This window comes from Ranitomeya imitator, chromosome 3, assembly GCF_032444005.1.
Source record: "Ranitomeya imitator isolate aRanImi1 chromosome 3, aRanImi1.pri, whole genome shotgun sequence".
Lineage (NCBI taxonomy): Eukaryota > Metazoa > Chordata > Amphibia > Anura > Dendrobatidae > Ranitomeya > Ranitomeya imitator.
In genome coordinates this window covers 705,819,966-705,892,054 of record NC_091284.1, presented here as the reverse complement: position 1 = coordinate 705,892,054, position 72,089 = coordinate 705,819,966, and the positions used below count along the sequence as shown (strand labels likewise).

Genomic DNA, 72,089 nt, shown 5'->3' with positions numbered 1-72,089 from the left:
ACGCTAGTGTGAAAGTAGCCTTAGGGGCAACCAGCAGATCAGTGTTCCTGTCCTTTGCTCCAGTCCGCGCCGTATCTGTTTTCAGTATTCTCCTCTCTACAGGGAGGCTGCATCAGTAACCGACAAGGTAGAAGCCGTGTGTATTGTGGAACTGTGGCTGGTAGTGGTTGCATTAGATTTATGTCCATGGATGCGTCGCATCACTGGTATCCATTTAGGAGTTGCATGCACCTGTAGGGGGGATGTACGCAGTAGTGGCAGATATGGGTGCTGATCCAGCGCTGCATGTCCAGAGGCAGTTGGTTGTATGGGTGAATGGTTTCCGCCTTCCCACAATGGTCTGTCATACAGGAACAGTGCGATCCACAAAGTATAAACCATCAATCAATCCACGGTTACAAATTAGGAGTCCATAAAGGTACCAAAGCCAGTAGAAAGTCCAAAATAAAGTCCAAAAGAACAGACAACATACAGAGACAAAAGAAACAAAAGAGTAGCTGCTGCTGCAATGGGCTGCCAGTAGCACGGCGCTGTGTTATGTCCTCTGACTTGCAGAGAGCAGATAGGCATGTCTGCTCCCTCCGAAGTATAGAGATATAGCTCTCTAGTATATGTATCTCTCTAGTAAAGTGCAGTGTAGCATGTATGAGCAGGTTGCGAGATGCTGCTCGAGAATGGAATACTACGCTGCTACAAATGACTCAGAGCACAGTATGATATTAAAACTTTTCTTTATCACTTGTGCAAAGAATGACAGAGTTTTCTCCCCAACACAATATGGGCCACAATAGCCACAGCTCACACAATACACGTTATGCAGCCTGAGAGACCCCAAGTGCCAAGTTCACAGACAGGAATCAGACTACCCCAAGACTATACCACTCCCACCCTTATCTGTAACAGGCTTACACGGGGTTAAATCATAATGACAACCCAAGACTTCCAAATGACCCTGATCAAAAGTTTACATACCCTGGTGATTTTGGCCTGATAACATGCACAGATGTTGACACAAATGGGTTTGAATGGCTTAAAGGTAACATTCTCACCTGTTAGGCTATGTGCACACGTCAGGATTTCTGGCAGAAATTTTCCTGACAAAAACCTGACATTTCTGCCAGAAATCTGCATACGTTTTTTTAGCTTTTTTTCTGCATTTTTGATGCGTTTTTTGCGCGTTTTTGATGCATTTTTGATGCGTTTTTTACAAATGCATAGAATAGTGGGAAAAACATGAAAAAAACCCGCAAAATTAATGAACGTACTGCTTTTTTTACCGCGATGCGTTTTTTTTCATGGAAAAAAACGCATCATGTGAACAAAAATTGCAGAATGCATTCTAAATGATAGGATGCATATGTCTGCAGTTTCTAATGTGGTTTTATCATGAAAAAAATGCAAAAAAACCTGAACGTGTGCACATACCCTTACCCGTTTGCTTGTAATCAGTGTGTGTGCATAAAAGCTGAGTGAGTTTCTGAGATCCAGACAGACTCTTGCATCTTTCATTCACTGATGTTTCTGAATAGTGAGTCATGGGGAAAGTAAAAGAATTGTCAAAGGATCTGCGGGAAAAGGTAGCTGAACTGTATAAAACAGGAAAGGGATACAAAAATATATCCATGGAATTGATAATGCCAGTCAGCAAAGTTTGAACTGTGAATAACAAATAGAAAATCAGGGGATCTGTAAAATCAAAACCACAGTCAGGTAGACCAATAAAAATATTGTCCACAACTGCCAGGAAAATTGTTTGGGATGCAAATAAAAACCCACAAATGACATCATCTAAAATACAGGACTCTCTGAAAACTAGCCATGTGGCTGTTTCAAGATGCACAATAAGGAGTCACTTAAAGAAAAATGGGCTGCATGGTTGAGTCGCCAGAAGAAAGTCATAACTGCGCAAATGCCACAAATTATCTTACCTACAAAACGCAAAATAGCACAGAGACAAGCCTCAAAACTTCTGGAACAAGGTAATTTGGAGTGATGAGACCAAAATTGAACTTTTTGGACCCAACTATAAACATTACATTTTGAGAGAGGTCAACAAGGCCTATGATGAAAGGAACACCATTCCTACTGTAAAGCACAGAGGTGGATCATTGACGTTTTGAGGATGTGTGAGCTACAAAGGCACAGTAAAAAACTTGGTCAAAGTTGCAGAAAAGATGAATGCAGCACGTTATCAGCAAATAATAGTGGCAAATTTGCACTCATCAGCCCAGAAGATACGCATGAGATGTACTTTGACGTTCCAACATGACAACGATCCAAAGCACATGGCCAAGTCAACCTGTCATTGGCTACAGCAGAACAAAGTGAAGGTTCTGGAGTGGCCAACTCAGTATCCTGACCTCAATATGATTGAGCCACTCTGGGGAGATCTCTAGAGCGCAGTTTATGCTGGACAACCCAGGAATTTACAGGAACGATGTCTCATTTTGGTTTTTATGGTGTTCATTGTAAGGTAAAAAAATTCTGAAGGTCTTAAAAAACAATTTGTGTTGCCTTTTTCCCAGGACCCGTAACATTCTAATTTTTGTACTGATTGAGCTGTGTCAGAGATTGTTCTTGCATTGAGTGCTGATGTTTTTTATAACACCAACTTGAGGTAAATATGATGTTTTTATCATTTTTCATTTTTTTTAGGCAGATGTAGTGACCAATATATACACAATTCAAGCGTTTTCATTTTTTTTCCCCTAGCACAATTTATCTTATGGGTTAATTCATGTTATATTTTGATACATTGGACTTTTACAGATGTGCCAATATCAAATATGTTTGTTTTATTCAATCACTTATGCTATATGCAGTACCTTAGTATGGTAGAATTCAGTCAAAATTGAGGTTTTCTATGTAGCTTAGCTTGTGGCAGGAGTACCAATATAGCAGCAACTGGGGTTTCATCTATTTTCGGCTGCTATGGTAGCTCATTGGTGTACTGCGATCACATCACATGAAAGTGGGCAATGAAAACATGTTTACATGAGCACCTGCAACCGTTCCATTTAAACTTTGCTGTCCGAGATTGACAGAGGTTAGCATCAGTAATCCGAGCTCAGTGCTAAGCCAATGCATTTAGACATAAGTATGTAATTTGTATCTGGCATCTACCCTGTGTGGAGGAAGCTCAGCTCCTGAGCCCCCTGCACACACGATCAGACTCACAATGACATACAGTACAGACCAATAGTTTGGACACACCTTCTCATTTAAAGATTTTTCTGTATTTTCATGACTATGAAAATTGTAAATTCACACTGAAGGCATCAAAACTATGAATTAACACATGTGGAATTATATACTTAACAAAAAAAGTGTGAAGAACCTAGAATATAAGACATATTTTCAGTTGTTTCAAAGTAGCCAACTTTTTTTCTTTGAGGACTGCTTTGCACACTCTTGGCATTCTCTTGATGAGCTTCAAGAGGTAGTCACCGGAAATGGTTTTCACTTCACAGGTGTGCCCTGTCAGGTTTAATAAGTGGGATTTCTTGCCTTATAAATGGAATTGGGACCATCAGCTGTGTTGAGCAGAAGTCTGGTGGATACACAGCTGATAGTCCTACTGAATAGACTGTTAGAATTTGTATTCTGGCAAGAAAAAAGCAGCTACGTAAAGAAAAATTAGTGGCCTTCATTACTTTTGGGAAAACTTTGAAAGTGTCCCCAAGTGCAGTTGCAAAAACCATCAAGCGCTACAAAGAAACTGGCTCACATAATAACCGTCCCAGGAAAGGAACACCAAGAGTCACCTCTGCTTCTGAGGATAAGTTTATCCGAGTCACCAGCCTCAGAAATCGCAGGATAACAGCAGATCAGATTAGAGACCAGGTCAATGCCACACAGAGTTCTAGCAGCAGAAACATCTCTACAGCAACTGTTAAGAGGAGACTGTGCAGCAGGCCTTCATGGTAAAATAGCTGCTAGGTAACCACTGCTAAGGACAGGCAACAAGCAGGAGAGACTTGTTTGGGCTAAAGAACACAAGAAATGGACATTAGACCAGTAGAAATTTGTGCTTTGGTCTGATGAGTCCAAATTTGAGATCTTTGGTTCAAACCACCGTGTCTTTGTGTGACGCAGAAAAGGTGAACGGATGGACTCTACATGCCTGGTTCCCACCATGAAGCATGGAGGAGGAGGTGTGATGGTGTGGGGGTGCTTTGCTCGTGACACTGTTGGGGATTTATTCAAAATTGAAGGCATACTGAACCAGCATGGCTACCACAGCATCTTGCAGCGTCATGCTATTCCATCCGGTTTGCGTTTAGTTGGACAATGACCCCAAACACACTTCCATTCTGTGTAAGGGCTATTTGACCAAGAAGGAGAGTGATGGGGTGCTACGCCAGATGACCTGGCCTCCACAGTCACCAGACCTGAACCCAATCGAGATGGTTTGGGGTGAGCTGGACCGAAGAGTGAAGGCAAAAGGGCCAATAAGTGCAAAACATCTCTGGGAACTCCTTCAAGATTGTTAGAAGACCATTTCCGGTGACTAACTCTTGAAGCTCATCAAGAGAATGCCAAGAGTGTGCAAAGCAGTCATCAAAGCAAAAGGTGGCTACTTTGAAGAACCTAGAATATAAGACATATTTTCAGCTGTTTCATACTTTTTTGTTCAGTATATAATTCCACATGTGTTAATTCATAGTTTTGATGCCTTCAGTGTGAATTTACAATTTTCTTAGTCATGAAAATACAGAAGGTGATCAGTGCCAAAGCATAGCTAAATAGAAATGGAGAACGGAATAAGAGAACGGATATTATGTATTATTATTGAACTCGTGTATTTGCATCTATGATATTATGCTTTTTTTATGTTTTGTGTTATTAGCATAATTGTCTCATTTACATGACTAATTGTTCACCTCATTTCCCTTTCCTCCATTTCTATTTAGCTATGCTTTTGCACTGATCACAGATATTGTTATGATTAAGAACACTTTTGTTCGAAACGCGTAATAAATCACTCACTATTTTAAAATTATGTTTTTAGAGGCATTGTAATAAAATGAAGTTTTTAACGTCCACTCAATAACCTGATTTTGGATGTCTGTCACTGGAATTTTTTGTTTGATAACAATGCTGAATGCCTGCGTCTTCCTGGCACTTTCGTCTGGCCGCAAGCATTCAGCACAATGAAGGTGCAGTCACACAAGTGCGCGATCCATCAATTGAAATGAAACGGCTTCCATTATAATTAAGGTATATTAGTTTCCATGATTATCCTTGTGTTTGACATTTAAAATAATGGATTTCAGGAATGAATATCGTTATTTGTCCCTGGTGTTGTGTAAATGGTCCCCAAACGATGAATATTTATATATTGAAATTTCAAATTGCACTCTCTGATGAGCGTTACCTCTAAAGTATACCATATTTTTTATTTTGTTGGTATTTTTGGTAAAAAAAAGTTGATGGTGGGATGAAATTGATTAAACTGTGGAACGTCTTTAGCTGTGGCTCAGACTCCGTCCAGATTAGGCTTGAGCAAAATGGATCGGACAAATTCAAAAGTCACCGACTTTTGGCAAAGTCGGGTTTCATGAAACCCGACCCGATCCTAGTGTGGGATCGGCCATGCGGTCGGCGATCTTCGTGCCAAAGTCGCGTTTCGTATGATGCATTTGGCGCCATTTTTTCAGCCAATGAAGGAGCGTGGGCAGAGTGATGACATAGGTCGTAGGGGCGTGGACGCCTATCGCCATCTTGTCGCTTGTGCGCTGTAGCGATTTGCAATGTGTAGCACCAGCTTTTCTGTTCAGGGACGGAGGAGAGAGAGAGAGAGAGAGAGAGAAGAAGAAGGAAAAAAAAAAAGATAGATTTCACATTGACTTTGCATTGGGTTTCGTGTTTCGGTCAATCCCCGACTTTTCGCCATAATCGGCCGATTTCACTCGACTCGACTTTTGAGATAGTCGGGTTTCGTGAAACCCGACTCGATCCTAAAAAAGTAAAAGTCGCTCAACCCTAGTCCAGATGAATAAAATATCATCAATGTAGCGGTAGTAGGCCAGAGGTCTGATGGGACATGAGGACAAAAATGGGTATTATTACCTACCGATAATTCGGTTTCCAGGAGTCCATCCTGACAGCACATTGGAGGACGTCCTCCTCCTCCTTGCAGGGACAGGAAACACAACACGAGAGGTTAAAAGGTCCCACTCCACCCCCTTTCCCTCAGTGTTTTGACAAGTACCACACCATGGATAGATATACTTTGAAAACTTTATTTAACCAAACATATTACAGCATATGAACTGGCATGCATAGGGGGGGAAATAACGGTGCTGTCAGGATGGAGAATTATCAGTAGGTAATAATACCCATTTTCCAGGACATCCCCCTGACAGCACATTGGAGAATACCAAAGGAAACTTCGTTTAGGGTGGGACAACTGCTTGGAGAACTTTTCTCCCATAAGATGTCTGCTGAGCTGCTACTACATCTAGCTTATAGTGCTTACAGAACGTGTTTACTCTGGCCCAAGTTGCTGCCTTGCAAATCTGATCTAGGGACGCTCCTGCTCGCTCAGCCCATGATGCTGAAACAGCCCTAGTAGAGTGTGCTTTAATCCCTGTTGGGCAAGCTATCCCTTCTGATGCGTAGGCTTTTGAAATTATAGTGGTAATCCATCTAGCTATTGACGCCCTGGAAGCTTTTTTACCTTTATTCTTACCCCCAAATAGAATAAAAAGATTAGAATCCTTCCTCCAGGAGCTAGTGGCCTCTAGATAGTTTAATACTGCCTGCCTAACATCAAGGGAGTGTAAAGCCTGTTCTTTTTCATTAGAAGGGTTCTCACAAAAGGAAGGTAAAATTATTTCCTGATCTCGATTTTTGGCTGAAGCTATTTTAGGGATAAAAGCTGGATCTAATTTTAGGATTATATGGTCCTCTCGGACTTGAAGATATGGATCCTTAATTGACAGTGCCTGAATTTCCCCTACGCGTTTAGCTGTTGTAATCGCTACTAGGAAGGCCGTCTTCCAGGTACGAACTGAAATAGGCATGTCCTCTTCCAGAGTATAGGGATCTTTACATAGAGCCCTGAGGACCAAATTTAAGTCCCATGTAGGAGCTAGCTGTCTTAAGGTAGGCCGTAATCTTTGGATGGCCTTCACAAATCTGATTACCCAGGGGTGGGAGGCTAATGGATAATCCAGGAAAGTACTAAGGGCCGAGATCTGAACTTTAATCGTACTTGGCCTAAGCCCCAAATCAAAGCCTGCCTGTAAAAATTTTAATACTCTAGGAACATCTAAGGCCCCCGGAATCACAACTGACCCGCCACTTTCCAAACAAAATTTTTTCCAGATTTTGTGGTAGATGGCTGAGGTGACAGGCTTCCTACTAGCCTGGATAGTTGTAATTACTTCATCTGAAAGACCTCTGGATTTCAAGATGTCCCTCTCAGGATCCATGCTGATAGATGTAGTCTCTCCGGGTCTTGGTGTAAAACGGGCCCTTGATGAATTATATCCTTCCATAACGGGAGTTTGATAGGGTCTTCCGTTGTCATGGCCCCCAACAATGGGAACCAACTTCTCTTTGGCCAGAATGGTACAATCGTCAGCACTGTTGCCTGGTCTTCTTGAATCTTCCTGAGCACTACTGGAATAAGTGCTATTGGTGGAAATGCGTAAGACAGAGGCTCGTTCCATGCTTGACTTAAGGCGTCGACTGCTTCCTGCATGTCTAAAGGGTTGAGGGAATAAAATCTGGGCACCTTTGAATTTTTCCTTGTGGCAAATAAGTCTATCCTGGGCGTTCCCCAACGGTGGCAAAGTATCTGGAACATTTCTTGATTTAGTTCCCATTCGGTTGGACAAACTTTTCTTCTGCTTAGATAGTCGGCTAGTATGTTCTGTGACCCTTCTAGATGCACTGCTGTTATAGATAAGACCACGTCTTCTGCCCAGGCAAATATTCTCTGCGCTAGACCTTGAAGCGCTTTGTGTTTGGAACCTCCCTGATGTCTCAAAAAGGATACCGCTGTTACATTGTCGGATAGGACTTTTACATGTTTGTCCTTTAGGCGTGAACGGTTTCTTCTGAGAGCCTCCCAAACTACGTATAATTCTCTGTAATTTGACGACATTTGACTGATCTCTTCGGGCCACTTGTCCTGAAAGAATTTCCCTTCCAGGTGCGCTCCCCATCCCCACTGACTTGCGTCTGTGGTGATTATCACACAAGGGGTTGATATCCAAGGGATGCCCCTTTTTAGATTGTAGTCCTGGGTCCACCATCGTAGTGATCTTCTTGTCTTCATTGATAGCTCTAGCCTCTTGTCTAATGAGGAACGACGTTGATCCCATACCATGAGTACTTGTTCTTGTAAAGGCCTTGAGTGAGCCTGAGCCCATCTGACACACGGAATGCAAGCTGTCATCTTCCCCAAGACTTTCATGGCTGCTCTTATCGTCACTGGACTTCTTTGGAACTCTAAAATCATCTTCTTTAATGAGGTTCGTTTGTCCCTTGGTAAGAAGGACTGCCTGGTTGTAGAATCCAAGAGTACTCCTAGAAATATCTTCCGGGATTCTGGCTTTAGATGTGATTTTTTCCGGTTGACCACCCATCCTAGTTCCTCTAATACTGCTATGACCCGATCTCTGTGTTGCAGCAGAATGATCCTTGATCGTGCCACAACCAGAAAATCATCCAAGTATGGAATTATTGTTATTCTTTGGTTTCTTAGGAAAGCCACCACCTCTGCTACCAATTTTGTGAAAATTCTTGGGGCAGATGCTAGACCGAATGGGAGGCATTGAAATTGGAAGTGGCAGGTGATGTCCAGGAATCTTACCGAGAATCTCAGTAGCTCCTGAGAAGAGGGATGTATCGGGACCTGATAATACGCACTCTTCAGATCGAGAGTGCACATTACCGAATCTTTGTTTATAAGATGAATGATGGACCTGATCGACTCCATTCTGAAACGTTTGTATTTGACGAATACGTTCAGAGGTTTTAAATTTATTATTGTACGGGATTCCCCTGACGGTTTTGGAATTGAAAATAGAGAGGAATAGTGACCTGTACCTATTTCTGGAGTAGGAACCCGAACTATAACCCCGGAGTCGAACAGTTTTTGTAGGTCTAGAAACATAGGGGAATTTTTGGCTACCATTGTTGGTAAGATACACCTCTGTGGTACGCGAGATATTAACTCTATTCTGTAACCCTCTGAGATTATCTTGAGGACATAACCGTTGTCTGAGATCTGACTCCATTGTTTTAGGAAGAAACTTAATCTCCCGCCTATACCTCTGGCGTCATTGTTTCCTTGGTCTATAGCCAGAACCGAACAATGAATTCCTACTCCTTCTATTCTGAGCGTAGGAACCCCTAAAGGATCCTCTACCTGATCTCCATTGCTCTCTATACTCCGGTAGTCTGCGGGGGGGGGGGGGGAGGGGGAGGGGGGAGAGGCCTCCTCCGAAAGGGCTGAAATTTCCTGGGTTTATCCTCGGGAAACCCTCTTTTACTGTCAGCTGCTGACTCTAGGATGTCATCTAAGGCCTGACCAAATATCCTGGAACCTGTGAATGGAATGGCGCATAATTTATTTTTGGATGCATTATCCCCCGACCAAGATCTAAGCCAAATAGCCCTTCGGGTTGCGTTGGACAAGGAGCTATTCCTAGCCGCAAATCTCACAGATTCAGCCGATGTGTCTGCCATAAAGGCCGTGGCTGACTTAATGATAGGCAGAGAAGCAATTATATCCGCCCGTGGAGTTTTATTAATTAAATGTTCTTCCAACTGTTTCATCCACAGGAACATGGATCTTGCTACCGACGTGGCAGCGATGTTAGTCTTTATTAAAGCTGCTGAAGTCTCCCAGGCTCAACGCAAAAGGATATCCGCCTTGCGATCCATTGCATCCTTGAGACTAGATGAATCTTCGAAAGGTATAGATGTTTTCTTTGCCACCTTGGCTATAGGGACATCTACCTTAGGAATTTCTTCCCATGTCTTGATCTCTTCTGAATCAAACGAGAGACGGTTTTTAAACTCTCTGGACATCACCAATCTTCGTTCCGCATCTTTCCATTCTTGTGAGATCATCTTACGTATATGTTCACTCACCGGGAACACCGTCCGTTCCTGATATGTGAGCCCTCCGAACATCTGATCTTGTCTAGATTTCGGACGTGGATCTTCTTTCACTTGCATAGTACGTCTGACCGCCTGGACTAGTTCTTCTGTTTCTTCGACTGGAAAGTAATACCTTTTCCCTTCCTGTTCTTCCATTGGCACTTCTCCTTCTTCTTGATCAGAACCTCTGTATTCTGATTCCGCCTCCGATGAACCATCCTGATCCTCCTGTTCTGGATCCTTTCTTGGTCTTTTACGGGCCGGGCCCGGACTGTACACTTCCCGTTGCGACATTGAGGCCAAGGAATTCTGGACCTCCTCCTGGATTATACTCCTCATTTCAGACAACATTGATGGTTGTTCCTCTCTGACAATTTTCTTAATACAAGAGCTGCACAGATCCTTCTTGTATGCTTCTGAAAGTTTTGCGTTACATAGAGAGCACCTCTTAGATTTAGTCAATGTCTTGCCAGACCTTTTAGTCTGAGGGAGGGGAGCTTGACTGGCCTCTTTATCCTAAGTGTAAGAATAAGGACAAGAACGGCTCAGTGTGTGCAGGCGTATATTTGAGTACTCTGCGCATTGCGCACTTACCCCTATCTCCTCATTCCTGTTCTCCATATCTTCTGTGGAGAAATGCTACTATAAGTAAATGATCTCATATGATCCCATATGTATAAAAGGGATATAGCAGCGTCTGCTGCACTCACCCTTAGTCTCCGGCATGTCTGCAGCAGTCTGCTCGCATGGACCCTTCTGTCCTGCAGCAAATATTCTCCAGGGATTCACTCCGGCGCTCTCTTACCACCAGAGGAAGCGCTGGATAACCATCTGCGAGTGCCCTGAGCTTTGCGCCCTTAAAGCTGCTTACTTCCGAGTTCCACCAGGTGGAACGCACGCCGAGATGGCCCCGTCCCCGGATCTGACGTCACCTTACCTGCGCCTGACACCGGAAGTACTGCACTCGGTCTAACAATCTTACTTCCGCGTTCCACTCAGTGGAACGCACGCCTGCCGCTGGCGCCGGACCTCTTGCGGCGCCTCTTCTCCTGGCGCCCGAACCGAGAGCCCCCCACCGGGAGGAAGCGGTTCGACCCAGGAGCTCGTCCGCTCGACTGGTCTTTTGGCAGAGGGACTCCCCACTGGGAAGTTTCTGCCTGGGGCTTAGTGATGCGGGGAAAGGATATTGGCGTTAGCCGCACGATCCCCTGAGCCCTCCGGACTGGTGAGTCTTCCCGCTTGTATAGCGCTGTATCCTCTCGTGTGTCCCTCCATGCAGGGACAGGAAAAACACTGAGGGAAAGGGGGTGGAGTGGGACCTTTTAACCTCTCGTGTTGTGTTTCCTGTCCCTGCAAGGAGGAGGAGGACGTCCTCCAATGTGCTGTCAGGGGGACGTCCTGGAAAAGTCGCTTTCAAGCTTGGCCATGAAAAGATTTGCATACTGTGGAGCCATTTTTCTTCCCATTGCTGTGTCAGTCTCCTGTAGATATATCTTGTTGACAAATTAAGAGTAATTGCGGGTGAGGATGAATTTTATAAGTTTCACCACAGAATCAGCATCAGTCCCTGTGTTTTCAAGGAAGAATTTGCAGGCATTTGATCCATTCTGGTGTGGGATATTAGAGTACAAAGATTCCACATCCATGGTGGCCAGGATGATTCTTTCTGGTAGAGGACCTATTGCTGCTAGTTTATTCAATAGGTCAGCAGTGTCCCGAATGAAGCTGGGTGTATCCTTTACCAGTGGTTTAAGAATACCCTCTACCCATCCAGATACCTGCTCAGTAAGGGTGCCCACACATGAAATAATTGGTCTTCCTGGATTTCCAGATTTGTGGATTTTGGGAAGCATGTAGAATGTCCCTATTCTTGGACTCTCTGGCATCAGATCATTGGTTCTTATGGATTCATCAGGCAGACAAGATACCAACTTGTTTAGTTCCTTGTAATAGTCCTGTGTAGGATCTGACTCCAATTTTTTGTAGTAGCGTGTGTCCATAAGTTGTCTGTTTGCTTCCTTCATATAGTCTGATGTGTTCATCATGACTATTGCACCACCCTTGTCAGCAGGTTTAATGATGATTTCTTTGTTGGTTTTCAAAGACTGTATGGCCTTCTCTTCTGGGCACTGAAGTTGGATGCTTGTCTCCTGTTAGTATCTATGATGGTGGATTTTATCAAATGAATGAAGGAGTCTATATATTTTTCCAGATGAGGGTTGCGTCCTGGTGGAGGTGTCCAGTCTGACCTCTTATTGGTTGTTAGGATCCCTTTTCCTTCAATCCGAGTGTTTTCTAAATCTTCTGTATCATTGAAATATTCCCTCAGGTGCAGTCTCCTGAAAAAATGTTCCATATCACTGTAGAGTTCAGTTTTATCTAGGGCCTTAGTAGGACAAAAAGAGTCCTCTGGAAAGCACAGCCAGCTCCACTTGGTTGGGTTTAGAGAGATTAATGACACAGATGCTTTTGTGTCTGGAATGGAGTGGTTGTCCATGTTGTCAGATTTTGGCTTTGTTTGTATCTGTTTGTATAGAGTGAGTCCTGAATTGAGGCACAATCTGTGTAGTTTCTTTTCCTTGTTATGAATCAGAAAGGTCCATAGTTTGTTGTAGTATTGTTGTAATTTTTTCTCTGTGTTTTCTGTAAGTGTTTTCCTCAGAGTTTCAAATTGCCCTTGGGCTTTACTCTTTATGCTGTAGCAGACATGCTAAAAGTGGTTCCTTAGTCTCTCAGAAGGCCCGCTAGGGCTGTGGGGTACTTTGGCCGGGGCCGGTGGTCATTAAAGAGGTAGTCATGGTGGCAGTGACCCGGTCTGTGGCCCTGGACATCCAAGTTAAAGGAAAAGTCTTTAAAGGGGTTGTTGTGAATAAAGAATGTTCGTGACTCCACCTGTGGTATTCGGTCAGGGATGAATGACGCTGCTTAAAGGGGTCCACTGGGGATGATTTTATTGCAGCAGGGATGGTTTGGCTTCCCACAGGTGAAGCTTTATCCCGGCATAGTGGGTATAGATGACAGACGGTGTAGTGCCGGAAAGAATTGGAGGACACAAAGTTGCAGTATCTTTACCTTTATTGGTAGTATGCAGCCACAGTCCAGGATACCGGTAACAGGTGATGGTGAGGTCCAGCCAGCCTGGAAGTGATTTGGAATCCCCCTAGCCAGGTGGGGTTAGAAGGCTTCCTCACTGCGCTGTGGTTGTAGTCCCTTGCTGCCTAAGGATTCACACAAGGTCCTCACTTTCTCTCTGTCCTCTTAATAGGACAATATCCATATGGCAGGAAAGCCTTTTTACAGGTGTCCCTGCTTGCGGCGACTCCGGGCTCTATATGCTGCTGTGCCTTCAGATGTAATGGTGGACAGGCGACTTGAAATCTCCTGCCCGCCAGTTTCTGCTGTGGGCCATACAGTTGCCCCCACAACCTCGGAATTCTGGCCGGGGGGTATTCTGCGCTGATTCTGGAGTGAGCCCTCTTGCAACTCCACTTCCAGTATCTTTCCTCTCCTTCGCCTCTTCTCCCCTCACAGTCTCTTACAATCTGCTCTGTCTCTCTCTTCTCTTTCCAGTAGCTGCAGAGCCTTGTGTCTGCACGGCCTCAGCTACAAGGACAACTTTACATGTCTTCTTCCTGAGGAGTAGAGGTCTGTTAAAATGATGCTGTATAATAAATATATTGTGGAACATATGTCCCAACCAAGGAGAAGGAGGAGAGGTGAAGGAGACACACACCAGGTACAGCAAAGTCAGAATACTCTATCAAAATCCTGGGCCAGTTTCATGACACTCTTCCAGCATCCATGCCCTCATGACCGGGTATTTTTGACAAGGAGGGAAAAGTTTTAAAAGATTGTCAAGCAATACCTGGAGGACCAAACCAGTGTGCTCCCTAATTTCTCTGCGACCTTCAGCTAGTGAGTCTCAAAGCTGTACACCTGGCATGAGCTGTCCCTCTATGACTCAGATTTGTTGTGCTGCCCTGCTGCTAAAGTCTTGTCTAAGCAGATTTTTTTTGTGCTACAGGGGGTCATAACAGACAGATGCTTTCGCCTGCCAATAGAAAGTGCTTACAAACTCACTCTGATAGCAATGAACAAAGCCTGGCTTAGACCCGACTTTTACACACCAACAGATGATAGCAACACATATAGTGTTTTTAATGTTCTATATTTTAATGAGGCCCACAAGTTGTTGCCTTGCAGGGTCTATGGATGACCCTACTTATATTTTTTTCCTTGCAAAGCTTTTAGAAGTGCAACAGTACCACAACTACACTTTGTTCACAGTATTTGAATGAGGCAATACAGTTGGGGCCTTCAAGGGTGTATGGATGACCCTGCTTATATCGTTTGGCAGGTGTTGAACTTAGTGCATAGCCCTCATAAGTCTAGGAGTACCAATACATAACAATTTGAACAGAATTTGTAGAAAGCCCTCCTTTATGTCTAGTACCATCTGTGTATCTGAGTCCCTAATTTTTGGCAGTTTTAGTTAATCATAAATTACACTTCAATTTCCAATTTTTTAATGAACAAATCAATTTTGGTTCACTGAAATTATATATTTTTTTAATATTTTTTAAATTTTGCCTTGTATACAAGTCATTATTTAGGAAAAATGCTTCTTAACTTTTTTTTCTGCAGAATGCAATTTCTCATCGATTTGCAATGTTTTATTTTCTGTCAATAAAGTGGAGTAAAAGTGGGAATCAAAGATGCTTCCAGGGTTCTTCCCCATTCTTTTCTCCTTCCATTCAGAACTTTTTCCATTCATTTCAACATTTTCACTGCCCCCCACACCTGTTTGTAGAGTCTGCTGGAAAAATTTCTGGCATTTCCCATTGACTCCCATTATACTTGTTACTCAAAACAAGCATTTGTGCATTAGGAATTGCTTGATTTGAGCAACGAGCACCAAAGCATTTTAGTGCTCGCTCAACTCTAGATAACATCATTGCATTGCAACTGCCTCCACTGGCGAGGTCACAGATTGAAACATGGAGACATTTCTCCAATCCGTCATTGCTTTCAATGCTACAGAATGCTGATATAAAAACCAAAAGAAATTAACTGGAATATAAGTTGGTATGCATACATTGTGTAGCAATATGTTGAAACTGGGCACTAAACAGACAAAACCTAAGATTAAAAACAAAGCGAGCATATACCCTACAGTAAATAAATAGTTATAGTGCAAGAAAATAATATAGTGTAATTCAGGTACGGACTGGGACCGAAGTTCAGCCCTGGCATTTGAAATCACACAGGCCCATGGTGCCCCCGTGTCCAAGCAGCAGATGGGATATATTACTAAAATTACTCTGGATGGAGAAAAGCAAGATTTGCTACATGACCAATATTTCAAATGATTTCTGTGGCCTACTGGGGTAAGTGATGGAGTGACTTTGTGCTCCTTCACAACTCTGAACAGTATGGGTGTCTTGAGAACACCAATTCTGTTAATAACATAGCAGACAAGGTGGCCCACAACCAGACAGGCCCTTCTGGCATTTGCCAGAATTGCCTGTCCGGCCCTGGTGTAATTGGTTAACATAATTTTGATCAAAACACAAAAACCATCCCACCACATCACGGTGAACCTAGTTGGGACGGTCCTAACCTCTAGTATTAAAACCTTACCATATGTCAAATGAAGGCCGGACTAATAAACACTCAGCAATGGGGAGCTATATAAACATAACGAGCAGCTCAAAGAAAAGGGAGACCATGCCCTTATTTGTACAGAGCGCAAAAACCTGAAACAAATTCCAAAACAAATGAGCTGGAATATAAGTTGGTGTACATGCAGTGTGTAGCCAGATGTTCACACTTGCCACTAAACAGACAAACAGAAAGAATGCAGATATAGTTGAAAGTGGTACAAGACTACCTGGGGCCCCTGACACATTAAGTTCAATATCACTTGTGTGGTATTGCTATAAGGTATGATACTTTCCAAATACTTTACTAATCCCTGCTCTGTCACTGTGTGATGTACAGAAGTAATAAGCAACACAGGGCACTGTCCGTGTGCATTGTCAGAATACCTGGCTTGCAGAGACCAACGCCGCCTTCGGAAGTGACATCACCTCTTTGAACCCTTCACCCCAAAGCCTGTTTTCACCTTCCTGACCAGGCCATTTTTTTCAATTCTGATCACTGTCATTTCATGAGGTCATAACTGTTATAAACTTAGTGCTAAGTGCAGTGGAGATCAGTATCATGGGTCAGAAAAGAGGCCGAGAGACAACAGGTTAAGAGTTCAATAATATTTATGATGGTATGCAGGTAAACAGCTATGACACAGCAAGTTAGTAGCAGACAGAGCTGGATAAGCAGTAAGCACGTGTACAGACCGTGGAAGTCCAAGTATGTCAGATTCAGAGACCTGGAGACCAGGCCAGGCCTCCTAGCAGGGAACAGTCCAGCAGCAGAGACGAGTGCAGAGCAGATCCAGGGAAACAAGTCTTACGATGAAAAGATGTAGATCCGGAGACAGATGGGGTATCCCAAGGTAACGAAGAAACCAGCAAGATAGCAGTTCTTCCAGCTTGATCACAAGTCCAGGAACAAGATACTCAAGCAATGAGTAATATACAGAGCTCCCTTATATACACCACAGACAGGAACAAGGAAAGTCTGACAGGAAGCAAGATGGCCCCCGTGAGGCCAGTGACTCCATCTTAGGTAAGGGCAAAAGTAACCGAACTGAGGGCAACAGCAGACAGGAACAGATGTACAGTCCAAATCCTTACATTACTCCCTTCTTAAAAGACGTCCTCTGGACGATCTTAAGTCTGGCTTATTGGGGTATCTGTTATGATAAGGTAATTCAGTACCACAATGGACATAGAGGTCAGAGCACATACAGTGACCTGACAATAACCCAAAAACATAGAACGAGCTCTGAGACGTGGGAACTCTGCTGACCGCAATCCCTAATCCTCTCCAACCACACTAGAGGCAGCCGTGGATTGCGCCTAACGCTCCCTATGCAACTCGGCACAGCCTGAGAAACTAGCTAGCCTGAAGATAGAAAATAAGCCTACCTTGCCTCAGAGAAATACCCCAAAGGAAAAGGCAGCCCCCACATATAATGACTGTGAGTTAAGATGAAAAGACAAACGTAGAGATGAAATAGATTTAGCAAAGTGAGGCCCGACTTTCTGAACAGAGCGAGGATAGGAAAGGTAACTTTGCGGTCAACACAAAACCCTACAAAAACCACGCAAAGGGGGCAAAAAGACCCTCCGTACTGAACTAACGGCACAGAGGTACACCCTCTGCGTCTCAGAGCTTCCAGCAAGCAGAAAAAAACAAATAGACAAGCTGGACAGAAAAAAACAGCAAACAAAATAGCAAAGCGGAACTTAGCTATGCAGAGCAGCAGGCCACAGGAACGATCCAGGAGGAAACAGGTCCAATACTAGAACATTGACTGGAGGCCAGTTTAAAAGCACTAGGTGGAGTTAAATAGAGCAGCACCCAACGACTTCACCACATCACCTGAGGAAGGAAACTCAGAAGCCGCAGTACCACTTTCCTCCACCAACGGAAGCTCACAGAGAGAATCAGCCGAAGTACCACTTGTGACCACAGGAGGGAGCTCTGCCACAGAATTCACAACAGTACCCCCCCTTGAGGAGGGGTCACCGAACCCTCACCAGAGCCCCCAGGACGACCAGGATGAGCCATATGAAAGGTACGAACAAGATCGGGAGCATGGACATCAGAGGCAAAGACCCAGGAATTATCTTCCTGAGCATAACCCTTCCACTTAACCAGATACTGGAGTTTCCGTCTTGAAACACGAGAATCCAAAATCTTCTCCACAATATACTCCAACTCCCCCTCCACCAAAACCGGGGCAGGAGGGTCAACAGATGGAACCACTGGTGCCACGTATCTCCGCAACAATGACCTATGGAATACGTTATGTATGGAAAAAGTATCTGGAAGGGTCAGACGAAAAGACACAGGATTAAGAACCTCAGACATCCTATACGGACCAATGAAACGAGGCTTAAACTTAGGAGAGGAAACCTTCATAGGAATATGACGAGAAGATAACCAAACCAAATCCCTAACACGAAGTCGGGGACCCACACAGCGTCTGCGATTAGCGAAACGTTGAGCCTTCTCCTGGGACAAGGTCAAATTGTCCACTACATGAGTCCAAATCTGCTGCAACCTGTCCACCACAGTATCCACACCAGGACAGTCCGAAGACTCAACCTGCCCTGAAGAGAAACGAGGATGGAACCCAGAGTTGCAGAAAAACGGCGAAACCAAGGTAGCCGAGCTGGCCCGATTATTAAGGGCGAACTCAGCCAAAGGCAAAAAGGACACCCAGTCATCCTGATCAGCAGAAACAAAGCATCTCAGATATGTTTCCAAGGTCTGATTGGTTCGTTCGGTCTGGCCATTAGTCTGAGGATGGAAAGCCGAGGATAAAGACAAGTCAATGCCCATCCTACCACAAAAGGCTCGCCAAAACCTCGAAACAAACTGGGAACCTCTGTCAGAAACGATATTCTCTGGAATGCCATGTAAACGAACCACATGCTGGAAGAACAATGGCACCAAATCAGAGGAGGAAGGTAATTTAGACAAGGGTACCAAATGGACCATCTTAGAGAAGCGATCACAGACCACCCAAATGACTGACATCTTTTGAGAGACGGGAAGATCTGAAATAAAATCCATAGAGATATGTGTCCAAGGCCTCTTCGGGACCGGCAAGGGCAAAAGCAACCCACTGGCACGAGAACAGCAGGGCTTAGCCCGAACACAAATCCCACAGGACTGCACAAAAGTACGCACATCCCACGACAGAGATGGCCACCAAAAGGATCTAGCCACTAACTCTCTGGTACCAAAGATTCCAGGATGACCAGCCAACACCGAACAATGAACCTCAGAGATAACTTTATTCGTCCACCTATCAGGGACAAACAGTTTCTCCGCTGGGCAACGATCAGGTTTATTAGCCTGAAATTTTTGCAGCACCCGCCGCAAATCAGGGGAGATGGCAGACACAATTACTCCCTCTTTGAGGATACCCGCCGGCTCAGATAAGCCCGGAGAGTCGGGCACAAAACTCCTAGACAGAGCATCCGCCTTCACATTTTTAGAGCCCGGAAGGTACGAAATCACAAAGTCAAAACGGGCAAAAAACAACGACCAACGAGCCTGTCTAGGATTCAACCGCTTGGCGGACTCGAGATAAGTCAAGTTCTTATGATCAGTCAAGACCACCACGCGATGCTTAGCTCCTTCAAGCCAATGACGCCACTCCTCGAATGCCCAATTCATGGCCAGCAACTCTCGATTGCCCACATCATAATTTCGCTCAGCAGGCAAAAACTTCCTGGAAAAGAAGGCGCATGGTTTCATCACCGAGCAATCAGAACTCCTCTGCGACAAAACAGCCCCTGCTCCAATCTCAGAAGCATCAACCTCGACCTGGAACGGAAGAGAAACATCTGGTTGACACAACACAGGGGCAGAAGAAAAACGACGCTTCAACTCTTGAAAAGCTTCCACAGCAGCAGAAGACCAATTGACCACATCAGCACCCTTCTTGGTCAAATCGGTCAATGGTTTAGCAATACTAGAAAAATTGCAGATGAAGCGACGATAAAAATTAGCAAAGCCCAGGAACTTTTGCAGACTTTTCAGAGATGTCGGCTGAGTCCAATCATGGATGGCTTGGACCTTAACAGGGTCCATCTCGATAGTAGAAGGGGAAAAGATGAACCCCAAAAATGAAACCTTCTGAACACCAAAGAGACACTTTGATCCCTTCACAAACAAAGAATTAGCACGCAGGACCTGAAACACCGTTCTGACCTGCTTCACATGAGACTCCCAATCATCCGAGAAGATCAAAATGTCATCTAAGTACACAATCAGGAATTTATCCAGGTACTCTCGGAAGATGTCATGCATAAAGGACTGAAACACTGATGGAGCATTGGCAAGTCCGAATGGCATTACTAGATACTCAAAATGGCCCTCGGGCGTATTAAATGCAGTTTTCCATTCATCGCCTCGCTTAATACGCACAAGATTATACGCACCACGAAGATCTATCTTGGTGAACCAACTAGCCCCCTTAATCCGAGCAAACAAATCAGATAACAACGGCAAGGGGTACTGAAATTTAACCGTGATCTTATTTAGAAGGCGGTAATCTATACAAGGTCTCAGTGAACCATCCTTCTTGGCTACAATAAAGAACCCTGCTCCTAATGGCGACGATGACGGGCGAATATGCCCCTTCTCCAAGGACTCCTTCACATAACTCCGCATAGCGGCGTGCTCAGGCACAGATAAGTTAAAGAGTCGACCTTTTGGGAATTTACTACCAGGAATCAAATCGATAGCACAATCACAATCCCTATGCGTAGGTAGGGTATCGGACTTGGGCTCATCAAATACATCCCGGTAATCAGACAAGAACTCTGGAACCTCAGAAGGGGTGGATGATGAAATAGTCAGAAATGGGACATCACCATGTACCCCCTGACAACCCCAGCTGGACACAGACATGGATTTCCAATCTAATACTGGATTATGGACTTGTAGCCATGGCAACCCCAACACAACCACATCATGCAGATTATGCAACACCAGAAAGCGAATAACCTCCTGATGTGCAGGAGCCATGCACATGGTCAGCTGGGTCCAGTACTGAGGCTTATTCTTGGCCAAAGGCGTAGCATCAATTCCTCTCAATGGAATAGGACACTGCAAGGGCTCCAAGAAAAACCCACAACGCCTAGCATACCCCAAGTCCATCAAATTCAGGGCAGCGCCTGAATCCACAAATGCCATGACAGAATACGATGACAAAGAGCAGATCAAGGTAACGGACAGAAGAAATTTTGACTGTACCGTACCAATGGTGGCAGACCTAGCGAACCGCTTAGTGCGCTTAGGACAATCAGAGAGAGCATGAGTGGAATCACCACAGTAGAAACACAGCCCATTCAGACGTCTGTGTTCTTGCCGTTCAACTCTGGTCAAAGTCCTATCGCACTGCATAGGCTCAGGTTTAAGCTCAGGTAATACCGCCAAATGGTGCACAGATTTACGCTCACGCAAGCGTCGACCGATCTGAATGGCCAAAGACATAGACTCATTCAGACCAGCAGGCATAGGAAATCCCACCATGACATCCTTAAGGGCTTCAGAGAGACCTTTTCTGAAAATAGCTGCGAGCGCACCTTCATTCCACTGAGTGAGTACGGACCACTTTCTAAATTTCTGACAATATACCTCTATCTCATCCTGACCCTGACACAGAGCCAGCAAATTCTTCTCTCCCTGATCCACTGAATTAGGCTCATCGTACAGCAATCCGAGCGCCAGGAAAAACTCATCGATATTACTTAATGCAGGATCTCCTGACGCAAGAGAAAATGCCCAGTCCTGAGGGTCGCCACGTAAAAAAGAAATAATGATCCTAACTTGTTGAACTGGGTCACCAGAGGAGCGAGGTTTGAAAGCCAGAAATAGTTTACAATTATTTTTGAAACTCAGAAATTTAGTTCTATCTCCAAAAAACAAATCAGGAATAGGAATTCTCGGTTCTAACATAGAATTCTGAACCACAAAGTCTTGAATATTTTGTACTCTTGCCGTGAGCTGATCCACACATGAAGACAGACCTTTAATATCCATCGCTACACCTGTGTCCTGAACCACCCAAATGTCTAGGGGAAAAAAAAGGCAAAACACAGTGCAGAGAAAAAAAAATGGTCTCAGAACTTCTTTTTTCCCTCTATTGAGAATCATTAGTACTTTGGGCCTCCAGTACTGTTATGATAAGGTAATTCAGTACCACAATGGACATAGAGGTCAGAGCACATACAGTGACCTGACAATAACCCAAAAACATAGAACGAGCTCTGAGACGTGGGAACTCTGCTGACCGCAATCCCTAATCCTCTCCAACCACACTAGAGGCAGCCGTGGATTGCGCCTAACGCTCCCTATGCAACTCGGCACAGCCTGAGAAACTAGCTAGCCTGAAGATAGAAAATAAGCCTACCTTGCCTCAGAGAAATACCCCAAAGCAAAAGGCAGCCCCCACATATAATGACTGTGAGTTAAGAGGAAAAGACAAACGTAGAGATGAAATAGATTTAGCAAAGTGAGGCCCGACTTTCTGAACAGAGCGAGGATAGGAAAGGTAACTTTGCGGTCAACACAAAACCCTACAAAAACCACGCAAAGGGGGCAAAAAGACCCTCCGTACCGAACTAACGGCACGGAGATACACCCTCTGCGTCCCAGAGCTTCCAGCAAGCAGAAAAAAACAAATAGACAAGCTGGACAGAAAAAAACAGCAAACAAAATAGCAAAGCGGAACTTAGCTATGCAGAGCAGCAGGCCACAGGAACGATCCAGGAGGAAACAGGTCCAATACTAGAACATTGACTGGAGGCCAGGATAAAAGCACTAGGTGGAGTTAAATAGAGCAGCACCCAACGACTTCACCACATCACCTGAGGAAGGAAACTCAGAAGCCGCAGTACCACTTTCCTCCACCAACGGAAGCTCACAGAGAGAATCAGCCGAAGTTCCACTTGTGACCACAGGAGGGAGCTCTGCCATAGAATTCACAACAGTTATCTGCTGTGAAACAGTCTGATCAGATGGGGAGCATGGATGTTCTCCAGAGGTTCCCAGGAATTTTCTTCAACCGAGTATCCCTGCCATTTCACCAGATAGTGAAGACGTCCCCTATGAATTCGTGAATCCAAGATTTTCTCCACGACGAATTCCTCTTGCCCATCAATGAAGACTGGATCAGGAGGAGCAGAGGTGCATCCAGGAAAAGAATTAGGCACTGCTGGTTTAAGCAGGGAAACATGGAAAACAGGATGAATTTTTAAAGAGTTAGGCAACTTGAGTCGACAGGCTACAGGACTCACAATACCGCTGATCTTATATGGGCCAACATATTTTTGCCCCAGCTTGGAAGTTGGAATTCTGAGTTTTAAGTTTTTGTTGAGAGCCAGACCATGTCTCCTACCTTGTACGTTGGTGCTGGCTTACGGAATCTGTCTGATGCCTTCTTGAATCTTTCCTGTGCTGAAACTAAGGTGTTTTTTAGAACGTCCAAATTTTGCTGTAAAGATGCAATGCAGTCAGCAACCGCAGGCACAGACATGTCTATGGGGAGTCGAGGGAGAATACTGGGATGATATCCCTTGTTAGCAAAGAACGGAGATAATTTGGTGGAAGCATTCTGAGAGTTGTTATACGTGAACTCGGCCAACGGCAGTAGACTCACCCAATCGTCTTGTAGATGACACACGTAGCAACGCAGATACTGCTCCAAGGTTTGATTGGTTCGCTCTGTTTGGCCGTTAGACTGTGGATGAAAGGCAGAAGATAATTTTACTTTGATATCCAGAGCAGCATAGAAGCTTTGCCAGAACCGTGAGGTGAATTGAACTCCACGATCAGATATGACTTCATCCGGAGCTCCGTGTAAACGAAAAACATTTTGCACAACAAGATCCGCTGTTTGCTTAGCTGTTGGGACACCAGCACAGGGAATAAAATGAGCAGCTTTAGTCAACCGGTCAACTACTACAAGAATCGTGGTTTTTCCCTGTGACAAAGGCAACTCCACAATAAAATCCATTGAAATAGACCCCCAGGGACGAGATGGGACAGGCAGAGGTTGCAACAGTCCTGTAGGTGAAGAACGAGGGACTTTTGACCTGGCACATACCTCACACGATGACACGTACCGAAGAACATCTTTCCGAAAAGTCGGCCACCAGAAAAAACAAGACAGAAATTCCTGAGTCTTCTGCACTCCCCTATGACCGGCAAACTTGGAGTCATGCATTAATTTCAACACTCTCAGTTTTACTGTTTCTGGGATAAACAGACGCTGTCCTTGAAACCAAAGTCCATTCTTGAAAGTCAGGTTTACCCGAGTGGGTGGTTGACTCAAAAGTGAATCCGCAGCATAAGCCTCCTTAATCTCAGTTAGAAGATCCTGATTATGCAAGATGCTTACAAAGGTTTTCTCAGATAGAATGGTCTTTGAAGACGAAGCCGAAGTTGCTTCATCTGAATGAATCCTGGATAGTGCATCAGCCTTCTTATTACGAGAGCCCGGCCTATAGGAAATAACAAAATCAAATTGATTAAGAAAAAGATTCCATCAAGCCTGTCTAGGTTTCAGACATCTTGCCGACCTCATAAATTCGAGATTCCGATGATCTGTGAGTATAACAATCTGTTGGGATGCTCCTTGTAACAGATGTCTCCATTCCTTAAATGCGGTTATGATGGCTAACAGTTCCTTGTTGCCAATGTCGTAATTCCTTTCTGCGGGTGACAATTTTTGCGAGAGAAAGGCACATGGATGCAAGAGATCTTTCTCACCTGTTCTTTGCGAGAGTCTGGCCCCTACAGCACAGTCCGAGGCATCCACTTCCACTATGAAGGCTTTGTCTGGATCAGGGTGGATAAGAATGGGAGCTGTCGTAAATTTAGATTTCAATGTAGAAAATGCTGTTTGAGCTTGGGGAGACCAGACAAATGGCGTCTTCTTCTGGGTTAACTGAGTAATGGGTGCAATAATCGCTGAAAATTTTTTAATAAAGCGTCTGTAAAAACTGGCGAATCCGATGAATCGCTGTACTTCCTTCACTGACTTGGGAGTTGGACACTACTGAATGGCTTGTGTCTTGCTTGCGTCCATGCTGAGACCCTGGGGAGAAACAACATATCCCAAGAATTGAATTTCTGTTTTGTGAAACTCACATTTCTCCAGTTTGATGTATAAATGATTCTGCCGTAGACGATCCAAAACTATTTTCACGTGTCGCTGATGGTCCTCGATATTGCTGGAAAAAATCAAGATGTCATCCAAATAAATCACAACAAAAATATTGAGTATAACCCGGAAAACATCATTCGCCAAGTGCTGGAATGTAGCCGGTGCGTTGCAGAGACCGAAAGACATAACGAGGTACTCGAAATGTCCATAACGTGACCGAAAAGCCGTTTTCCACTCATCGCCAGGACGAATCCCTACTAAATTGTACGCTCCACGAAGATCCAATTTTGTGAATATTTTGGCATGTCGCACTCTCTCAAGTAATTCGGGAATTAGTGGGAGTAGATAAGAGTTCCTGATTGTGACTTTGTTGAGCTCCCGGTAGTCAATGCATGGTCGGAGTGAGTCATCTTTTTTTTTGACAAAGAAGATTGGAGCACCTGCTGGGGAGGAAGATAGTTATATAAACCCCTTAGCTAGGTTTTCATCTATGTACTCCTTGAGAGCTTTTAATTCTGGCCCAGACAATGGATAAATACTCCCGAAAGGAATCACGGCACCAGGCAATAATTCCACGGGGCAGTCATATTGCCGATGTGGCGGTAATTTATCCGCATTTTTTTTGTCACACACATCACTGAAGTCCCGATACTCTACCGGCAATGTCGAGTCGACCGTGACTGCTGTCTTCACTGGAGCCAGCTCTCCGGACAACGCTGATTCATTTGGAAACTGTAATTCCTTCGTTGTCCAATTGATAGTCGGATTTCGCAGCCGCAACCAGGGCAAACCTAAAATAATAGAAAAATTAGGAGAAGAAATCAACAAAAAGGACATATTTTCAGAATGATCCGCGCCCATACGGATCTTTAATGGGACTGTTTCGAGTTTCACAGGCCCAGATATTAGTGGAGACCCATCCACGGTCTCCATAAACACCGGAGAGTCTATTTTTCGTGAGCGTATGCCATGTTTTTCAGCAAAGGAGATGTCCATGAGATTGCTGCAAGCTCCAGAGTCTATCATGGCAGAGCAGGTGATCCAGCAGGAACACACCCATATTTTGACGGAAACGCAGCAGAGCGAATCCCTCCTCGCCGTGGTAGAACTTACGGAAAGTAAGGCTATGTCCACAGGTGATGATGTTAACGATGAATCATCAGGAAAATCAAAGTTTTCAGCGGATATTTCCTGTCTGTGTGGAAGAGAACACTCTGAAGATACATCCGAAAAGTCAAGTCCAGTTACTGCAGCTGCCGACTTGCGATTTTTCCCAGGGCACTCTGAAATATAGTGACCCGATTTACCGCAGTAAAAACATAGATTCTCCTTGAAACGATATTCCTTACGTGCATCGATGGGTTTCCTCCGTACTGCGTCAACCTGCATAGGTTCCAGCTCTGTCTGAGATAAAGTCTTAGTCAGCGCCTCCTTGGTGGGGGATGGAAAAGGCATAAAGTTATTACGATCAGCTCATTTTTCTTGACGACGTTCGGTGAGACGAATATCAATACAATGATGTATAAAGTCAGCCAAGTTAGTAGGTGATTCACCTCGAGCTAGTTCATCTTTGATGGAAGCAGATAAACCTCTCCTGAACACTGCATATTTCGCTGAATCGCACCATGTAGTATCCAGCACCCATTTCCGAAACTCCATTGCGTATTCCACAACAGGACGCTTCCCTTGACGTAGTGTCAGTAGTGCGGTTTCAGCTGTGATACTCCGATTAGGGTCATCAAACATTTGACACATTGCTGCAGTAAAGTCTTTCAGGGAATTCAAGCACACATCATTAGTCTCAATCAGAGGATTAGCCCAGGCTAACGCTTTGTTTGTTAGCAACATAATTATAGTCAACACTTTATCCCGATCAGTTGCAAACTGGGCCGCACGTGCAGAGAAATACAGCTGACATTGATTCAAAAAACCCCGAAATTTCTCTCTTTCACCACCAAACCTGAATGGTGGGAGTTTAGGAAAAGCCGGACCAGGAGCTGGGATTGGAGCAGATACCATGGTTGCAGCTGTAGTCTCCACATTTGAAAGTCGAGATGCTAAGGCCTGAATAGACGTATCGGCCACATTCGCATTATGATTAGTTTGCGATTCTAATGTCCCCAGTTTTGTTTTTATAGCCTGCAGCTCCCCATGAAGTCCAGAGACAAAAGAGCAAAGTTTTTTCATTCGCACCTCCATAGAATCTGACCCAGAGATCTCCATTTTTTTTTTCGAGGTATTGGTGGAGTCTGATTCACTTACGATTGGTCTACATCTCTATGGCAACAATTGATGCATCTGTCTAATTGGCTGATATAAAGGTAAACAACTTGTGGATTTTATATAATGTAGATCTTTTCCATGTCTCCCCTATGGTGTTTGTATCTGCGGTGGTGGACTTTTATGAGATATGTATCTGATGTGTGTTTTGTTATTTTTATGTGATATTATGAGGCAGGGGGCTGACCTGATGGCGATTGGTGCGGTGTGTGGCATCCACGCTATATAAGGCTGCTCCCTTGCATGATCAGACATGCTTGAAAAAGACCTTCGGGTTGAAATGTTGCTTAATAAATAAACATGGCTTAATAAAGATCGTTGTTTGGAATACTACACCCGGATGGAGCGCTGGTCCTTTGTTTCTTTATGGACTTTGGGGATTTCATCTGTCACGTCACTCAGAGATTTAGATGGAAATCACAAACTAAGTGCTCAGCGTAGAGCGCCGGATAAATGTGATCTTAAATATTATGTAAAATGTTTGTGTAATAGGATCAAAGAGAACTAGTAAAGCAAAACAGTTTTAATATGGTCATTTCTCCATGATTGGTTTTTCTGTACTCACGGTCCGCAAAAAAATTGGAAAATGTGAACAACTCCATAAATTCCAATGGGAAAGTGTTCTTTTTAAGAAAAACACTTACCGTATGTGAAATTCTGATGACTGAATAAGGCCCATGAGAGATTTTAGGGCTTGTCTATTTTCTCACCACTTTATGTCTTAGACAGGTTACCTAAAATTACATGGAGACAATAAAGTATTCATAAAATGCTAGATCCTAGAAAAACTAAAAATAAATAGTTATTAATTAGACAATTTCATTACTGGGCAAATATGGTGGTTTAGTAAATCCATATGCTCTGGAAAAAGTGTTGCAATCTTTTCTATATTATTTCCATTTCTGATACTAAACTTGAAAAAAATATTTACATAAGTTTCTTGACCTTGAGAAAAATTGCATTTATATTTACCACTGCTTTTTTTGGCGACACCTGGAAACATTCCCACTGTAAGCCGGCACTCCGATAATGGTATATAACGAGACACCAAGCCAAGGTGTGCACAGGAGATTTCTCAGGGAATCGTCTAACAATGCTCAGGCTTCTTGTACTCGCTGCTCTTGTCATCTGCGGTAAGGTCTCCCATTATTTGTAATATACAGTAATACATGTTTTTAGACCAGAAATTATATTGCTAATTTTTTTTCATAATTTTCCCAAATATTTTAACAAAGTAAACTAATAACAGGAAATGTAAAACTGATAATATCATACTATTGTATTAATGGATGTTGATGAATAAGCAGCTGAAAGATATTAAATGTGACCGTGTACTTTAGATAAATATCAACTAAAACAGGCAATTACTATTGTGGGCCATAAATGCATGGAAATATAATGGTTTCTTCAGAAGCTTGCTGTTTCCTCAAAGGGTGATCTGTTTTATTAGACTTTTTTGACAAATTCTGCTGATAATGACTAGAGCATATGTGTATTATGGTTTATCAATGAATTGATTGATCAAAATGGTATCTTAGTCTGACATAATGATTTGGTTTGGAATATGTATGGGAAACTGTAGCGATTCGCTGTCCAAAGAGAATTGAAAATAATGCATTTACACTAGTGATCATATTTAAAGGGAACCTGACAGCTGATTCATGCTCCCTGTACAATGGGCGGCATGAATCAGACACTGCAGAGTTTCTGGAATAATATACTGTACTTTCAAAAGTTGGCCGAGGACTATGCCACTTAGAAGACTAGTCCAAGAAGCCCATTCTCTTTGGACTCTCCCTGCCGCCTTCCCCATACATAGGATGTTCTGAATTTTCCTTGCAGAGTCATATGCAGTACGGCCCAATATTAACACCTTCCAATAATTTTTAAAAAAAGAAATGCACCAATCAGACAAAACGCCTTTGTCTTAATAAACATACTTTTTTTCCAATTCCTGCATTTTTTAATATCTGTATTATTCTATCTATAGGACAATGTCTTGATGAAGACATCCGCTATTTTGAAGATAATGAAAATGTACGTGTGGTAGGAGGCAGTAATGCAGCAAAGAATGCTTGGCCCTGGCAGGTTAGTGTCACTTTTATGTATTAAAAGATGCATACATTCTACAGATAAAATATACTGACTAGAGTTGAGCAACTTTTACTTTTTTAGGATCGAGTCGGGTTTCGCGAAACTCGACTTTGCCGAAAGTCGGCGATTTTTTTAATTTGTCCGATCCATTTTGCTCAACCCTAATACTGACTACTAATCAGGTTTCGGCACTGTGACTACATACAGTACAATTGCTGTTTGTGATATAAGTGTTATTAAGGTCTCTTGAGAAAAAGGCAGTAGAACAAGATGAGGAAAAAGAATATCTTTTTATGATCTCACTAGTGATGAGCAAGTATACTCGCTACTCGGGTTCCCCCGAGCTTGCTCAGGTGGTCTCCGAGAATTTTGGCGTGCTCGGAGATTTAGTTTTCATTGCCGCAGCTGCATGATTTGAGACTGCTAGACAGCCTGAATACATGTGGAGGTTGCCTGTTTATTAGGGAATTCCCACATGTATTCAGCCTGTCTAGCAATCGCAAATCATGCAGTTGAGGTGACGAAAACTACATCTCCAAGCAGGCCAAAATAGTCAGAGACCACCCGAGCATGCTCGGGGAAACCCATGTCAGGAGAATACTCGCTCTTCAATAGATCCCACCAAAGCAACTAAAAATCATTTGCCAAAAGGCTAATTGATAACACTTAGCTGCCAGAGCCCAGGGCAAGCTTGATATAGACACAAAGGCTGAAAAGCTCTACTATAAGTAAATCTGTGACTTCAGCCTCTCAATAAAAAAAAAATGTATATTTACTTTTAAAAAATGCATCAAATATACATTTTCTATTCTGGGATAACGTTAAGAAGAATAATTAACTTATATAAAGGGGTTGTAAATAAAAAATAAGTGAATTTTATACCATATGTCAAATTAAATTTAATAATCTAACTAATTTAAGTACTTCAATTACAAATGCCCTACCCTTCCCTCTCTGCTTAAACTTTTTGCCTGTATTTTTTTGCTTCCTACTTATGATCACAATTTGTTTGAGTGTTCATCATCAGGGCCCTGGGGTTGCTGTCACTGCTACTACTTCCTTTTCTGCCCTGAAATAAATCATCATCAGGGGGCTGTTGTCACTCACCCTGCTTCTATCTCCATTCCCTGGGAATTTTGGGATACGTTGACAATTTTAGAGTCAGCACAGCTATAACTCAAATTTTCACTGCATACAACACAAAGTTGGCACAGACAAGGGAAGACTTGCACTGCTGATTTATGATGAGAAACAATACATGGGAAACAAGCTTGAATGGAGGAGAGGTGGTTAAAATTGCACTTCTAATCTTTAATGGAAACCCTGCTGGCAATCTGCTATATAATTGTCTAAGGGTCACTTCCGTCTTTCTGTCTGTCTGTCTGTCTGTCTGTAACGGAAATCCCAAGTCGCTGATTGGTCGTGGCAAAACAGCCACGACCAATCAGCGACGGGCACAGTCCGGCGGGAAAATGGCCACTCCTTACTCCCCGCAGTCAGCGCCCGCTCCATACTCCCCGCAGTCAGCGCTCACACAGGGTTAATGGCAGCGTTATCGGACCGCATTCTGCCACGGTGTAACGCACTACGTTAATGCTGCTATTAACCCTGTGTGACCAGCTCTTTACTATTGACGCTGCCTATGCAGCATTAATAGTAAAAAGATCTAATGTTAAAAACAATAATAAAATAAAAAATAGTTATATACTCACCGTCCGTCGGCCCCTCTGATCCAGAACAGGCCTTTCCCGCTCCTCGCGATGCTCCGGAGACCACTCCATGCATTGCGATCTCGCAAGATGATGATGTAGTGGTCTCGCGAGACCGCTACGTCATCATCTCGCGAGACCGCAATGCACTCTTGGGACCGGAGCGTGCGAGGAGCAACGGTAAACGCTTCGCCTGGATCCGGGGGCCAACGGAAGGTGAGTATATAACTATTTTTTATTTTAATTCTTTTTTTACCAGGAATATGATGCCCACATTGCTATATACTACGTGGGCTGTGCTACATTCTACGTGGGCTGTGCAATATACTATGTGGCCTGTCCTGCTGGTTTGTAACTGCAGATTAATCTTGACAACATGCAGTAAACAACAAATTGCTCAGAAGTGATACACTGATTGGCCATAACTTTAACAAAAATTTTCACTAAAAACAGCATTATTGGTAATAAAAGTATACTATTCTTATTATTATTATTATTATTATTTATTTATATAGCACCATTGATTCCATGGTGCTGTACATGAGAAGGGGTTACATACAAGTTACAAATATCACATACAGTAAACAAACTAACAATGACGGACTGATACAGAGGGGCGAGGACCCTGCCCTTGCGGGCTTACATTCTACAGGATTATGGGGAAGGAGACAGTAGGTTGAGGGTTGCAGGAGCTCCGGTGTTGGTGAGGCGGGAGCTCCGGTGTTGGTGAAGCGGTAGCTCCGGTGTTGGTGAGGCGGTAGCTTCGTTGGTGATGAGGCAGCAGCGGTGTCAGTGCAGGCTGTAGGCTTTCCTGAAGAGACGAGTTTTCAGGTTCCGTCTGAAGGATCCGACTGTGGTTGATAGTCGGACGTGTTGGGGCAGAGAGTTCCAGAGGATGGGGGATATTCGGGAGAAGTCTTGGAGGCGATTGGATGAGGAGCGAATAAGTGTGGAGGAGAGAAGGAGGTCTTGGGAGGACCGGAGGTCACGTGAAGGAAGATATCGAGAGATTAGTTCAGAGATATATGGAGGAGACAGGTTGTGGATGGCTTTGTAGGTCAGTATTAGCAATTTGAACTGGATACGCTGAGGGAATGGGAGCCAGTGAAGAGATTTGCAGAGGGGGGAAGCGGAGGAGTAGCGAGGAGAGAGATGGATTAGTCGGGCAGCAGAGTTAAGGATGGACTGGAGAGGTGCAAGGGTGTTAGCAGGGAGGCCACAGAAAAGGATGTTGCAGTAGTCAAGGCGGGAAATGATGAGGGCGTGCACAAGCATTTTAGTAGATTGTGGGTTGAGGAAAGGACGGATCCTGGAGATATTTTTGAGCTGGAGGCGACAGGAGGTGGAAAGAGCTTGGATGTGTGGTTTGAAGGACAGGGCAGAGTCGAAGGTTACTCCGAGGCAGCGGACTTCGGGTACAGGGGAAAGCATGATGTCATTGACTGCGATAGATAGGTTAAGTAAGGAAGATTTGTGGGATGGAGGAAAGATGATGAGTTCAGATTTGTCCACATTGAGTTTGAGGAAGCGAGAGGAGAAGAAGGAGGATATGGCTGATAGGCACTCTGGGATTCTGGACAGCAGAGCGGTGACGTCTGGGCCAGAGAGGTAGATCTGAGTGTCGTCAGCATAGAGGTGGTACTGGAATCCATGGGACTTTATGAGTTGTCCCAAGCCAAGTGTATAGATTGAGAAGAGTAGGGGTCCTAGAACAGAGCCTTGGGGGACTCCAACAGAGAGAGGGTGGGATGAGGAGGTAGTATGGGAGTGGGAGACGCTGAATGTGCGGTTGGAAAGGTACGAGGCGATCCAGGATAATCCAGGATATTAGCCATTAGATAGTGATTACATTGACAATCTAAGAACTACGGAAAATGCCTGCTGAAATGAAATAAACCATTGAATTACCAATGCAGCACAAGCAATTTACAGCATGATTTATAGTGATCTCTAGCTTATGATGACCAGGATTCACATTACAAATCTGTCTAATGGACCAGTATCTAATAACACACTGAAAGACTTGCCCAAAGTAAACGGTTACAGATTTGATCACAAAATAAAAAAAGTTTTTAGAAAGAGAGGTTTGTCATGATTGCTGCTGTAATGTATAATGTTCTGTATTATGGGCTTCCTCCAGGTATCTCTCCAGTATCAGTCTGGCAGCAGCTGGTACCACACCTGTGGAGCCTCCCTCATCCGTGCCAACCGTGTGTTGACTGCTGCTCATTGTGTGGACAGGTAATCATGACTTTTGTAATACTGTCTTATTATGTGATCAGATAAATCGATGGATGTATGGATAAGTGATTAACTTTAACTTCAGTGCTATCAGTAAGACTAAATGGTGGTCCAGGTAATGGGGCCATGATAGAAATGGCGAAATTAAAATAGTATTAAAAGGGATTTCTGTTTCTGTTTTTGGAAAAAAAAACTCCTACCCTCCCCAGGTCCAGCGCTAATCTCCTCCATTGCTTCAGAAGTACGTATGGTGTTGTCTGCGGGTCTGACTTCACGTTGACGGCACTACAGCCAATCAGTTAGTCAGCGGCTCTGCCTAATTTACCAAAATGAGCTGCACAGAGACGTTCAAATCACTGATTGGCTGCACCGCTGTGATATGACATCAGCGCTGCAGACAATAATGGACATTGGTCATTGCGGTAAACTCAGTGCGAGACCCGAGAGGGAGAGTAAATGACAGTTCATTTTTTTTAATCAAATTGTAGCCAGGAGGACAGGGTTTTGATTTTTTTTTTTTTCGAAACCAGAAAACTCCTTTTAGTATAATTCCTTAAAGCAAGGCCACACATCACATCTGCAACATTTTGTCCCAATTTTCAGAAAATCACATAAAAATCAGAGAGTACTTTCTGCACCTCTATGTTGATTTTTGCCATATTGTAATTTGGCATTTAATAGGAGAGACTAGAAGCAGTGTAAGCTGCTCAAAAGAGGCGATTTTCAAAGGTTTCTTTTTGCTTGTACAAAATGACTGAAGTACATGCATGAAGTAGAGAGTAACTTTCCATCTTGTCTTTCCTAACAGTTCTTATGCCTTCCGTGTGGTTCTTGGAGACCACAGTCTTAGTGCCAACGATGGCACTGAACAGACCATTTCCGTCTCTTCCATCAGGAAACACGCTAGCTGGAACACCAACAACGTTGCTGCTGGGTAAAAAATTCTTAAGAGTGAAAAGATTTCATGCTAACAGTACATAATCCCCACCCAAAAAAAAAAAAATGATGAAGGCCGTACTGAGGTCTTAAACAAAAAGTATAATTACATAAAATCATGACATTAAATGACAGGTATTAGCTGCACTTTTTGTTAAGCTTTTTGTAATCTGCCGATAGTAGTGTGACCGTCATTATCATTTTTATTTCATAAATCAATGGTTCACACGACAATAAGCAACTGTGTAATAAAATCTGCTGCTTTCTCTGGCAAAATTGGTCAGCCATTATCATAATTCTGAATTCTGAGGTAAAATCTGTATGTGGTGAAGACAGACTTTTCCATTACTGAGAGAGGAGATGGCGGGTCTTAGATTCTGTGTAGACAGAGGAGGGAGGTCATAGACGTAGAGCTCCCCCCTCTTCTTACTATTTATATAGGATCTAATCAGTAGCAGACGCCATCTCCTTTCCCAGTAATGGGACAGTGTCTTCACCAAATGCAGATTTTACCTCAGAATTGAGAATTTTGGTAATCGCTGATCGATTTTGGCAGAAAAAGAAGCAGATTTCTCTGATAAGATATATTGCAAAGTTGCTTATTTTCATGTGTGCTATTGGTGCATTAAATATGAATTAAAACAACAGTTACCCTAGAATAATGTATTATTATTATTATTACCACTACTAATATGGTAAGTAATGTATCTGAAATTGAATTGAAACAGCAATAGCAGCACGAGCAATCACAGGTTGGGTGCAAGGCCTCCTAGGTAACCACCAAACCTGAAGTAGATATTCAGAGATTGGAGGCAGCACATCATTCAGAGGGAAAAAAACACTTCTGTATAATGGCCCAACATGGCAACGTTTCGGTACATTAGTGAGAACCTTTCTCAAGCTTTTCTCAGTCTGAATGGTGTGCTGCCTCCAATCTCTGAATATCCACTACTATGAATAGATTATACAGCCACTGCTACAGACGACACATGTGCCAATAATTTCTTATGATAATTTATTATTTTTATTATTATTACTGCTACTAATATGGTCAGTAATATAGTTACTATTATTAGTAGATTATACAGCCACCTCTACAGACCACACATTTGCCACTAATTCCTTCATTTCACATCTGTATCTGTACCAGTGAAATTAATCCTTTTGCGGTCACATCAGAGTCTTCTTTACCTCCAGTGATGTGACTCCGATCGGGACTTTTATTTCATTTTTAATAATAATAATCTTTATTTTTATATAGTGCTAACATATTCCGCAGCGCTTTACAGTTTTGCACACATTATCATCACTGTCCCCGATTGGGCTCACAATCTAGAATTCCTAACAGTATGTCTTTGGAATGTGGGAGGAAACCGGAGTGCCCGGAGGAAACCCACGCAAACACGGAGAGAACATACAAACTCTTTGCAGATGTTGTCCTGGGTGGGATTAGAACCCAGGACCCCAGCGCTGCAAGGCTGTAGTGCTAACCACTGCGCCACCGTGCTGCCCCTATGATAAAATCGCTCCATGATATGCAGAAATACATGTGTATCACCTCCTCCTACAGATATGACATTGCTATCCTGTGGCTGGCCTCCAGTGCTACCCTGAACAGTTACGTGAAAGTGGCTACACTGCCAGCAAGTGGCGATACCCTGGCCCACAACTACAACTGCGTTGTTACGGGATGGGGAAGAATCAGCAGTAAGTCCTTTGTACACAATATTTTCTATACAAGGAGCTTTTTCTAGATTAGCAAAACTCATGTTTGCCACCACAACTTGTCAATGTGTTGAATACAGAGTCAGATGTGATTTTTAGTTTTTTTTAGAACGTGCTTCATCACATGATTTTGTAAATAAGTTAAAATAGACATCTAGGGAATTAAGCATTCTCCTGAGGATAATTGGGCTAAGTGAAGGGGGGGCACTTGCACATCTCTACCTGGTCACCTCTCATCAGTGCTACTAGGTTCTCTAGTGTGTATATGGGACAAAAATGTGGACATTCCGCATTGCTGGTAGATAATAGGCAGATCCAGGATACACCTAGGTAGCTTTGGAGTTTTATTAGTTAGCACATTTCGAAGTTTTCATACTTTTTCCTCAGCACATAGCCACATATGTGGTTTTGTCCTGAGGAATAGGTGTGAAAACTTTGAAACACGTCGAGTAATAAAACCGCAAACCTACTTATGTGTATCCTGGATCCGCATATTATATATCAGCAGCGCAGAACGGTGCCTTTTACTATATGGAGGACTATTGGATTGCATTATACTATATAGAGGACTATGGGGAGTGCATTATACTATATGAAAGACTATAGGTATGGCATAATACATGGAGGATTATGGGTCCCATTATAATATATGGATTGCTATTATAATATTGGATGGCTATGTGGGGATCATTATAAAATGTGGATGGCTATGTTGGAGCCTTTATACTTTATGGAGGGCTAAATGGGGGTTATTATACTGTATGCAAGCATTTACACAGTGTGAAGGTTTGTGTTGGGTCAATCATACTGTGTGGTGTCCATTACACTATTTAGGGGGCTAGTGGGAGCCATTATACAGTATGGTGAAGTGTGGGGCCATGAAACTGTAAGTAAGCCCATTTTACTACTTGGAGGACTGTGTGGGGATCACAGTTGGGGGATCATACTGTGTTGGGGTCACCATACTTTGCCAGGGGAGCTGTAGTGGTTTACATTAGGTCATCATACCATGCGTGTGGAGGGTACTGTGGAGGAATTCACTGTGGGGGTATCATCCAGTGTTTGTGTGGCACTTTTGTTGGCATCATACTTTATAGGTGCAATGAAAGGGGAATATGGGCTTCAGGAGGAGGAAATTTTTTTTGTAAAGGATGCCAAGTTGTGTGATATCGTCTTCTGTGACGCCGCCGAATGCTAATTTTTTTACTGGGGGGGGGGGGGGGGGCAAATTAGAGCATCTGCTCCTGCCTTAATGTAACACACAGTAAATAACAATTACTACAAGGGACTATTATTCCTACACAGCCGGTGGATCTCTTGCCACTATTCTCCAGCAAGCCACTCTGCCTGTAGTTGCCCACGCGACCTGCTCTCTCAGCTCCTGGTGGGGCAGCACTGTCAAGACTTCCATGATTTGTGCCGGTGGAGATGGAGTCAAGTCTTCCTGCAATGTAAGTTGTATTTGCATACAATTCTTTTTTTTACGTGGAGCTTCCCATAATATTTATGTGCCTACATTAGAAATAATGATACTATAAAACAATAAATATGCTTCTTCATCTCTGCACATTAGGGTGATTCTGGCGGACCCCTTAACTGCTCTGTCAGTGGTGTGTATCAGGTCCATGGTATTGTCAGCTTTGGATCTTCTCTTGGATGCAATTACTACCAGAAACCATCTGTGTTTACCAAGGTCTCCTCTTACATCTCCTGGATCAACAGCGTAAGTGACAGCTATGAACACTTTAGATTATACCCTCCTCCGGAAAAAAGGGTCTCAAGTATTATTCTGACGGCAAGTGACAATAGGTGCAATGAAACTGGGTGCAGTGGGTCCTTCAATAATGCACTCAATTAGCGGCAGTACTGCTTCATGTATGCCCAGCATAGCCATACATCATGACAGACAGATGTATAATGCAATTAACATGAATATTATCACTTTTTGATTGCTCATAAAAAAAACTGTAATATGTGATTTTAGACTTTAATGATTAGCTGTCATTTTATTTTTTATTTTTATAAAAAAGGAGGAGAAAGAAGCAGATTTCTCTGATAAGAAATAATACAAAGTTGCACATTTGCACGTGTACTATTGAATTATAAAATTATTAAAATAATGGTTACTTTTGAAGCTATAAATTTATTTGGGGAAAAGGTTAACTGATCAATATGTTTTTAATTTACATTATCCAAACTATAAAGTAACACTTTCACTGCAACTTCCAAGCATTTCATATACAGATGGAAGTCTTACACTTTATGCGTTTTCTTTTGCAGAACGTCTAAACGGATCATTCTTTTCTGCCTCGTGGGAAACCCGATAACAGCTATGATGCATAACCTACCTGTGTTGTATTAACTGATAACAACTTGCTAATAAATAAATTACCTCCAGTATATTTTCAGCTCTTCTCTTCCATATAGAATGCATGGATTGCACATTGGACACTCAATTCAATATTTAATAACTAAAGATCATTAACATTCCCTGGCAGGTGTCAAGTAGTTTACTGATGCCAGGCTCTGCCATGCAGTGATTTGTTACTCTCAGACCCGGGTCACATGTGACATGTCACCTCAGTCCGTAGGGTCCATAAGGTACGGACTGGGGCTGAAATTCAGCCCTGGCATTTTAAATCACACGGGCCCATGCTGTCTCTGTCCCCAAGCACCAGATGGGATATATTATTACTAATATTACCCCGGATGGAGGAAAGCAAGATTTACTACAAGACCAATATTTCTAAGGATACCCGTGGCCTGCTGGGGTAAGTGACAGAGTCAGCAAATTGGCGCTTTGTCACAACTCTTAACATGTGAGTGTCTTCAGAACACTGATTCTATTAACAACGTAGCAGACAAGGTGGCCCACAATCAGACAGGCCCTTCTGGCATTTGCCAGAATTGCCAGATGGCCAGTCCAGCCCTGGGTTCATTGATTTGTTGCCTATTATTCAGAGATGTATTCTCCTAATGCATAGCATATAGAATTTTATTGTGTCCCTCTTACCCCTCTGTTCCCCTCACAACAATTGGTTGAAACTCAGAACGGGGCTTGTACAATTACAACATGCCAACAATAGGTCAATAGCGTGATGCCAAGATGTGGAAATCCATATCTGCCAAATTAGTATTCTTCCTTAGCCATGTGCTTTACATTTTCTGTCTTATGTACATTTACCATTAATGCACCACTGGAACCCATTATATATCTTATTCATTGTTGGACCAAAATAGAAAGGGCCCCCGTCCAAGAACAGTATATGGGCCCTTTTCAGTCTAGTAGCTCATCACAATCTACAATTCTATATGCTTTGGATGTGGAAATGGACCCTCTTATCTCTTGGGCCCCTGTCAGCTGCACAGGGTGCACCATGGTATTTCCACCCTTGATCTTATTTTTAATACATTACTGCAACAACTTATTGCAGACAGAAAAATATATACAGTGCCATCTACCTGACATCCCACAAGCCTGAAATTTAGGGGTTCTCACCCAAGCATATAACATGGTGGACTGCGATCAGATGTTTTATTGGATAGCATGTTATACTATGGGGTCATGCCGATTCGATTCAGCATGAGGAAACCTGGAAAGTTACTACTGTTACTGGAAAACACCATAAGTAGTTTTCTACAAGAGATTCCAAGGAAATAAAAGACTTTTTGGTTCTCATAAAGTGATGTCATATAGCTAAGATACACTGGCGTAACTAGAGTACTATGAGCTCTGATGCAAAATTTTGACCTGACCCACACCAGCTTGTTGGTCATATGTATGGGCTCCTGAAATAATGTTCTGCATAATGTCCCTATGCTGTAATAATGTCCCCTGGGTAATGTAATGTTTCCTCATCCTGCCCCCCTTCTGTAATATTGTCCCTCATCCTGTAATTATGTCCCTCATCCTATTCTAATGTCCCCCATCAAGCCCCATCCTATAATAATGTCTTCCATCCTATAGAGTGCCTTCAAAATGTGCTCCCCATGAGCTTTCCTCATTTATTCACCTTACACTCATAAACTTAAATGTATTTTAGTGGGAATTTATGTGATATACCAACAGAAAGTAGCAGGTATTTGTGAAGTATAAAGGAAATGATAAATGGTTTTGACATGCTAGTTTGGCCCCTACACGACATGTGGAAGAAGTGCTCTGGTCAGAGGATACCAAAGTAGAACTTTTGGGCTACATGCAAAGCGCTGGAGTCCTAGGTTCAAATCCCACCAAGGACAACATCTGCAAGGAGTATGTACAGTATGTATGTATGTGTTTGCGTGGGTTTTCTCCGGGCACTCTGGTTTCCTCCCACATTCCAAAGACATACTGATAGGGAATTTAGATTGTGAGCCCAATCGGGGACAGTGATGATACTGTGCGCAAACTGTAAAGCGCTGCGGAATATGTTAGCACTATATAAAAATAAAGATTATTATTTAAATAAAATAATATAGTGTACTTAGTTTACATAATTTTGATCAACAAAAACATAAAAATCATTCCACCACATCCAGAGATGGATCGAGACCCCGAGTAAGGGACATCCAGCAATGGGGAGCTATATCAATGAAATGTCCAGCTCAAAAAAGGGAGGCCATGCCCTTATTTGCACAGAGTACAACATCCTGAAACAAAAAAAAACAAAAGAAATGAACTGGAAGATAAATTAGTATACATGCACGGTGTAGGTGTATGTTCACACTGGCCACTAAAGGGACAAAAACTAGATATGCAGATACAGTTGAAAGTGGTGCAAGACCACCTGGGCCCCATGACACATCAGGCCCAATAGCAGTTGTGCCATCTGCATTGGAGGTATTATACTGTCCAAATACTATACCAATGTAACCATACATGTTTGCCAAATCAAGTGCAGCGCACAGCCCAGTACCAAAATGCGCAATTTGTGTCATCTTCATAGGGGGGGGATTTTGTCTTGAGAATGGAAAATATATACCGAGTTTTATGTTATCGTACTATTCTTCAGTGATACTAGGTTCTTGTAGGAAGAGATAATTGTTAATATATTAGTAGCACTATACTATACAATGCAGTTGGCAGCACAATATCTGAATCATAGCAACAATGAGCAGGGCTTGGCATTTCTGTAGCCTAGTCCTGTATTTCTTTTTTAATACTTCAAGTGACAGTATTTCTCTGTCTCTCTTCTCTTTCCCTTTCTCATTCCTCTAGTTTGGGGGCGGACACTGACAGCTTGGGGCCCCTGTGCAAGAACTGTGTCTCGGCCCGCCTCCTTTTATGGCAACAAAGCTACAGATACAGTATATATAATAAGGGATGGCAATATACATAATAAAGGAGACTAGTTAAGATACAGTATATATGTATGTGCGTGTAGCTATATATATATATATATATATATATATATATATATATATATATATATATATATATAGCTACACGCACATACATATATATCTTAACTAGTCTCCTTAATTATGTATATTGCCATCCCTTATTACACAGTGCCCTCTCATGTTATGCATAGCACCGCCCTTACATATTGGAATATTTATAGTGCCCCCTGTCTTTTTTACATACATCTGTCTTGTTAGATATATAATGCAATGACAGCTGATGGAGCATGGGAAACCTTACCGGGTGACCACCAGCAACCTTGTCCGGCCCAGAGCGGGAAAAAAGATTCGGCGCTCCAGAAGAAAAAGTAAGGGGTGCGACCCAGACCCCGGTTGCGGAAAACCCAACTGTTAGGCCTGAGTCACCCCCACCGCTGTACACCCCCGACTAGGGTTTTGGGTCCCTCGGTGAAATACCGCCGTACCCCGAGGGTACCCTGGCCCTAAGTCCCGCTGCAACCCCTGCGCCAGATGACACCCTGGTGGGCCCTTTACCGACCCCGCCAACTTCAAGCCCGGAGGAATAGGTCATCAACTACACTGGGACCAGGGGGACAGCAGCCTGGACCAGATGACAGCTCCGCTAGTTCCAGCCAGTGGGCCCTGGGTTAACTATACCAAACCCGTGGTGTTTGAAGAGGGACCCGCAGGGGCAGACATGATAGTGCTCCAAGGAGAAATCCCCATTATACCCTGGCGGGAGCACTGTAGATAGCAGGAGGAGCCGGAGAGGCAGCAATCCCTGGCCCGGCAGGCAGCATATGAAGAAAGGAACCTGCAGGCTAAGGCCCGAATTCTTAAAATCCTTCAGGCAGAAAGGTGACCACCACAGCAAGGAGAAGTGGTGGTTTTCAACCAGAAGAGAGGCTGGGGCTTTATTAAAGAAACAGGGATGATAAACGAGATCTTCATCAATCGGAGAGACATAGAATCCCACCTTATAGAAGGACACCCTGACAGGGACCTTTACCCTGGTTATAGAGTAACATACACCCGCCATATAGGAGACAAAGGCTGGTATGCTCTGGACTGCAGAAAATGTGTACCAGTACTGAAGCAGCCAAAGCAGGCAGACCAGGCTACAGCATCAGTTCCCGAGGGCGCAGCAGCAGGCCCGACCAGGCCAGTCACTAAATGTCATAGGTCCACCCAGACACCAGAGGTGGAACCAACCAATGTGCCATGGTATGACATACCAGTTGAAAGGTACGATCCTAAGTTTTCCTGATCAGGGAAAAGCAGCCACCAGGAGCTGCCCTGGAAAAGGAAGTAAAGAGTTAAATGATTGCTGAAGTTCAAAAATTAATTTGCTAAAAAGAAATTCGGAACATGGATGGTGAATGACGAAGAAACTTTCCCTGGTAAATAGTTAGTACTTCTTAAGGTGCTTCCTACTGGTTTTACATGAAACCAATGAAGGTACTGTTTATTGTTGTTTGCACTAAAAAGTTTATTTGCCTTAAAGTGATCGAGAAGAAAAACCATCCAGCGTGGCGGAAGAAATGGTCCAGAGAGGAGATCAGTGAAGCCTTGTAGCCTGTTGTGAATTCTGTGGCAGAGCTCCCTCCTGTGGTCACAAGTGGTACTTTGGCTGATTCTTTCTGTGAGCTTCCGTTGGTGGAGGAAAGTGGTACTGCGGCTTCTGAGTTTCCTTCCTCAGGTGATGTGGTGAAGTCGTTAGGTGCTGCTCTATTTAACTCCACCTAGTGCTTTGATCCTGGCCTCCAGTCAATGTTCTAGTATTGGACCTGTTTCCTCCTGGATCGTTCCTGTGGCCTGCTGCTCTGCATAGCTAAGTTCCGCTTTGCTATTTTGTTTGCTATTTTTTCTGTCCAGCTTGTCTATTTGTTTTTTCCCGCTTGCTGGAAGCTCTGGGACGCAGAGGGTGTACCTCCGTGCCGATAGTTCGGTACAGAGGGTCTTTTTGCCCCCTTTGCGTGGTTTTTGTAGGGTTTTTTGTTGACCGCAAAGTTACCTTTCCTATCCTCGCTCTGTTCAGAAAGTCGGACCTCACTTTGCTAAATCTATTTCATCTCTATGTTTGTCTTTTCATCTTAACTCACAGTCATTATATGTGGGGGCTGCCTTTTCCTTTGGGGTATTTCTCTGAGGCAAGGTAGGCTTATTTTCTATCTTCGGGCTAGCTAGTTTCTCAGGCTGTTGCATAGGGAGCGTTAGGCGCAATCCACGGCTGCCTCTAGTGTGGTTGGAAAGGATTAGGGATTGCGGTCAGCAGAGTTCCCACGTCTCAGAGCTCGTTCTATGTTTTTGGGTCATTGTCAGGTCACTGTATGTGCTCTGACCTCTATGTCCATTGTGGTACTGAATTACCTTATCATAACAGTACTGGAGGCCCAAAGTACTAATGATTCTCAATAGAGGGAAAAAAGAAGTTCTGAGACCATTTTTTTTTCTCTGCACTGTGTTTTGCCTTTTTTTTCCCCTAGACATTTGGGTGGTTCAGGACACAGGTGTAGCGATGAACATTAAAGGTCTGTCTTCATGTGTGGATCAGCTCACGGCAAGAGTACAAAATATTCAAGACTTTGTGGTTCAGAATTCTATATGTTAGAACCGAGAATTCCTATTCCTGATTTGTTTTTTGGAGATAGAACTAAATTTCTGAGTTTCAAAAATAATTGTAAACTATTTCTGGCTTTGAAACCTCGCTCCTCTGGTGACCCAGTTCAACAAGTTAGGATCGTTATTTCTTTTTTACGTGGCGACCCTCAGGACTGGGCAAAAATTTGCTAGCTCTGTGTCAGGGTCAGGATGAGATAGAGGTATATTGTCAGAAATTTAGAAAGTGGTCCGTACTCACTCAATGGAATGAAGGTGCGCTCGCAGCTATTTTCAGAAAGGGTCTCTCTGAAGCCCTTAAGGATGTCATGGTGGGATTTCCTATGCCTGCTGGTCTGAATGAGTCTATGTCTTTGGCCATTCAGATCGGTCGAGACTTGCGTGAGCGGAAATCTGTGCACCATTTGGCGGTATTACCTGAGCTTAAATCTGAGCCTATGCAGTGCGATAGGACTTTGACCAGAGTTGAACGGCAAGAACACAGACGTCTGAATGGGCTGTGTTTCTACTGTGGTGATTCCACTCATCCTATCTCTGATTGTCCTAAGCGCACTAAGCGGTTCGCTAGGTCTGCCACCATTGGTATGGTACAGTCAAAATTTCTTCTGTCCGTTACCTTGATCTGCTCTTTGTCATCATATTCTGTCATGGCATTTGTGGATTCAGGCGCTGCCCTAAATTTGATGGACTTGGAGTATGCTAGGCATTGTGGGTTTTTCTTGGAGCCCTTGCAGTGTCCTATTCCATTGAGAGGAATTGATGCTACGCCTTTGGCCAAGAATAAGCCTCAGTACTGGACCCAGCTGACCATGTGCATGGCTCCTGCACATCAGGAGGTTATTCGCTTTCTGGTGTTGCATAATCTGCATGATGTGGTCGTGTTGGGGTTGCCATGGCTACAAGTCCATAATCCAGTATTAGATTGGAAATCCATGTCTGTGTCCAGCTGGGGTTGTCAGGGGGTACATGGTGATGTCCCATTTCTGACTATTTCGTCATCCACCCCTTCTGAGGTTCCAGAGTTCTTGTCTGATTACCGGGATGTATTTGATGAGCCCAAGTCCGATACCCTACCTCCGCATAGGGATTGTGATTGTGCTATCGATTTGATTCCTGGTAGTAAATTCCCAAAAGGTCGACTGTTTAATTTATCAGTGCCTGAGCACGCCGCTATGCGGAGTTATGTGAAGGAGTCCTTGGAGAAAGGGCATATTCGCCCGTCATCGTCGCTATTAGGAGCAGGGTTCTTTTTTGTAGCCAAGAAGGATGGTTCGCTGAGACCTTGTATAGATTACCGCCTTCTAAATAAGATCACGGTTAAATTTCAGTACCCCTTGCCGTTGTTATCTGATTTGTTTGCTCGGATTAAGGGGGCTAGTTGGTTCACCAAGATAGATCTTCGTGGTGCGTATAATCTTGTGCGTATTAAGTGAGGCGATGAATGGAAAACTGCATTTAATACGCCCAAGGGCCATTTTGAGTATCTAGTAATGCCATTCGGACTTGCCAATGCTCCATCAGTGTTTCAGTCCTTTATGCATGACATCTTCTGAGAGTACCTGGATAAATTCCTGATTGTGTACTTGGATGACATTTTGATCTTCTCGGATGATTGGGAGTCTCATGTGAAGCAGGTCAGAACGGTGTTTCAGGTCCTGCGTGCTAATTCTTTGTTTGTTAAGGGATCAAAGTGTCTCTTTGGTGTTCAGAAGGTTTCATTTTTGGGGTTCATCTTTTCCCCTTCTACTATCGAGATGGACCCTGTTAAGGTCCAAGCCATCCATGATTGGACTCAGCCGACATCTCTGAAAAGTCTGCAAAAGTTCCTGGGCTTTGCTAATTTTTATCGTCGCTTCATCTGCAATTTTTCTAGTATTGCTAAACCATTGACCGATTTGACCAAGAAGGGTGCTGATGTGGTCAATTGGTCTTCTGCTGTTGTGGAAGCTTTTCAAGAGTTGAAGCGTCGTTTTTCTTCTGCCCCTGTGTTGTGTCAACCAGATGTTTCGCTTCCATTCCAGGTCGAGGTTGATGCTTCTGAGATTGGAGCAGGGGCTGTTTTGTCACAGAGAAGTTCTGATTGCTCGGTGATGAAACCATGCGCTTTCTTTTCCAGGAAGTTTTCGCCTGCTGAGCGAAATTATGATGTGGGCAATCGAGAGTTGCTGGCCATGAAGTGGGCATTCGAGGAGTGGCGTCATTGGCTTGAAGGAGCTAAGCATCGCGTGGTGGTCTTGACTGATCATAAGAACTTGACTTATCTCGAGTCTGCCAAGCGGTTGAATCCTAGACAGGCTCGTTGGTCGCTGTTTTTTGCCCGTTTTGACTTTGTGATTTCATACCTTCCGGACTCTAAAAATGTGAAGGCGGATGCTCTGTCTAGGAGTTTTCTGCCCGACTCTCCGGGTTTATCTGAGCCGGCGGGTATCCTCAAAGAGGGAGTAATTGTGTCTGCCATCTCCCCTGATTTGTGGCGAGTGCTGCAAAAATTTCAGGCTAATAAACCTGATCGTTGCCCAGCGGAGAAACTGTTTGTCCCTGATAGGTGGACGAATAAAGTTATCTCTGAGGTTCATTGTTCGGTGTTGGCTGGTCATCCTGGAATCTTTGGTACCAGAGAGTTAGTGGCTAGATCCTTTTGGTGGCCATCTCTGTCGCGGGATGTGCGTTCTTTTGTGCAGTCCTGTGGGATTTGTGCTCGGGCTAAGCCCTGCTGTTCTCGTGCCATTGGGTTGCTTTTGCCCTTGCCGGTCCCGAAGAGGCCTTGGACACATATCTTTATGGATTTTATTTCAGATCTTCCCGTCTCCCAAAAGATGTCAGTCATTTGGGTGGTCTGTGATCGCTTCTCTAAGATGGTCCGTTTGGTACCCTTGTCTAAATTACCTTCCTCCTCTGATTTGGTGCCATTGTTCTTCCAGCATGTGGTTCGTTTACATGGCATTCCAGAGAATATCGTTTCTGACAGAGGTTCCCAGTTTGTTTCGAGGTTTTGGCGAGCCTTTTGTGGTAGGATGGGCATTGACTTGTCTTTTTCCTCGGCTTTCCATCCTCAGACTAATGGCCAAACCGAACGAACCAATCAGACCTTGGAAACATATCTGAGATGCTTTGTTTCTGCTGATCAGGATGACTGGGTGTCCTTTTTGCCTTTGGCTGAGTTCGCCCTTAATAATCGGGCCAGCTCGGCTACCTTGGTTTCGCCGTTTTTCTGCAACTCTGGGTTCCATCCTCGTTTCTCTTCAGGGCAGGTTGAGTCTTCGGACTGTCCTGGTGTGGATACTGTGGTGGACAGGTTGCAGCAGATTTGGACTCATGTAGTGGACAATTTGACCTTGTCCCAGGAGAAGACTCAACGTTTCGCTAATCGCAGACGCTGTGTGGGTCCCCGACTTCGTGTTGGGGATTTGGTTTGGTTATCTTCTCGTCATATTCCTATTAAGGTTTCCTCTCCTAAGTTTAAACCTCGTTTCATTGGTCCGTATAGGATTTCTAAGGTTCTTAATCCTGTGTCTTTTCGTCTGACCCTTCCAGATTTTTTTTCCATACATAACGTATTCCATAGGTCATTGTTGCGGAGATACGTGGCACCTATGGTTCCATCTGTTGATCCTCCTACCCCGGTTTTGGTGGAGGGGGAGTTGGAGTATATTGTGGAGAAGATTTTGGATTCTCGTGTTTCAAGACGGAAACTCCAGTATCTGGTTAAGTGGAAGGGTTATGCTCAGGAAGATAATTCCTGGGTCTTTGCCTCTGATGTCCATGCTCCCGATCTTGTTCGTGCCTTTCATATGGCTCATCCTGGTCGTCCTGGGGGCTCTGGTCAGGGTTCGGTGACCCCTCCTCAAGGAGGGGGTACTGTTGTGAATTCTGCCCTGGAGCTGCCCTGGAAAAGGAAGTAAAGAGTTAAATGATTGCTGAAGTTCAAAAATTAATTTGCTAAAAAGAAATTCGGAACATGGACGGTGAATGACGAAGAAACTTTCCCTGGTAAATAGTTAGTACTTCTTAAGGTGCTTCCTACTGGTTTTACATGAAACCAATGAAGGTACTGTTTATTGTTGTTTGCACTAAAAAGTTTATTTGCCTTAAAGTGATCGAGAAGAAAAACCATCCAGCGTGGCGGAAGAAATGGTCCAGAGAGGAGATCAGTGAAGCCTTGTAGCCTGTTGTGAATTCTGTGGCAGAGCTCCCTCCTGTGGTCACAAGTGGTACTTCGGCTGATTCTTTCTGTGAGCTTCCATTGGTGGAGGAAAGTGGTACTGCGGCTTCTGAGTTTCCTTCCTCAGGTGATGTGGTGAAGTCATTAGGTGCTGCTCTATTTAACTCCACCTAGTGCTTTGATCCTGGCCTCCAGTCAATGTTCTAGTATTGGACCTGTTTCCTCCTGGATCGTTCCTGTGGCCTGCTGCTCTGCATAGCTAAGTTCCGCTTTGCTATTTTGTTTGCTGTTTTTTCTGTCCAGCTTGTCTATTTGTTTTTTTCCTGCTTGCTGGAAGCTCTGGGACGCAGAGGGTGTACCTCCGTGCCGTTAGTTCGGTACAGAGGGTCTTTTTGCCCCCTTTGCGTGGTTTTTGTAGGGTTTTGTGTTGACCGCAAAGTTACCTTTCCTATCCTCGCTCTGTTCAGAAAGTCGGGCCTCACTTTGCTAAATCTATTTCATCTCTACGTTTGTCGTTTCATCTTAACTCACAGTCATTATATGTGGGGGCTGCCTTTTCCTTTGGGGTATTTCTCTGAGGCAAGGTAGGCTTATTTTCTATCTTCAGGCTAGCTAGTTTCTCAGGCTGTGCTAGTTGCATAGGGAGCGTTAGGCGCAATCCACGGCTGCCTCTAGTGTGGTTGGAGAGGATTAGGGATTGCGGTCAGCAGAGTTCCCACGTCTCAGAGCTCGTTCTATGTTTTTGGGTTATTGTCAGGTCACTGTATGTGCTCTGACCTCTATGTCCATTGTGGTACTGAATTACCTTATCATAACAGTATCCACGCCCAAGCCTACATTGGGGATTTAAGACGGGTTCCCCCTCATCTTGCACTTAAAGGAAGCACTACCTCAGTTCAAGAATATGCTGACTTTGTTGCACTTTATTGAAGAAAATATTCGTAGTTAAAATTGCTAGAAAAGTTGACCCGTAAAAGTGAAAAAGAATCATAGGTTGCATATCAGGCAGTTAATACATGCATAAGTAATATTTGGTGTTACAGAGAGTCCTATATTTTTGGTAAAGGTAATGTTTTGCACTTGTACTATATGTTCCTGCAACGTTTAAAGCAAAATAGCCTACCATTACCTGTTACATGCTTTTCAAAATGTTTTGCAATATCTAACCTGTTATTGTTTTTGTTTCTTTTCCCAGTCCGGGAGTACTGGATTTAACGGGGGGGGGGAGTGTAACACCAGGTAGTCTGTTGTGGTATTGCCTTCCTCACGAGGAGGGTGATGCCATGCTTGGTAGTGAGGAAGGAATCCTTTAACAGGCAACCAGTACATGCAACACTATTCTGACTCCAGGCCAGGAGGGGGAGCTCGAGACCTGGATTCAGGGGAACGTCCCTATATATTCTGGCTGGAGGAGGAGTTAGTTTGTCAGTCTGTCAGAGGGGCAGAGGAGAGAGGGGTCAGACAGAGAGAGTTTGAGAGAAGAAAGCTGGGGCCATGCAGACGAGTTGATCTGCAGCTCCTGGACAGAGAGAAGAGAAACAGAGCAGTCTGTAGGAGACTGATAGGGGAGGAGAAGCACAGGAGAAGTAAAGAGCTGGAGGGGAGTTGTGACTGAGCTCCCTCCATGCTGAAGTGCAGAATACCAGAGGCTGGAATTCTGAGGTTGTGGGGGCAACTGTATGCCCCACAGCAGAAACTGGCGGACAGGAGATAGCAGGTCCCCTGCCCACCATTAACACCCAAAGGCACAGCAGCACATAGAGCCCAGAGTCATACCTAGAGACACCTGTAAAAAGGCTCGAGTTGAGTGCCATGCGGGTAACGTCCTACTAAAAGGGACAGAGAGAAAGTCAGGACCTTGTGTGAGGCCTAAGGCAGCAAGGGACTACAAAACAGCGCAGAGAGGAAGACATCAAACCCCACCTGGCTAGGGGGATTCCCGAATCGCTTCCAAGCTGGCCGGACCTCACCATCTCCTGTGATCCGTACCCTGGACTGTGGCTGAATACTACAGTAAAAGGTAAAGGGACTACAACTGTGTGTCCTCTGATTCTTTCTGGCACCATACCATCTTTGCCTATCACACTGGAGCCCTGGGGACCCAGCTTCACCTGTGGGAAGTCATACCATCCCTGCTGCCATAACATCATCCCCAGTGGACTGCTTTAAGCAGTGTCGGTCATCCCTGACCGAAAACCAAAAGTGACGTCACGAACACTACTACCAAAGACTTTATTCCCATATACTTTTCCCCTTTTATTGGACGGCCAGGGCCATGGCCTGGGTCACTGCCACCGTGAAACATTCCTTTAAGAACCGGCCCGGTTTCGAGCACCCCAGGGTCCTAGTGTGGTGCTCCACAGGCGCTGCAGAACCTGATGGACTTTTCTCTCGGTAGGTAAATCAGGAGAGAAAATTAAGATGTCATCCAAATACATGACCACAAAATCAAAGAAGATGCTAACCAATTCCTGTGTGCATTGCACAGACCAAAAAGGCATGATGAGATACTCATAGTTGCTTGTCCTCACTCTGCTTCTCCTTGTCTCAGATCATCTCCCTGCGGTTGCCTCTTGCAGCACTCCCCAGTACTGTTGCATTCTCCTGCTGTTTCCATCTGGCTATAGGCAGGTGCAGCCAGTGTTTGGAGGAATTTAACTCTGCTGTGTCCTGCAGAAATCGCTGGCCTATCTGCTGCCAGCAAAGGATATATTAGGAAGCTCCTCCCTCCACTTCTTGCCTGAGCTTTGCTGATAGTTTGCTTAGCATCTAGTTCCCAGTCAAGGCATTTTTCTGTTTTTCTCTCTCATTACCGACCCAATTTGTGTTATCACCCTGTTTGACCTCTTCACTGCTGACCTTGACTTCTACTACTTTGACCCTGTGCTGCCTTCCCTGACCTCAGACTGTCTGACTACATCTCTCCCTGTGCCCTCTGTACTGTAAATACCTGCCTTGACCCATTGGTCAGCTATTTCAACCCCGGGCACTGCTCTGGAGTGGCACCTGCTAGATATCCTGTGGCCCAAGCCTATCCAGGGGTTCTAGCGAAGATTAGATAGAAACTTAGTCATGCCCCTCCAGGGTAAGCCTGCCAGTGGTACAGTGGGTCTACACCCATTCCAATCACTTGTTCCCCCACAGAACCCTTATAGTATGATGGTTCCCCACAGTCCCCATATAGTATGATGTTCCCTAACAGTCCTCATATAGTATGATGTTCCTAAACAGCACCCATATAGTATGATGGTCCCCCACAGCCCACAAAAAAAAACTATACTCACCTAATCCAGCTGCATCCTCCATGTCTTCTTCTATCCTATCTTGCTTGCAGTAGGCACAGGTGGCACAATGCAGTAACTTATTTCTCCAATGGACTATGTGGCAAAACCCTCCGGCAGGCTGAAGGCCAGAATTGCCCTGCGGCATCCCAAAGTGAAGTCTATGCTCCATGACAGTTGACAACAGTATTGTCGTCTTTGGGATGCAGAATAGATACTGTTAATAGCATTGCAATTGATGCAGCCCATGGCTAGACCAACCCATCTGGCATTTTCCAGATTTGACTGATCGCGAGTTTGGCTCTGTTTCTCACACATCATCAACTATTATTAGTATATTAGAAAAATCCAAAGGTTCTCTGTATCAAATAATGACCTGTTGGCACTTAAACAATACAGTCCTAACCTTTGCCCTGTGCAGTGGATTGTGATCTTGCAGATTTTCCATTTTTATGCTATTTGTAGATCAGATATATTTCTATTGCAAGGATATGTAAAAATGAAATTAATCCACTGAGGTCCTGTACACAGCAAAGCACTCAGGATCTCTACAGCTCTGTATTATGAAGTCACAGGCTGCTGCCATATGGTGTCTTCACACTTCTAGAGGAGAATACCTCAACAAGAAGCCACAATTATTTTCTCATCTGTTTAACACACATTTATGTACGTGCTAACAACTCACATAATGTCTAAAAACTATATTTACTAGAAATTGATTTCAATAGAAACTTTCTATTGATCAGAATTACAAGTAAAAGTAAGTCTAATAAACATATTAGGCCCTGGAAATAGTTTGATAACCTTTTTATCAAACCTTTTCACGTGTTTGTTATTTTCCAATGGTGATACACTGTTTGAACAAATTATTTATACTATTTGCCCTTGGGGAAAATTGGAGACATTTCACATTTTTGCCAACTTTTTAATCTATAACACCTGGTAAAATTCTCACTGCTAATGGGCACTTTTCAATGGTATATAAAGGAAAACACTGGTCATTTTTGTAAAGGAGATTTTTGTGAAATTATATCGCCATGCTCAGGCTTCTTGTACTTGCTACTCTTGTCCTATGCGGTAAGTAACTAACCAAAAAGATTCACGTGCAATAATTTATCAACATAGGGATAGAAAAATTAACGGGATGGCAAAATAATTATATATGTAGAACTGATCAGTGCTTTATGCATTTTATATACGGAAAGTAAATCCTCAATGTCTGTGTTATTCTACATGAAGGCTACTGTCATGATGATGACATCCGCTATTTTGAAGACAATGAAAATGCACGTGTAGTAGGAGGAACTAATGCTGGAAAAAATTCCTGGCCATGGCAGGTTAGTGCCAAGACTCAAAACGTGTTTAAATGTAATTAACTAGCATTTAATACCTGTATATATTAAAGGGGTCGTCCTTGACTTTAACACTGATGGCGTATCCACATATAGAATAGGCCATCAATGTGGAGGTGTGACAGCCAGTATCCCCCACAATCACCCAGAACTGTTCAGTTGCTGAGCTGCACAGTACAGCTTCATCTAGTGTAAAGTGGTCACAGCTAGGTAAAGCATCTTTGCCCCCTAATCGAATCAATAGGGGTCAGTTGTGCAATACCTGTCCGTGGTCACTATTCTGTTTGCAGAGCTGTGCTGTGCAGCCCTGCAACTCGGCAGTTCCAGCCGCCGCTGGGTCAAACATTGATGACCTATCCCAGGGTTAGGTCATCGATGTCAAAGTCCCAAACAACGCCTTTTATAACAGAATTTCAACATTCATTCAGCATATTTTTCCACTGTATGGTTTTCTATGGGGAATGTTGTTTTAATCACAAGATAATACAGACTGATTATTTTTTTTAAGCGCTTTCAAAATTGGGAACAAAATGGGGAAAATAGCAAAACATGAAGGAGTTATTACTAACCTAATACATTCTCTTAACCAGCTATGGAAGTCGCTGATTAATGCTGTGCTGCACCAATGATGAGCCTGTCTATCCCCAATACTAATGAGGCCAGTGATTGTCTCCACACAACATTTTTTTTTTAGAAAGCGTAGTTGCGTATTACACTACTAGCAAAGTGGATGACATCTCATTTACACACAGCAGAAAAAAAAAACTCACTACAGAAATTGCAGTTCTCATTTCAATGAGTTACATCCATGGACACAGCACAATAAATTGGCATGCTTTATTGAACAGATAAAATGATAGTTGGAAAAGTATTTAAATATAAATACGCCAATCTTTTTTTCGGTAGAAGTGTTGGCGCAATGTTCATAATGTCTAATTTTGTCTATATAAGGGCCTAGATTATTTAAAAGCTAGATTAGAAGTTATTTTCTTAGCCAAAAGGGGGAATTTATTATTTTTATTGCCTTTTTCTAGGTTTCTCTTCAGTATTTGTCTGGTGGTTATTGGTACCACACTTGTGGGGCCTCCTTGATTCGCGCTAATCGAGTGATGACAGCTGCTCATTGTGTGGACAGGTAAAAATGATTTAACCCTTACATTTTATATGAATTTTAAATGTTTATTTTACATTTCGAATAAAAAAATAAATAAATGTCATCTGTGTGATTGTATGTTTTTCATCCATTATACATTCTTATGCCTGTTTTTACCATGTGCGTCATCTATTTTTTTCCTACCCAAATAATATCGGAAAGAGGTTCTCTTAACAATCTATCTTAAACTTTTAAAATGTGACTATAAAAGTGTAACTGACAAAATATAATTCTTCTTCAACAGAAATGTTTCTTTCCGCGTGGTCCTGGGAGATCACAATCTTAATAGTAATGATGGCACTGAACAGTATATTTCAGTCTCTTCCATCAGAAAACACTCAAACTGGAACACCAACAATGTTGCTGCTGGGTAAGCCAATGTCATCTAGCATTTTTGGAGTTTTGCTTTTATGGCATTGATTGTGCTGTAAAAATGACCTGGCACCATCATTTTCTAGGTCAGAATGATTACTATGGCACCAAGTTGTTGTTTTTTATTATTATTTAAAAGGGTAAATTTTAATTGATATTGGAATAAAATAAGTTATACCATTAAGTGTGTTTAAAAAATATTCCCATGCTGAGATAATATTATAATATTATAAAAGTATCCGTGCTTTGTACTGTTTTGTGTATGCAGACAACACAGCAAGGGCTTGCAGCTTCTCCTTTCTGTGAGGGAGAATACATTTCCCTGCTTGTTTTATCAAAGGAGGGAATGTTTCTGCTGTATCATCAGAAAATCGGCCTGCTAAACTCCTACATCACTGACTTGATTCATGATGAGCTGGAGATGTGTTGGAAATACCCACCTTAGAAGATTACAGTGATGCAATAGGAGCTAGTGCCAATCAGCTCAGTTACTAAGTAACTCAGACACTGTCGGGTGCTGGATACATAAAATAGCAGGTAACCTTGCATGGAGCGGGTTCAGCTCCTGAGCCCGATCCATACATTGATACAGTGCTCAGCTGCTGGTATGGTGGTCGTCACTAAGTGGGTATTTAAGAGACATTTTAAATACGCAGAGATGTATTAAAAAAAATTAACTACCTCACAAAAATTCAGTACAGTCGTTTAAGGCTTGGTTTAATATTATGGCTCATTGCTCTATGACTAATTCAAACAATTTTTCTTTCCGTTTCCCATTTACTTTAAACAGATTTTTTGACCACCAAACACAACAGCAGTTCCCTCGTAGACACCATACGATAGACTTTGCATTCAGGTGGAATTCAGTTGCCTGATCCTTGTGTTCAGTGGGGGGATAAAATGTTCTTCAGCTACATAAGAAGTATGGGTAAAATGTTAGAAGAGGATGAGGGAAGGGCAAATCTACTAAATGCCTTCTTCTCTATGGTACTTGGACTTCACAGCAAAACGGGGTTTAAATATATTAAAATCACCTGCCAATATTCACTTCCACCAATGAAAATCTTTAAAAAAAAAGAGCGTCAAGAAACTGGTTAATACCGGTTTACACAGCTCGTGGCAGGTGCCACAGCTAACTTTCTGACCTTTATTTCACCCCAATTTCTCTCAGTGCTAAAACTCTATGCAACTTGAATAAAAACCATTTATTTCAGGCCTATGATGCCATGAGACCCCCCCTTTATTATTTTATTTGCGAGGTAGGGCTTCCATTATCTTCACAGATGAAAGCAGGTTCATATTGTGTACGTGACAGATGTGAACAGGTTTAGGGAGGCCATTGTGAACCTATTGTTGCTCACAATATCATACAGTATGTCTAATTTGGTGGTGGTGGATCAGTGATGGTCTGGGGAGACATATTCATGTAGGGTTGCACAAACCTCCATGTGATTTGCCTTGCCTTCCTCTGGATCAGCACGCAGACACGCACAAGTGTCCAGACAAGTAGCACAAAGGTGGGCGATCTGGCGATGGTCTGGCCCCAGATAACTCTAAAAGGGGCTTTTTATACATGGATATACAAATGAAACTACATACTGCAGACAAAAAAAGGGTATACATGATAACCTCATACTTCAGAGAAAAACGTTATTTTAAAACCAAGCAAGTGATAATGCAACATGACAATATGAGTATTACTACAAACCCCATTAAAATCCATAAAACACCATGTACCTTTTAGTTAATGTCATTACCGTACTCATATAATTCTTAAAATAATTACATCCCTATTGCTTTGCAAAAAAGAAAAAAAAAAAAAAAAAAGAGCATGAACCGCACATCCCAAAATCATACGTTGATCTAAAGCCGCTAGGCAAAAATTAATATAACTGAATATGAGGTTTTCAGTTTAACATTCTGATCAGACTGTATGAAGCCCACTGCCACTTCACGGCAAACCTCGTAGTGGGTCCTATCGCCCTAACGGAGCGGAGCCGTGCGGCGCCCACCACCACAGCGGCCATGCACCAGCAGGGCGGACGGCCTGTTGCCCCACAGCACCCATGCTGCAAGACTGAGTCCCCAAGACTCCAGACCGCGCCGCCCCACCAGCACAAAGCCACAGCAACAATGGCCGCCACACAGCACCAACACCAAAATGAAAGGAGCACTTAAACTCACCTTCCTCCAGCTCTTCAGTGAGAGCCAAAATGGGCTAGACCCCTTACTTTGCAGTCTCCTGCTAATTAAAATCACCTGTGCCAAATGGGAGGAGTGCTGGTCCAAGAAGAAGACTAGAACATGCTTTGCAAAAAAGAAAAAAAAAAAAAAAGAGCATGAACCGCACATCCCAAAATCATACGTTGATCTAAAGCCGCTAGGCAAAAATTAATATAACTGAATATGAGGTTTTCAGTTTAACATGTGTTTGGTGTTGGTGCTGTGTGGCGGCCATTGTTGCTGTGGCTTTGTGCTGGTGGGGCGGCGCGGTCTGGAGTCTTGGGGACTCAGTCTTGCAGCATGGGTGCTGTGGGGCAACAGGCCGTCCGCCCTGCTGGTGCATGGCCGCTGTGGCGGTGGGCGCCGCACGGCTCCGCTCCGTTAGGGCGATAGGACCCACTACGAGGTTTGCCGTGAAGGGGCAGTGGGCTTCATACAGTCTGATCAGAATGTTAAACTGAAAACCTCATATTCAGTTATATTAATTTTTGCCTAGCGGCTTTAGATCAACGTATGATTTTGGGATGTGCGGTTCATGCTCTTTTTTTTCTTTTTTGCAAAGTACATCCCTATTGTCCTGGTTTCTATCTCAATTCAACATAAAAACTACTCACTACCATATAATACTATTTTTTACCTATCATGGTCCCCTGTAGCTGTTCCAATTAACCTTTATGGACTCCATCCATACTTACTAATGTCACTGATGTCATACTATGTCTCCTCTCTGAGTAAAGCTCCCAGACCTGCCTCATTAGCTGCAAAGTTAGCGGACTACAGTTTGTCCAAGATATCTGCTAGGTCTAACAGGGCTGTTCAACAAGTTAGGACTAATAATTCTATTACAATACCCATAGTATTTGTATTTATTTATTTTACTCACTTATATAGCACCATTAATTTTCACATCGCTTTACGGATATCATCACTGTCGCTAATGGGGCTCACAATCTAAATTTCCTATCAGTATGTTTTTGGAGTGTGGGAGGGATCAAAGAAGTATCATTTCTCCTTGCGGAGAGTGACATGTTAAGCATATCGAGGTGAGAAGACAAAGCCGCAATGCTCCTCTGGGAAATATGCAAATTGTCTCTCCAGAGAGGAAGAGGACTATAACTCTAGTGCCACCTATTGGGAGTAGCAATCCTAACAGTCAATGTCGACCCTTTAACGAGCCTTGTCACATGACTTAGGATAAAAGCCAAACCAGAATCTCAATTTGCAGACACTGTGTTTTTCGGGGTACTGCCCCTGGAGTGTGGGAGGAAACCCAAGCAAACATGAGAACATGCAAACTCTTTGCAGAGGTTGTCCTTGGTTGGATTTGAACTGAGGACCTCAATGCTGCAAGGCTACAGTGCTATCACAAGATATGGCATTGTCAGTAAACTTTCTTTCTTTTTTATAACAAGTGTAATTTAGTTACCAGAACTCTCATAAATTACTACGGTAATAAATATATATTTTCTTGCTATACAGGTATGATATTGCTATCCTATGGCTGGCCTCCAGTGCTTCCCTGAACAGTGCCGTGAAAGTGGCTGCACTGCCAGCAAGTGGCGCTACCCTGGCCCACAACTACAACTGTGTTGTTACCGGATGGGGAAGACTCAGCAGTAAGTTCTACCTGTGAAATCTCTTCCAGAAAGTTTAAATTCTGCTGTACCAAATAATCTGATAATGAATACTAACCGATGTGTTGTATACAAAAGGACACCTTTACTAAATGCAACATCATATCATGAACAACATGTAGTAGGATTGCTAAATGGACTTAAGGTACCTTCACACATAACGATATTGTTAACGATATCGTTGCTATTTGTGACGTAGCAACGATATCGTTAATGAAATCGTTATGTGTGACAGCGACCAACGATCAGGCCCCTGCTGGGAGATCGTTGGTCGCTGAACAAAGTCCAGAACTTTATTTCGTCGCTGGACTCCCTGAAGACATCGCTGGATCGGCGTGTGTGACACCGATCCAGCGATGTCTTCACTGGTAACCAGGGTAAACATCGGGTAACTAAGCGCAGGGCCGCGCTTAGTAACCCGATGTTTACCCTGGTTACCATGCTAAAAGTAAAAAAAAACAAACACTAGATACTTACCTACCGCTGTCTGTCCTCCAGCGCTGTGCTCTGCACTCCTCCTGTACTGTCTGTGAGCCGGAAAGCAGAGCGGTGACGTCACCGCTCTGCTTTCCGGCTCCCAGACAGTACAGGAGGAGAGCAGAGAAGCAGAGCGCAGCGCTGGAGGACAGACAGCGGTAGGTAAGTATCTAGTGTTTGTTTTTTTTTACTTTTAGCATGGTAACCAGGGTAAACATCGGGTTACTAAGCGCGGCCCTGCGCTTAGTTACCCGATGTTTACCCTGGTTACCGGCATCGTTGGTCGCTGGAGAGCGGTCTGTGTGACAGCTCTCCAGCGACCAAACAGCGACTCTGCAGCGATCCGGATCGTTGTCTGTATCGCTGCAGCGTCGCTTAATGTGAAGGGGCCTTTAGAGTGCCCACCACTTTGCAAATTTCTGCATGAATTTACATTACAAAGTTTGCATTGCATGCTTATGGGGATAGTAATAGATTCATATACTGTATAGGCAGTACCTGACTTGCGAACATAGAATCATAAAATGTTAGAGTTGGAAGGGACCTCCAGAGTCATTGTGTCCATCCCCCTGCTCAATGCAGGATTCACTAAACCATCTCAGTCTGTCCAACCTCTGTTTAAAGACTTCCATTGAAGGAGAACTCACCACCTCTCGTGGCAGCCTGTTCCACTCATTGAACAACCTCACTATCAAAAAGTTTTTTCTAATAATCTGTATCTTCTTCCTTTCAGTTTCATTCCATTGCTTCTCGCTTTTCCATATGCAAATGAGAATAAGGATGATCCCTCTACACGGTGACATCCCTTCAGATATTTGTAGACAGCCATTAAGTCTTAACCTTCTCTTTTGCAAGCTAAACATTCCCAGCTCTTTCAACCGTTCCTCATAGAACATAGCTTGCAGTCCACTCACTATCCTGGTAGCTCTTCTCTGAACTTGCTCCAGTTTTTCAACATCTTTTTTAAAATGTGGCCCCCAGAACTGGACACAGTAGTCCAGATGAGGTCTGAACTACGGTCACCCCTCTGCTCGCTGTCCACCATCCAGTCCTCCTTTTCCCCAACGTCGCACAGTGAATCCCTGGCCTCTTCACTATAGACCAGGACTTTCAATCGCATTGAGGTCTCAGAGGTCACAAACATTGTAGAGTCACTCCAATTTTTGGCAACCAGCTGGGGGCTGGTATTCTCTGACTGGGAAGAGGCAATGGATATTAGCCGTCTTCCAGCATAAAAATAGCAGCCCGCATCCACCCCAGAAAAGACACATCTATTAGATGCGCAAATTCTGGTATTTTTCCCAGCTCTTTCCACTCGCCCTGGTGCGGTGGCAAGTGGGGTAATAGTTGTGGGGTTGATGTCAGCTTTGTAATGTCAGCTGCCATGAAGCCCTCAGGTTAGTAATGGAGAGGCGCCTATCAACACCCCCCATTACTAACCCCATAGTAAGATTGTAGTAAAGACACAGTAAGATAAAATTCTTTATTTAAAAAAAACACCATATTGCGCATCTGTAAGACGAGAAGATAATCCATATCTGCCCCACGACGATCCAGATGGTTTGGAGAGTAGTCACATCAGTGATAATGTGACCATTCTCCACACCAGACGGAAAGCACACAGCAAAAAACCTCAGCAGTTGCCACAAGACAAAAAAAGAAAAAGTGACTTAAAAAAAAAAAACATCTAAACTCATGAACTGGTCTTTAAAGAATTTACCACTACTTGGACAACCCCTTATCATACCCCACATTTGGCCCCGATAAAAATCAAAAAGCTTATACTCCCCTCTCATGCCGGCTGCACTCATGTTCCCTGGGCTCTCGTATGATTTTTATGACACATGAGCCCAATATAAGACAATATGAGACCTAACCGTTAACCCAATCTGCAGACTAAGTGCTGCAGGCCACGGAGCAGATAAAAGACACAACATACTGTAAGTCAATGCATTATACTACAAAAAAAATCTTCAAGGGAGTGGTGTTAACAGCTCCTCCACTCCTTTACACTTTCACAAACTATTACCTGCTCCCTGAATGTGGGTTTCAATATCTGGATTAAATCTGATGATAGGGCATCCTGGAAGAGTAGTTGTGGGAGGCTTTGGGAGTCATTTGTGACCAGGGAGAATTGCTAATTTTTTTGGAAAGCCACCTCTTATACTGAGAGCCTCCAAGGATATTAGAGAGTTATCAAGTATGGTGACGCTCTAAAATGTCAATTGCATGTAGTATCGACAGTGTTTATAGTGATTATAATAAAAGCCTACCCATCTAATAATACTACTTTTTTCAGCTGGTGGATCTCTTGCTGCTATTCTCCAGCAAGCTACTCTGCCTGTTGTTAGCCACTCAACCTGCTCTCTCAGCAATTGGTGGGGCAGCACTGTCAAGACCAGCATGGTCTGCGCTGGTGGAGATGGAGTCAAGTCTTCCTGCAATGTAAGTTGTATCTTCTTACAATGTTTGACATCACTCTCATATCATTTTTACCATCATTCTAAACATAAAATTAAATAAATGACTGACATGAGGACACATGCAGTCATATATTCTGCTTTGTTTAAATGTATTTATAGATAGTCCATCAGAGCAGACATTGATGGTATCACATACTTTGTAATCTGTGTTATAATTTGTATAACAGGGTGATTCTGGCGGACCCCTCAACTGTGCTGTCAGTGGTGTGTATCAGGTCCATGGTATTGTCAGCTTTGGATCTTCTCTCGGGTGCAATTACTACCAGAAACCATCCGTATTTACCAAAGTCTCCTCTTATATTTCCTGGATCAACAGCGTAAGTGTTGGAAATGAATGTTTCTAATTATATTACCCAGGATTTGCAGGTCAATTTAAAATAACGTAAACTACAAATGTGATCACAAGACATAGGTGGAATTAACCTTATATATTCAAGAATATCAGTATATACATACATTGGGGAAAATAAGCATTTAATACACTGCTGATTTTGCAAGTTTTACCTCCTACAAAGAATGGAGAGGTCTGTGATTTTTATAATAGGTATGCAGCACCCCAGGTGGCCGGTTGCTGCAGTGATGTTGCTTTTCCTTCGGGGAAGGTAATGTCATACTCAGAGGCAATGGAGTTCTCTTCACCAGGTAAGGCACACACATGCAGGGCCGTATTTAGAGTTTATGCTGCCCTAGGCACTTTTAGTGCCCCTGTCTCATTGGTGAGTATGGCACTATCGGCAGTAACTTTGGCAAAAAACGCTGATGTGAAAGTAGCCTTTTGCAGCAGATCAGTTTTTCCGCATCTGCCGCGTAATGGATCACATATGGCAACACTGCGTTCGGCCTCATTCATTCCCTATGGGACTTGCAGACATGTGCGGCACTTGCGATTTTGCCGCAATCCGGAAAATGCGGTACTTGCAGCAATGGAAAAAAAACGCTGCTAGCAGTGTTTTTTGTCTCACTGCATGTGCAAAACAGCAAGTGCTGCACATGTCCGCAAGTAGCCATCAGTACCTGTCCCTGCACCTTGCTAGATCATTCCTAACCATCCCTCTCTGACCTAAAGCTACACTATAAAGCTTTAGAAAAACTATTTATTAACTGACATATTCCTAAGATAATGAGGGCTCCAGGCTATGGCATAGACTGGGATGGGCAGTCTCTTGGTCTCCATTCTCTCTCTGTGCACACCCTCAGTCCCTGCCTCACTGCCTGTGCTGCACTGTGCACAGACATCCCTCCACCGGACCCGGTAATCACCGCTCGCAGTAGCATACCTGCCTGTATCTACAGTAGGTTTTCTGGGACCCAGGGCAAGAATTCAGTTTGGCGCCCGCCCTTTCCAAGGACATATGCGATTTGGACACTTAGTCATGTACCAACGAGCTCCCCTCCCTAATGCTCTCAATGTTTAGTGAAAAACTGAAAGAAGCAGAAGAGAACCACAAGTATGAAAATTGCATATGAGTGAAGTGTCCAAGTGATGACTACTGGAACCTGCAGAGCTGAATCCTGGCATCGCAGGCTTCTGAATTTTCACAAATAATGCACTGCACACTTTTAGGATTCTCCCTTGCTGGTGGACAGTCATGTCAGCACAAGCATGTTATTTGTATACCTCTGACTACACTCCGACTAGACATGCCCTGCCTCACTCAGTTCATTTTCATTGAGTGAGGCCACATGAGAGAATCCTGACAGCGTGCAGTGCGCACTGTGAGAATTCAGAAGTCTGCAGTCAAAAAGAATGACTGCAGACTCATTGCAAACCTGGACATTCCCTTTTACTGCTCCTAACAAGACCCTAATTTTGCCACAAAAAAATGGGAAAACTTATTGACGCAAGTATAAGCCTAGGGTGGGAAATGCAACAGCTACTGGTAAATTTCAAAAATAAAAATAGATACCAATAAAAGCAAAATTAATGGAGACATCAGTAGGTTAAATGTTTTTTAATATCCATATTGAATCAGGAGCCCCATAAGATGCTCCATACAAAATACGCCCCATATAATGCTCCATAAAGTTCATGATGGGCCCCATAAGATACTCCATACAAAAATATAAGATGCTCCATGATAAAATATGCCCCATATAATGCTGCATTAAAGGTTAATGATGGCCCCATAAGATGCTCCATAGAATAATGAGCCCCGTATGCTGCTGCTGAGACTTAAAAAAAAATAACATACTCACCTGGTCAGGTGTCAGTGTCCTGAGCAGGTAGGGACACCGGCGTGCTATGGGGGCCAGTTTGTTGTGAATTCTGTGGCAGAGCTCCCACCTGTGGTCACAAGTGGTACTTCGGCTGGTTCTCTCTGTGAGCTTCCGTTGGTGGAGGAAAGTGGTACTGCGGCTTCTGAGTTTCCTTCCTCAGGTGATGTGGTGAAGTCGTTAGGTGCTGCTCTATTTAACTCCACCTAGTGCTTTGATCCTGGCCTCCAGTCAATGTTCTAGTATTGGACCTGTTTCCTCCTGGATCGTTCCTGTGGCCTGCTGCTCTGCATAGCTAAGTTCCTCTTTGCTATTTGTTTGCTGTTTTTTTCTGTCCAGCTTGTCAATTTGTTTTTTTCTGCTTGCTGGAAGCTCTGGGACGCAGAGGGTGTACCTCCGTGCCGTTAGTTCGGTACGGAGGGTCTTTTTGCCCTTTTGCGTGGTTTTTGTAGGGTTTTATGTTGACCACAAAGTTACCTTTCCTATCCTCGCTCTGTTCAGAAAGTTGGGCCTCACTTTGCTAAATCTATTTCATCTCTACGTTTGTCTTTTCATCTTAACTCACAGTCATTATATGTGGGGGCTGCCTTTTCCTTTGGGGTATTTCTCTGAGGCAAGGTAGGCTTATTTTCTATCTTCAGGCTAGCTAGTTTCTCAGGCCGTGCCGAGTTGCATAGGGAGCGTTAGGCGCAATCCACGGCTGCCTTTAGTGTGGTTGGAGAGGATTAGGGATTGCGGTCAACAGAGTTCCCACGTCTCAGAGCTCGTTCTTGTTTTTTGGGTTATTGCCAGATCACTGTATGTGCGCTGACCTCTATGTCCATTGTGGTACTGAATTACCTTTCATAACAGTACTGGAGGCCCAAAGTACTAATGATTCCCAATAGAAGGACATTTGGGTGTTTCAGGACACAGGTGTAGCGATGGACATTAAAGGTCTGTCTTCATGTGTGGATCAGCTCACGGCAAGAGTACAAAGTATTCAAGACTTTGTGGTTCAGAATTCTATGTTAGAACCGAGAATTCCTATTCCTGATTTGTTTTTTGGAGATAGAACTAAATTTCTGAGTTTCAAAAATAATTGTAAACTATTTCTGGCTTTGAAACCTCGCTCCTCTGGTGACCCAGTTCAACAAGTTAGGATCGTTATTTCTTTTTTGCGTGGCGACCCTCAGGACTGGGCATTTTCTCTTGCGTCAGGAGATCCTGCATTAAGTAATATCGATGCATTTTTTCTGGCGCTCGGATTGCTGTACGATGAGCCTAATTCTGTGGATCAGGCAGAGAAGAATTTGCTGGCTCTGTGTCAGGGTCAGGATGAAATAGAGGTATATTGTCAGAAATTTAGAAAGTGGTCCATACTCACTCAGTGGAATGAAGGTGCGCTCGCAGCTATTTTCAGAAAAGGTCTCTCTGAAGCCCTTAAGGATGTCATGGTGGGATTTCCTATGCCTGCTGGTCTGAATGAGTCTATGACTTTGGCCATTCAGATCGGTCGACGCTTGCGCAAGCGTAAATCTGTGCACCATTTGGCGGTATTACCTGAGCTTAAACCTGAGCCTATGCAGTGCGATAGGACTTTGACCAGAGTTGAACGACAAGAACACAGACGTCTGAATGGGCTGCGTTTCTACTGTGGTGATTCCACTCATGCTATCTCTGATTGTCCTAAGCGCACTAAGCGGTTCGCTAGGTCTGCCACCATTGGTACGGTACAGTCAAAATTTCTTCTGTCTGTTACCTTGATCTGCTCTTTGTCATCGTATTCTGTCATGGCATTTGTGGACTCAGGCGCTGCTCTGAATTTGATGGACTTGGAGTATGCTAGGCGTTGTGGGTTTTTCTTGGAGCCCTTGCAGTGTCCTATTCCATTGAGAGGAATTGATGCTACGCCTTTGGCCAAGAATAAGCCTCAGTACTGGACCCAGCTGACCATGTGCATGGCTCCTGCACATCAGGAGGTTATTCGCTTTCTGGTGTTGCATAATCTGCATGATGTGGTCGTGTTGGGGTTGCCATGGCTACAAGTCCATAATCCAGTATTAGATTGGAAATCCATGTCGGTGTCCAGCTGGGGTTGTCAGGGGGTACATGGTGATGTCCAATTTCTGACTATTTCATCATCCACCCCTTCTGAAGTTCCTGAGTTCTTGTCTGATTACCGGGATTTATTTGATGAGCCCAAGTCCGATACCCTACCTCCGCATAGGGATTGTGATTGTGCTATTGATTTGATTCCTGGTAGTAAATTCCCAAAAGGTCGACTGTTTAATTTATCTGTGCCTGAGCACGCCGCTATGCGGAGTTATGTGAAGGAGTCTTTGGAGAAGGGGCATATTCGTCCGTCATCGTCGCCATTAGGAGCAGGGTTCTTTTTTGTAGCCAAGAAGGATGGTTCACTGAGACCTTGTATAGATTACCGCCTTCTAAATAAGATCACGGTTAAATTTCAGTACCCCTTGCCATTGTTATCTGATTTGTTTGCTCGGATTAAGGGGGCTAGTTGGTTCACCAAGATAGATTTTCGTGGTGCATATAATCTTGTGCGTATTAAGCGAGGCGATGAGTGGAAAACTGCATTTAATATGCCCGAGGGCCATTTTGAGTATCTAGTAATGCCATTCGGACTTGCCAATGCTCCATCAGTGTTTCAGTCCTTTATGCATGACATCTTCCGAGAGTACCTGGATAAATTCCTGATTGTGTACTTAGATGACATTTTGATCTTCTCGGATAATTGGGAGTCTCATGTGAAGCAGGTCAGAACGGTGTTTCAGGTCCTGCGTGCTAATTCTTTGTTTGTGAAGGGATCAAAGTGTCTCTTTGGTGTTCAGAAGGTTTCATTTTTGGGGTTCATCTTTTCCCCTTCTACTATCGAGATGGACCCTGTTAAGGTCCAAGCCATCCATAATTGGACTCAGCCGACATCTCTGGAAAGTCTGCAAAAGTTCCTGGGCTTTGCTAATTTTTATCGTCGCTTCATCTGCAATTTTTCTAGTATTGCTAAACCATTGACCGATTTGACCAAGAAAGGTGCTGATTTGGTCAATTGGTCTTCTGCTGCGGTGGAAACTTTTCAAGAGTTGAAGCGTCGTTTTTCTTCTGCCCCTGTGTTGTGTCAACCAGATGTTTTGCTTCCGTTCCAGATTGAGGTTGATGCTTCTGAGATTGGAGCAGGGGCTGTTTTGTCGCAGAGAAGTTCTGATTGCTCGGTGATGAAACCATGCGCCTTCTTTTCCAGGAAGTTTTCGCCTGCTGAGCGAAATTATGATGTGGGCAATCGAGAGTTGCTGGCCATGAAGTGGGCATTCGAGAAGTGGCGTCATTGGCTTGAAGGAGCTAAGCATCGCGTGGTGGTCTTGACTGATCATAAGAACTTGACTTATCTCGAGTCTGCCAAGCGGTTGAATCCTAGACAAGCTCGTTGGTCGTTGTTTTTTGCCCATTTTGACTTTGTGATTTCATACCTTCCAGGCTCTAAAAATGTGAAGGCGGATGCTCTGTCTAGGAGTTTTGTGCCCGACTCTCCGGGTGTATCTGAGCCGGCGGGTATCCTCAAAGAGGGAGTAATTGTGTCTGCCAGCTCCCCTGATTTGCGGCGGGTGCTGCAAAAATTTCAGGCTAATAAACCTGATCGTTGCCCAGCGGAGAAACTGTTTGTCCCTGATAGGTGGACGAATAAAGTTATCTCTGAGGTTCATTGTTCGGTGTTGGCTGGTCATCCTGGAATCTTTGGTACCAGAGAGTTAGTGGCTAGATCCTTTTGGTGGCCATCTCTGTCGCGGGATGTGCGTTCTTTTGTGCAGTCCTGTGGAATATGTGCTCGGGCTAAGCCCTGCTGTTCTCGTGCCAGTGGGTTGCTTTTGCCCTTGCCGATCCCAAAGAGGCCTTGGACACATATCTCTATGGATTTTATTTCAGATCTTCCCGTCTCTCAAAAGATGTCAGTCATTTGGGTGGTCTGTGATCGCTTCTCTAAGATGGTCCATTTGGTACCCTTGTCTAAATTGCCTTCCTCCTCTGATTTGGTGCCATTGTTCTTCCAGCATGTGGTTCGTTTACATGGCATTCCAGAGAATATCGTTTCTGACAGAGGTTCCCAGTTTGTTTCGAGGTTTTGGCGAGCCTTTTGTGGTAGGATGGGCATTGACTTGTCTTTTTTCTCGGCTTTCCATCCTCAGACTAATGGCCAGACCGAACGAACCAATCAGACCTTGGAAACATATCTGAGATGCTTTGTTTCTGCTGATCAGGATGACTGGGTGTCCTTTTTGCCTTTGGCTGAGTTCGCCCTTAATAATCGGGCCAGCTCGGCTACCTTGGTTTCACCGTTTTTCTGCAACTCTGGGTTCCATCCTCGTTTCTCTTCAGGGCAGTTTGAGTCTTCGGACTGTCCTGGTGTGGATACTGTGGTGGACAGGTTGCAGCAGATTTGGACTCATGTAGTGGACAATTTGACTTTGTCCCAGGAGAAGGCTCAACGTTTCGCTAATCGCAGACGCTGTGTGGGTCCCCGACTTCGGGTTGGGGACTTGGTTTGGTTATCTTCTCGTCATATTCCTATGAAGGTTTCCTCTCCTAAGTTTAAACCTCGTTTTATTGGTCCGTATAGGATTTCTGAGGTTCTTAATCCTGTGTCTTTTCGTCTGACCCTTCCAGATTCTTTTTCCATACATAATGTATTCCATAGGTCATTGTTGCGGAGATACGTGGCACCAATGGTTCCATCTGTTGATCCTCCTGCAACGGTTTTGGTGGAGAGGGAGTTGGAGTATATTGTGGAGAAGATTTTGGATTCTCGTGTTTCAAGGCGGAAACTCCAGTATCTGGTTAAGTGGAAGGGTTATGCTCAGGAAGATAATTCCTGGGTCTTTGCCTCTGATGTCCATGCTCCCGATCTTGTTCGTGCCTTTCATATGGCTCATCCTGGTCGTCCTGGGAGCTCTGGTGAGGGTTCGGTGACCCCTCCTCAAGGGGGGGTACTGTTGTGAATTCTGTGGCAGAGCTCCCTCCTGTGGTCACAAGTGGTACTTCGGCTGGTTCTCTCTGTGAGCTTCCGTTGGTGGAGGAAAGTGGTACTGCGGCTTCTGAGTTTCCTTCCTCAGGTGATGTGGTGAAGTCGTTAGGTGCTGCTCTATTTAACTCCACCTAGTGCTTTGATCCTGGCCTCCAGTCAATGTTCTAGTATTGGACCTGTTTCCTCCTGGATCGTTCCTGTGGCCTGCTGCTCTTCATAGCTAAGTTCCTCTTTGCTATTTGTTTGCTGTTTTTTTCTGTCCAGCTTGTCAATTTGTTTTTTTCTGCTTGCTGGAAGCTCTGGGACGCAGAGGGTGTACCTCCGTGCCGTTAGTTCGGTACGGAGGGTCTTTTTGCCCTTTTGCATGGTTTTTGTAGGGTTTTGTGTTGACCGCAAAGTTACCTTTCCTATCCTCGCTCTGTTCAGAAAGTTGGGCCTCACTTTGCTAAATCTATTTCATCTCTACGTTTGTCTTTTCATCTTAACTCACAGTCATTATATGTGGGGGCTGCCTTTTCCTTTGGGGTATTTCTCTGAGGCAAGGTAGGCTTATTTTCTATCTTCAGGCTAGCTAGTTTCTCAGGCCGTGCCGAGTTGCATAGGGAGCGTTAGGCGCAATCCACGGCTGCCTTTAGTGTGGTTGGAGAGGATTAGGGATTGCGGTCAACAGAGTTCCCACGTCTCAGAGCTCGTTCTTGTTTTTTGGGTTATTGCCAGGTCACTGTATGTGCGCTGACCTCTATGTCCATTGTGGTACTGAATTACCTTTCATAACACCAGTTGCTGGCTAAGGCCCCTGAGACTTGCGATATTCACCTGTCCCTATTCCACCGCTGCGCGCTGCTGTGTCTTCCGGGTCTCTGCAGAGACTGTTCAGGCAGAGGGCGTGCAGTAAACACATCATCGCGCTCTCTGACCTTAACATCACAGCCAGAGGTAGCGGGAGACACAGAGCGGCGATGGAACAGGGACAGGTGAATATCGCAAGGCTCGGCACGGTCTCTGCACTTCCCTGCTTCGTCCCAGGGCCTGCAGCTCCTTCCAGTGTTGTGATGTCACATGGTACCACTCATTAAAGTAATGAATATGCGCTTCACACCTATGGGAGCGGAGTCGCGTCCATTTTCATCACCTTAATGAGTGGTACCATGTGACCACTGAGCACAGGAAGAGCTGCCGGCGCGGAGACCATCGGAGTTGCAGGCACCACTGGAGAAAGGTGAGTACCCCGGACTTTAAAAAAAAAAAAAAAAAAAAAAAGACTTGCTCAGGTGCCGCCCCCCCACATCCTGGCACCCTAGGCACATACCCTCAAGTGCCTAGTGGCAAATATGGCCCTGCACATTCTGAATCCAGGCCAGGAGGGGGAGCTCAGGACCTGGATTCAGGGGAGCGTCCCTAGGCTTTATGTGTCCTGACCTGGAGGAGGAGCGAGTTAGTTGTCCAGAGACACTGAAGTAGAAGGAAGTCTGGAACTGAGTGCAGACAGAGAGGCCTGGCAGCCACGAGGGAGCTGCAGCCTCTGGAAGGACAGATAACCTGGAAGGGTGGTATGTGAAGTAGCCAGAAGGGAAGGAGCACAGGAGAGGAACAGAGCTTAGAGGGTAACTATGGCAGGGCACCCTCAGAGCTGAAGCGCAGTAGCCGGGAACCGGGAGCCCGAGACTTTTGTGGGACTCTAAGACACAGAGCAGAACCAGAGGGCACGACACTACACATTACTTGCCCGCACCATGCCTGAGACGCAGCAGCACCTGAAGAGCACGGGGCATGTTAGAGTCCCTGTAAAAAGGCTCAAGCTGCCTGTCGTGCAGGTACCTGTCCCAGGACAGGGGGGAACTGGAGGACCCTGTAGGAAGCTTCAGGCAGCAGGGACCTCACCTTTAATGGCACTAGTTGGAAAGGCTCGCGGGCCTCTACTGGGAAGGGAACCCTCTTTTGCCTCTGAGCCGGCCAGATCACTATCACCTGTGTCTGGTACCCTGGACTGTGGCCAGCAACCTACAGTAAACCAGGTAAAGACTTACAACTTGTCTCCTCCATTTATTCACTGGCACATACCATCATCTCTGCCACACACTATAGGACCCCTGGGGACACCGCTTCACCTGTGGGAAGTGTAACATCTGTGCTGCCGCAACATCCCCCAGGGGACCCCTTTAATGCAGCGTCGGTCCCACTATTGACCGAACTCCACAGGTGGCATCACAACAAACTTTGAACATTTCCTCCTTTAAAAACCGTACCCTTTAACATTGGGGCCCAGGGCCACGGACTGGGTCGCAGCCACTGTGGCAACCCCCTTGCGACCGGACCCGGTACCGAGTACCCCACTGCCCTGCGGGCGACTCAGGTACACTTCAACTGTGAGAGACAGAATGCAAAAAATAAAATAAAATCCAGAAAACCACATTGTATGATTTTTACAAGTGATGAGCATTCCTCACATGTATTCAGCATATCTGGAAGCCGTAAATCATGCAACTGAGGGGATGAAAACTATATCTCCGAGCAATAACAAATACTTGGAGGTCACCCGAGCATGCTCAGGAAAACCTGAGCAATGAGTACACTCGCTCATCACTAATTTTTACATCATTGATTTGCATTTTATTGCATGAAATAAGTATTTTGTACAATATAAAAACAGAACTTAATATTTGGTACAGAATCCTTTGTTTTCAATTATAGGTCAGACGTTTCCTCTAGTACTTGACCAAGTTTGCACACACTGCGCAGGGATTTTATCCCACTCCTCCATTCAGGTTTCGGAGCTGTTGCTGGGCAACACTGAAGTTCAGCTCTCTCCAAAGATTTTCTAGTGGGTTCAGGTCTGGAGACTGCCTAGGCCTCTCCAGGACCTTGAAATCCTTCTTACAGAGCCTCCTTAGTTGCCGTGGCTGCGTGTTTCACGTCAAATCGTGGCTAGTTCTTCCAGCATGACAATATCATCAATGCTCTTACAGTTGGAAGAAGGCAAAAATAAATGACACCATCCTTCCTCCCTTTAATGCGGTGCAGTGGTCTTGTCTAGCGATGAGCGAATATACTCGTTACTCGAGATTTCTCGAGCATGCTCGGGGGTCCTCCGAGTATTTTTATTAGTGCTCGGGGATTTAGTTTTTCTTGCCGCATCTGAATGATTTACATCTGTTAGCCAGCATAAGAACATGTGGGGGTTGCCTGGTTGCTAGGGAATCCCCACATGTACTTATGCTGGCTAACAGATGTAAATCATTCAGCTGCGGCAATAAAAACTAAATTTCCGAGCAGTAAAAAATACTTGGGGGACCCCCAAGCATGCTCGAGAAATCGTCCCCTTGTCTTGTCCCCTTGGCAGAAAAGCACCCCCAACGTATTATGCTTCACAGGTTGGATGGTGTTCTTGGGGTTGTACTCATCCGTCTTCTTCCTCCAAACACAGCAAGTAGAGTTTATACCAGAAAGTTCTATTTTGTTCTCATCTGACCACATGACCTTCTCCCATGCCTCCTCTGGGTCATCCAGATGGTCATTCGCGAATTTCAAATGGGCCTGTACATGTGCAGAGCGCTAAACACTCGATTTACATACAGTATATTAAATCTCAAATTTCTTGGAAATGCAACAAGAGATAGAACATATAAAAGTGTAGACGGATTTACATTTCAAAAACCTGTGTACCCATATTTGCGGTTTGAGGGTATGTGGAGGGTGATCTTAAGGTACCTTCACACATAACGATTTAGTTAACGATATCATTGCTTTTTGTGACGTAGCAACGATATCATTATGCGTGACAGCGACCAACGATCAGGCCCCTGCTGGGAGATCGTTGGTCGCTGGGGAATGATCAGG

The 72,089-nt window shown here is 44.0% G+C and overlaps 2 protein-coding genes across 2 annotated transcripts; both read left to right on the top strand.

The window, feature by feature from the left end:
- The first annotated feature begins 28,238 nt into the window (after nt 1-28,238).
- LOC138670884 (chymotrypsin-like elastase family member 1) lies at nt 28,239-38,322 on the top strand. The gene is made up of 8 exons (XM_069758633.1): nt 28,239-28,350; nt 29,208-29,305; nt 33,161-33,261; nt 34,070-34,195; nt 35,768-35,904; nt 37,228-37,373; nt 37,496-37,645; nt 38,203-38,322. The coding sequence occupies exons 1-8, from the start codon at nt 28,311-28,313 to the stop codon at nt 38,209-38,211; spliced, it is 807 nt and encodes a 268-aa protein (XP_069614734.1). The 5' UTR covers nt 28,239-28,310; the 3' UTR covers nt 38,212-38,322.
- A 14,013-nt stretch (nt 38,323-52,335) lies between these two features.
- LOC138671729 (chymotrypsin-like elastase family member 1) lies at nt 52,336-61,365 on the top strand. Its single transcript, XM_069759880.1, has 7 exons — nt 52,336-52,404; nt 52,567-52,664; nt 53,714-53,814; nt 54,077-54,202; nt 57,907-58,043; nt 60,838-60,983; nt 61,189-61,365. Exons 1-7 carry the CDS (start codon nt 52,365-52,367, stop codon nt 61,363-61,365), a joined length of 825 nt encoding a protein of 274 aa, XP_069615981.1. The 5' UTR covers nt 52,336-52,364.
- Nucleotides 61,366-72,089: the final 10,724 nt, after the last annotated feature.

Bases quoted from the DNA above. Each gene is read 5' to 3' on its own strand.
- LOC138670884 (XM_069758633.1), top strand. From the start codon at position 28,311: ATGCTCAGGCTTCTTGTACTCGCTGCTCTTGTCATCTGCG. The intron at 28,351-29,207 runs GTAAGGTCTCCC...TTCTATCTATAG, and splicing joins CGCTGCTCTTGTCATCTGCG to GACAATGTCTTGATGAAGAC. The intron at 29,306-33,160 runs GTTAGTGTCACT...GGCTTCCTCCAG, and splicing joins AGAATGCTTGGCCCTGGCAG to GTATCTCTCCAGTATCAGTC.
- LOC138671729 (XM_069759880.1), top strand. From the start codon at position 52,365: ATGCTCAGGCTTCTTGTACTTGCTACTCTTGTCCTATGCG. The intron at 52,665-53,713 runs GTTAGTGCCAAG...GCCTTTTTCTAG, and splicing joins AAAATTCCTGGCCATGGCAG to GTTTCTCTTCAGTATTTGTC. The intron at 60,984-61,188 runs GTAAGTTGTATC...TTTGTATAACAG, and splicing joins GAGTCAAGTCTTCCTGCAAT to GGTGATTCTGGCGGACCCCT.